The sequence below is a fragment of the Petromyzon marinus genome, chromosome 42 (genome assembly GCF_048934315.1).
Source record: "Petromyzon marinus isolate PM22_M1 ecotype Great Lakes invasive population chromosome 42, UKy_Petmar_22M1.pri1.0, whole genome shotgun sequence".
Taxonomy (NCBI): domain Eukaryota; kingdom Metazoa; phylum Chordata; class Hyperoartia; order Petromyzontiformes; family Petromyzontidae; genus Petromyzon; species Petromyzon marinus.
This window is the reverse complement of record NC_133708.1, coordinates 5,965,391-6,036,339: the sequence shown is the minus strand read 5'-3', so window position 1 is coordinate 6,036,339 and position 70,949 is coordinate 5,965,391. Positions and strand designations below refer to the sequence as shown.

The window sequence follows — 70,949 nt, the reverse complement described above, 5'->3', positions numbered from 1 at the left end:
CTAGGGCTGTGTGGAGGTGCTGTAGTCAAGTGACTAGGGCTGTGTGGAGATGTGTAGTCAAGGGGCTGTGTGGAGGTGCTGTAGTCAAGTGACTAGGGCTGTGTGGAGGTGCTGTAGTCAAGTGACTAGGGCTGTGTGGTGGTGCTGTAGTCAAGTGACTAGGGCTGTGTGGAGGTGCTGTAGTTGAGGGACTAGGGCTGTGTGGTGGTGCTGTAGTCGAGGGACTAGGGCTGTGTGGAGGTGCTGTAGTCAAGGGACTAGGGCTGTGTGGAGGTTCTGTAGTCAAGTGACAAGGGCTGTGTGGAGGTGCTGTAGTCAAGTGACTAGGGCTGTGTGGTGGTGCTGTGGTCAAGTGACTAGGGCTGTGTGGAGGTGCTGTAGTTGAGGGACTAGGGCTGTGTGGTGGTGCTGTAGTCGAGGGACTAGGGCTGTGTGGAGGTGCTGTAGTCAAGTGACTAGGGCTGTGTGGAGGTTCTGTAGTCAAGTGACAAGGGCTGTGTGGAGGTGCTGTAGTCAAGTGACTAGGGCTGTGTGAAGGTGCTGTAGTCAAGGGACTAGGGCTGTGTGGAGGTGCTGTAGTCAAGGGGGCAGTGTGGAGGTGCTGTAGTCAAGTGACTAGGGCTGTGTGGAGGTGCTGTAGTCAAGTGACTAGGGCTGTGTGGTGGTGCTGTAGTCAAGGGGCTGTGTGGAGGTGCTGTAGTCAAGTGACTAGGGCTGTGTGGTGGTGCTGTAGTCAACTGACTAGGGCTGTGTGGTGGTGCTGTAGTCAAGTGACTAGGGCTGTGTGGTGGTGCTGTAGTCAAGGGACTAGGGCTGTGTGGTGGTGCTGTAGTCAAGGGGCTGTGTGGAGGTGCTGTAGTCAAGGGGCTGTGTGGAGGTGCTGTAGTCAAGTGACTAGGGCTGTGTGGTGGTGCTGTAGTCAAGGGACTAGGGCTGTGTGGAGGTGCTGTAGTCAAGGGACTAGGGCTGTGTGGAGGTGCTGTAGTCAAGTGACTAGGGCTGTGTGGAGGTGCTGTAGTCAAGTGACTAGGGCTGTGTGGAGATGTGTAGTCAAGGGGCTGTGTGGAGGTGCTGTAGTCAAGTGACTAGGGCTGTGTGGAGGTGCTGTAGTCAAGTGACTAGGGCTGTGTGGTGGTGCTGTAGTCAAGTGACTAGGGCTGTGTGGAGGTGCTGTAGTTGAGGGACTAGGGCTGTCTGGTGGTGCTGTAGTCGAGGGACTAGGGCTGTGTGGAGGTGCTGTAGTCAAGGGACTAGGGCTGTGTGGAGGTGCTGTAGTCAAGTGACTAGGGCTGTGTGGAGGTTCTGTAGTCAAGTGACAAGGGCTGTGTGGAGGTGCTGTAGTCAAGTGACTAGGGCTGTGTGAAGGTGCTGTAGTCAAGGGACTAGGGCTGTGTGGAGGTGCTGTAGTCAAGGGGGCTGTGTGGAGGTGCTGTAGTCAAGTGACTAGGGCTGTGTGGAGGTGCTGTAGTTGAGGGACTAGGGCTGTCTGGTGGTGCTGTAGTCGAGGGACTAGGGCTGTGTGGAGGTGCTGTAGTCAAGGGACTAGGGCTGTGTGGAGGTGCTGTAGTCAAGTGACTAGGGCTGTGTGGAGGTTCTGTAGTCAAGTGACAAGGGCTGTGTGGAGGTGCTGTAGTCAAGTGACTAGGGCTGTGTGAAGGTGCTGTAGTCAAGGGACTAGGGCTGTGTGGAGGTGCTGTAGTCAAGGGGGCTGTGTGGAGGTGCTGTAGTCAAGTGACTAGGGCTGTGTGGAGGTGCTGTAGTCAAGTGACTAGGGCTGTGTGGTGGTGCTGTAGTCAAGTGACTAGGGCTGTGTGGTGGTGCTGTAGTCAAGTGACTAGGGCTGTGTGGTGGTGCTGTAGTCAAGGGACTAGGGCTGTGTGGTGGTGCTGTAGTCAAGGGGCTGTGTGGAGGTGCTGTAGTCAAGGGGCTGTGTGGAGGTGCTGTAGTCAAGTGACTAGGGCTGTGTGGAGGTGCTGTAGTCAAGTGACTAGGGCTGTGTGGAGGTGCTGTAGTCAAGTGACTAGGGCTGTGTGCAGGTGCTGTAGTCAAGGGGCTGTGTGGAGGTGCTGTAGTCAAGTGACTAGGGCTGTGTGGAGGTGCTGTAGTCAAGGGACTAGGGCTGTGTGGAGGTGCTGTAGTCAAGTGACTAGGGCTGTGTGGAGGTGCTGTAGTCAAGTGACTAGGGCTGTGTGGAGGTGCTGTAGTCAAGGGGCTGTGTGGAGGTGCTGTAGTTGAGGGACTAGGGCTGTGTGGAGGTGCTGTAGTCAAGTGACTAGGGCTGTGTGGTGGTGCTGTAGTCAAGTGACTAGGGCTGTGTGGAGGTGCTGTAGTCAAGAGACTAGGGCTGTGTGGAGGTGCTGTAGTTGCGTGACTAGGGCTGTGTGGAGGTGCTATAGTCAAGGGGCTGTGTGGTGGTGCTGTAGTCAAGTGACTAGGACTGTGTGGAGGTGCTGTAGTCAAGTGACTAGGGCTGTGTGGTGGTGCTGTAGTCGAGGGACTAGGGCTGTGTGGAGGTGCTGTAGTCAAGGGACTAGGGCTGTGTGGAGGTTCTGTAGTCAAGTGACAAGGGCTGTGTGGAGGTGCTGTAGTCAAGTGACTAGGGCTGTGTGGTGGTGCTGTAGTCAAGTGACTAGGGCTGTGTGGAGGTGCTGTAGTTGAGGGACTAGGGCTGTCTGGTGGTGCTGTAGTCGAGGGACTAGGGCTGTGTGGAGGTGCTGTAGTCAAGGGACTAGGGCTGTGTGGAGGTGCTGTAGTCAAGTGACTAGGGCTGTGTGGAGGTTCTGTAGTCAAGTGACAAGGGCTGTGTGGAGGTGCTGTAGTCAAGTGACTAGGGCTGTGTGAAGGTGCTGTAGTCAAGGGACTAGGGCTGTGTGGAGGTGCTGTAGTCAAGGGGGCTGTGTGGAGGTGCTGTAGTCAAGTGACTAGGGCTGTGTGGAGGTGCTGTAGTCAAGTGACTAGGGCTGTGTGGTGGTGCTGTAGTCAAGTGACTAGGGCTGTGTGGTGGTGCTGTAGTCAAGTTACTAGGGCTGTGTGGTGGTGCTGTAGTCAAGGGACTAGGGCTGTGTGGTGGTGCTGTAGTCAAGGGGCTGTGTGGAGGTGCTGTAGTCAAGGGGCTGTGTGGAGGTGCTGTAGTCAAGTGACTAGGGCTGTGTGGAGGTGCTGTAGTCAAGTGACTAGGGCTGTGTGGAGGTGCTGTAGTCAAGTGACTAGGGCTGTGTGCAGGTGCTGTAGTCAAGGGGCTGTGTGGAGGTGCTGTAGTCAAGAGACTAGGGCTGTAGTCAAGTGACTAGGGCTGTGTGGAGGTGCTGTAGTCAAGTGACTAGGGCTGTGTGGTGGTGCTGTAGTCGAGGGACTAGGGCTGTGTGGAGGTGCTGTAGTCAAGTGACTAGGGCTGTGTGGAGGTGCTGTAGTCAAGTGACTAGGGCTGTGTGGAGGTGCTGTAGTCGAGGGACTAGGGCTGTGTGGTGGTGCTGTAGTCAAGTGACTAGGGCTGTGTGGAGGTGCTGTAGTTGAGGGACTAGGGCTGTGTGGAGGTGCTGTAGTCCAGTGACAAGTGATGTGTGGAGGTGCTGTAGTCAAGTGACTAGGGCTGTGTGGTGGTGCTGTAGTCAAGTGACTAGGGCTGTGTGGAGGTGCTGTAGTCAAGTGACTAGGGCTGTGTGGTGGTGCTGTAGTCGAGGGGCTGTGTGGAGGTGCTGTAGTCAAGTGACTAGGGCTGTGTGGTGGTGCTGTAGTCGAGGGACTAGGGCTGTGTGGAGGTGCTGTAGTCAAGTGACTAGGGCTGTGTGGAGGTGCCGTAGTCAAGTGACTAGGGCTGCGTGGTGGTGCTGTAGTCAAGGGACTAGGGCTGTGTGGAGGTGCTGTAGTCAAGAGATTAGGGCTGTAGTCAAGTGACTAGGGCTGTGTGGAGGTGCTGTAGTCAAGTGACTAGGGCTGTGTGGTGGTGCTGTAGTCGAGGGACTAGGGCTGTGTGGAGGTGCTGTAGTCAAGTGACTAGGGCTGTGTGGAGGTGCTGTAGTCAAGTGACTAGGGCTGTGTGGAGGTGCTGTAGTCGAGGGACTAGGGCTGTGTGGTGGTGCTGTAGTCAAGTGACTAGGGCTGTGTGGAGGTGCTGTAGTTGACGGACTAGGGCTGTGTGGAGGTGCTGTAGTCCAGTGACAAGTGATGTGTGGAGGTGCTGTAGTCAAGTGACTACGGCTGTGTGGAGGTGCTGTAGTCGAGGGACTAGGGCTGTGTGGTGGTGCTGTAGTCAAGTGACTAGGGCTGTGTGGAGGTGCTGTAGTCAAGGGGCTGTGTGCAGGTGCTGTAGTCAAGGGGCTGTGTGGAGGTGCTGTAGTCAAGTGACTAAGGCTGTGTGGATGTGCTGTAGTCAAGGGGCTGTGTGGAGGTGCTGTAGTCAAGTGACTAGGACTGTGTGGAGATGTGTAGTCAAGGGGCTGTGTGGAGGTGCTGTAGTCAAGTGACTAGGGCTGTGTGGAGGTGCTGTAGTCAAGTGACTAGGGCTGTGTGGTGGTGCTGTAGTCAAGTGACTAGGGCTGTGTGGAGGTGCTGTAGTTGAGGGACTAGGGCTGTGTGGTGGTGCTGTAGTCGAGGGACTAGGGCTGTGTGGAGGTGCTGTAGTCAAGGGACTAGGGCTGTGTGGAGGTTCTGTAGTCAAGTGACAAGGGCTGTGTGGAGGTGCTGTAGTCAAGTGACTAGGGCTGTGTGGTGGTGCTGTAGTCAAGTGACTAGGGCTGTGTGGAGGTGCTGTAGTTGAGGGACTAGGGCTGTGTGGTGGTGCTGTAGTCGAGGGACTAGGGCTGTGTGGAGGTGCTGTAGTCAAGTGACTAGGGCTGTGTGGAGGTTCTGTAGTCAAGTGACAAGGGCTGTGTGGAGGTGCTGTAGTCAAGTGACTAGGGCTGTGTGAAGGTGCTGTAGTCAAGGGACTAGGGCTGTGTGGTGGTGCTGTAGTCGAGGGACTAGGGCTGTGTGGAGGTGCTGTAGTCAAGGGACTAGGGCTGTGTGGAGGTTCTGTAGTCAAGTGACAAGGGCTGTGTGGAGGTGCTGTAGTCAAGTGACTAGGGCTGTGTGGTGGTGCTGTAGTCAAGTGACTAGTGCTGTGTGGAGGTGCTGTAGTTGAGGGACTAGGGCTGTGTAGTGGTGCTGTAGTCGAGGGACTAGGGCTGTGTGGAGGTGCTGTAGTCAAGTGACTAGGGCTGTGTGGAGGTTCTGTAGTCAAGTGACAAGGGCTGTGTGGAGGTGCTGTAGTCAAGTGACTAAGGCTGTGTGGAGGTGCTGTAGTCAAGGGGCTGTGTGGAGGTGCTGTAGTCAAGTGACTAGGGCTGTGTAGGGGTGCTGTCGTCAAGGGACTAGGGCTGTGTGGAGGTGCTGTAGTCAAGTGACTAGGGCTGTGTGGAGATGTGTAGTCAAGGGGCTGTGTGGAGGTGCTGTAGTAAAGTGACTAGGGCTGTGTGGAGCTGCTGTAGTCAAGTGACTAGGGCTGTGTGGTGGTGCTGTAGTCAAGTGACTAGGGCTGTGTGGAGGTGCTGTAGTTGAGGGACTAGGGCTGTGTGGTGGTGCTGTAGTCGAGGGACTAGGGCTGTGTGGAGGTGCTGTAGTCAAGGGACTAGGGCTGTGTGGAGGTTCTGTAGTCAAGTGACAAGGGCTGTGTGGAGGTGCTGTAGTCAAGTGACTAGGGCTGTGTGGTGGTGCTGTAGTCAAGTGACTAGGGCTGTGTGGAGGTGCTGTAGTTGTGGGACTAGGGCTGTGTGGTGGTGCTGTAGTCGAGGGACTAGGGCTGTGTGGAGGTGCTGTAGTCAAGTGACTAGGGCTGTGTGGTGGTGCTGTAGTCGAGGGACTAGGGCTGTGTGGAGGTGCTGTAGTCAAGTGACTAGGGCTGTGTGGAGGTGCTGTAGTCAAGTGACTAGGGCTGTGTGGAGGTGCTGTAGTCGAGGGACTAGGGCTGTGTGGTGGTGCTGTAGTCAAGTGACTAAGGCTGTGTGGAGGTGCTGTAGTTGAGGGACTAGGGCTGTGTGGAGGTGCTGTAGTCCAGTGACTAGTGATGTGTGGAGGTGCTGTAGTCAAGTGACTACGGCTGTGTGGAGGTGCTGTAGTCGAGGGACTAGGGCTGTGTGGTGGTGCTGTAGTCAAGTGACTAGGGCTGTGTGGAGGTGCTGTAGTCAAGGGGCTGTGTGCAGGTGCTGTAGTCAAGGGGCTGTGTGGAGGTGCTGTAGTCAAGGGGCTGTGTGGAGGTGCTGTAGTCAAGTGACTAAGGCTGTGTGGAGGTGCTGTAGTCAAGGGGCTGTGTGGAGGTGCTGTAGTCAAGTGACTAGGGCTGTGTAGGGGTGCTGTCGTCAAGGGACTAGGGCTGTGTGGAGGTGCTGTAGTCAAGTGACTAGGACTGTGTGGAGATGTGTAGTCAAGGGGCTGTGTGGAGGTGCTGTAGTCAAGTGACTAGGGCTGTGTGGAGGTGCTGTAGTCAAGTGACTAGGGCTGTGTGGTGGTGCTGTAGTCAAGTGACTAGGGCTGTGTGGAGGTGCTGTAGTTGAGGGACTAGGGCTGTGTGGTGGTGCTGTAGTCGAGGGACTAGGGCTGTGTGGAGGTGCTGTAGTCAAGGGACTAGGGCTGTGTGGAGGTTCTGTAGTCAAGTGACAAGGGCTGTGTGGAGGTGCTGTAGTCAAGTGACTAGGGCTGTGTGGTGGTGCTGTAGTCAAGTGACTAGGGCTGTGTGGAGGTGCTGTAGTTGAGGGACTAGGGCTGTGTGGTGGTGCTGTAGTCGAGGGACTAGGGCTGTGTGGAGGTGCTGTAGTCAAGTGACTAGGGCTGTGTGGAGGTTCTGTAGTCAAGTGACAAGGGCTGTGTGGAGGTGCTGTAGTCAAGTGACTAGGGCTGTGTGAAGGTGCTGTAGTCAAGGGACTAGGGCTGTGTGGTGGTGCTGTAGTCGAGGGACTAGGGCTGTGTGGAGGTGCTGTAGTCAAGGGACTAGGGCTGTGTGGAGGTTCTGTAGTCAAGTGACAAGGGCTGTGTGGAGGTGCTGTAGTCAAGTGACTAGGGCTGTGTGGTGGTGCTGTAGTCAAGTGACTAGGGCTGTGTGGAGGTGCTGTAGTTGAGGGACTAGGGCTGTGTGGTGGTGCTGTAGTCGAGGGACTAGGGCTGTGTGGAGGTGCTGTAGTCAAGTGACTAGGGCTGTGTGGAGGTTCTGTAGTCAAGTGACAAGGGCTGTGTGGAGGTGCTGTAGTCAAGTGACTAAGGCTGTGTGGAGGTGCTGTAGTCAAGGGGCTGTGTGGAGGTGCTGTAGTCAAGTGACTAGGGCTGTGTAGGGGTGCTGTCGTCAAGGGACTAGGGCTGTGTGGAGGTGCTGTAGTCAAGTGACTAGGGCTGTGTGGAGATGTGTAGTCAAGGGGCTGTGTGGAGGTGCTGTAGTCAAGTGACTAGGGCTGTGTGGAGGTGCTGTAGTCAAGTGACTAGGGCTGTGTGGTGGTGCTGTAGTCAAGTGACTAGGGCTGTGTGGAGGTGCTGTAGTTGAGGGACTAGGGCTGTGTGGTGGTGCTGTAGTCGAGGGACTAGGGCTGTGTGGAGGTGCTGTAGTCAAGGGACTAGGGCTGTGTGGAGGTTCTGTAGTCAAGTGACAAGGGCTGTGTGGAGGTGCTGTAGTCAAGTGACTAGGGCTGTGTGGTGGTGCTGTAGTCAAGTGACTAGGGCTGTGTGGAGGTGCTGTAGTTGAGGGACTAGGGCTGTGTGGTGGTGCTGTAGTCGAGGGACTAGGGCTGTGTGGAGGTGCTGTAGTCAAGTGACTAGGGCTGTGTGGAGGTTCTGTAGTCAAGTGACAAGGGCTGTGTGGAGGTGCTGTAGTCAAGTGACTAGGGCTGTGTGAAGGTGCTGTAGTCAAGGGACTAGGGCTGTGTGGAGGTGCTGTAGTCAAGGGGGCAGTGTGGAGGTGCTGTAGTCAAGTGACTAGGGCTGTGTGGAGGTGCTGTAGTCAAGTGACTAGGGCTGTGTGGTGGTGCTGTAGTCAAGGGGCTGTGTGGAGGTGCTGTAGTCAAGTGACTAGGGCTGTGTGGTGGTGCTGTAGTCAACTGACTAGGGCTGTGTGGTGGTGCTGTAGTCAAGTGACTAGGGCTGTGTGGTGGTGCTGTAGTCAAGGGACTAGGGCTGTGTGGTGGTGCTGTAGTCAAGGGGCTGTGTGGAGGTGCTGTAGTCAAGGGGCTGTGTGGAGGTGCTGTAGTCAAGTGACTAGGGCTGTGTGGTGGTGCTGTAGTCAAGGGACTAGGGCTGTGTGGAGGTGCTGTAGTCAAGGGACTAGGGCTGTGTGGAGGTGCTGTAGTCAAGTGACTAGGGCTGTGTGGAGGTGCTGTAGTCAAGTGACTAGGGCTGTGTGGAGATGTGTAGTCAAGGGGCTGTGTGGAGGTGCTGTAGTCAAGTGACTAGGGCTGTGTGGAGGTGCTGTAGTCAAGTGACTAGGGCTGTGTGGTGGTGCTGTAGTCAAGTGACTAGGGCTGTGTGGAGGTGCTGTAGTTGAGGGACTAGGGCTGTCTGGTGGTGCTGTAGTCGAGGGACTAGGGCTGTGTGGAGGTGCTGTAGTCAAGGGACTAGGGCTGTGTGGAGGTGCTGTAGTCAAGTGACTAGGGCTGTGTGGAGGTTCTGTAGTCAAGTGACAAGGGCTGTGTGGAGGTGCTGTAGTCAAGTGACTAGGGCTGTGTGAAGGTGCTGTAGTCAAGGGACTAGGGCTGTGTGGAGGTGCTGTAGTCAAGGGGGCTGTGTGGAGGTGCTGTAGTCAAGTGACTAGGGCTGTGTGGAGGTGCTGTAGTTGAGGGACTAGGGCTGTCTGGTGGTGCTGTAGTCGAGGGACTAGGGCTGTGTGGAGGTGCTGTAGTCAAGGGACTAGGGCTGTGTGGAGGTGCTGTAGTCAAGTGACTAGGGCTGTGTGGAGGTTCTGTAGTCAAGTGACAAGGGCTGTGTGGAGGTGCTGTAGTCAAGTGACTAGGGCTGTGTGAAGGTGCTGTAGTCAAGGGACTAGGGCTGTGTGGAGGTGCTGTAGTCAAGGGGACTGTGTGGAGGTGCTGTAGTCAAGTGACTAGGGCTGTGTGGAGGTGCTGTAGTCAAGTGACTAGGGCTGTGTGGTGGTGCTGTAGTCAAGTGACTAGGGCTGTGTGGTGGTGCTGTAGTCAAGTGACTAGGGCTGTGTGGTGGTGCTGTAGTCAAGGGACTAGGGCTGTGTGGTGGTGCTGTAGTCAAGGGGCTGTGTGGAGGTGCTGTAGTCAAGGGGCTGTGTGGAGGTGCTGTAGTCAAGTGACTAGGGCTGTGTGGAGGTGCTGTAGTCAAGTGACTAGGGCTGTGTGGAGGTGCTGTAGTCAAGTGACTAGGGCTGTGTGCAGGTGCTGTAGTCAAGGGGCTGTGTGGAGGTGCTGTAGTCAAGTGACTAGGGCTGTGTGGAGGTGCTGTAGTCAAGGGACTAGGGCTGTGTGGAGGTGCTGTAGTCAAGTGACTAGGGCTGTGTGGAGGTGCTGTAGTCAAGTGACTAGGGCTGTGTGGAGGTGCTGTAGTCAAGTGACTAGGGCTGTGTGGAGGTGCTGTAGTCAAGGGGCTGTGTGGAGGTGCTGTAGTTGAGGGACTAGGGCTGTGTGGAGGTGCTGTAGTCAAGTGACTAGGGCTGTGTGGTGGTGCTGTAGTCAAGTGACTAGGGCTGTGTGGAGGTGCTGTAGTCAAGAGACTAGGGCTGTGTGGAGGTGCTGTAGTTGCGTGACTAGGGCTGTGTGGAGGTGCTATAGTCAAGGGGCTGTGTGGTGGTGCTGTAGTCAAGTGACTAGGACTGTGTGGAGGTGCTGTAGTCAAGTGACTAGGGCTGTGTGGAGGTGCTGTAGTCAAGTGACTAGGGCTGTGCGGAGGTGCTGTAGTCAAGGGGCTGTGTGGAGGTGCTGTAGTCAAGTGACTAGGGCTGTGTGGAGGTGCTGTAGTCAAGAGACTAGGGCTGTGTGGAGGTGCTGTAGTTGCGTGACTAGGGCTGTGTGAAGGTGCTGTAGTCAAAGGGCTGTGTGGGTGGTGCTGTAGTCAAGTGACTAGGGCTGTGTGGAGGTGCTGTAGTCAAGTGACTAGGGCTGTGTGGAGGTGCTGTAGTCAAGGGACTAGGGCTGTGTGGGTGGTGCTGTAGTCAAGTGACTAGGGCTGTGTGGAGGTGCTGTAGTCAAGTGACTAGGGCTGTGTGGAGGTGCTGTTGTCAAGTGACTAGGGCTGTGCGGAGGTGCTGTAGTCAAGGGGCTGTGTGGAGGTGCTGTATTTGAGGGACTAGGGCTGTGTGGAGGTGCTGTAGTCAAGTGACTAGGGCTGTGTGGTGGTGCTGTAGTCAAGTGACTAGGGCTGTGTGGAGGTGCTGTAGTCAAGAGACTAGGGCTGTGTGGAGGTGCTGTAGTTGCGTGACTAGGGCTGTGTGGAGGTGCTATAGTCAAGGGGCTGTGTGGTGGTGCTGTAGTCAAGTGACTAGGACTGTGTGGAGGTGCTGTAGTCAAGTGACTAGGGCTGTGTGGAGGTGCTGTAGTCAAGTGACTAGGGCTGTGCGGAGATACTGTAGTCAAGGGGCTGTGTGGAGGTGCTGTAGTCAAGTGACTAGGGCTGTGTGGAGGTGCTGTAGTCAAGAGACTAGGGCTGTGTGGAGGTGCTGTAGTTGCGTGACTAGGGCTGTGTGGAGGTGCTGTAGTCACGGGGCTGTGTGGGTGGTGCTGTAGTCAAGTGACTAGGGCTGTGTGGAGGTGCTGTAGTCAAGTGACTAGGGCTGTGTGGAGGTGCTGTAGTCAAGGGACTAGGGCTGTGTGGGTGGTGCTGTAGTCAAGTGACTAGGGCTGTGTGGAGGTGCTGTTGTCAAGTGACTAGGGCTGTGCGGAGGTGCTGTAGTCAAGGGGCTGTGTGGTTGTGCTGTAGTCAAGGAGCTGTGTGGAGGTGCTGTAGTCAAGGGATCGCTAATTCGGTGACTGTTGTGCTGAAGGTGGCAAGTATGAGGGGAGTCTCCCTCCTGACGACCGCCAGCCTCACCTGGACTGTGACGGCGCTGCTCAATCAGGAGATCCTGTGCTGCATGATGACTTCTGGCGGCATTAGCAATGAACATTGCATGGCGACTCCCGATCCCAAGATTATCGATTACTGCACATCCCTCTCCACGGTGAGTTCCCTCTCCCAGTTTCTGATCGATAAGCGTTTCATGATGGGTGATCCAGCACTGATGGACGCATTCGATCCATTAATTCGCTTGCACAACGTTGGTCAGCGGCCTCCCAATCACTCTCCCGTCGCTATTATCATGCTTACTGCTCCCGTGATCACGTAAATGTCAAATTGTTACGAGCGTGGTGACTTGTTGCGTCACCACCCTGTGGGGCCTGCACACACATACGCGTGACGTCACTACGCGGGGGAGCAACACTACCACGCGGTGTCCACACACACACATGACGTCATCACGTCGGGATGCGGGACAGACGTCACGGCCGGTTCGGGGGGGTGGGGGTCTGGAGGCCGTGGGTCAGTACCGAGGGGGTTGTGTGAGGCCGTGGCACTCTGGATGAACCCGGCTGGACACGTGACCGGATCAAGGGGGCACCTTGGGGGCCACGTGGACAGAGGAAGAGCCTTCTCGAGAGTTCTCGAAGGTGGGCGTGGCCGGGGTGTGGCCCGGACATGCCGAGGCGCGTAAAAGCGGCTTCGGCACCGGGTTTGGGGCTGCTCGGGTCCAGGGATGAAGATGCCTCGTGAAGACGCCTCGTGAAGTAGAAGAAGAAGAGTCAAGCCTCAAGTCAGCGTGGCCAACCAGTAGCCCTCCTGGCTTGGCCACGCTATCCATAGCGAGTGACAGTGTGTGTTAGCGAGGATAGGTCGGTGGTCACCACCCGCTGTGTTAACAATAAATAGTGTTGCCTGCCAAGTTCGCTGTGTGCGCCTCTATCGAACCATTACACTAGTACAGCACACCGGTGTGTTGAAGAGTAAATCCACAACGTTGACAATTTGAGCCCGACGTTTCGCCAGTAATTACAACTAGCATAATCAGGTCACAGCCAGGCCTGACCTACACAGCATCTTTACTCTATTCTAGATTTGAAGCTTTCGTGACTGCAAGGATCCATACTCTTTGGTTCTATTCGGTAAAGTCACGTAGGTAAAAAAAAAAAATCACGACGTTTCGGCCACAACACAAGTGGCCTTCATCAGGTGAAGGGACCGGACTGTCCAGAAGACAGCGCTGGAGTGAAATCAGCCAAGCCCAGGTCGCGTCCTTTAAGCTGTGTGGGAGGAAACAAAGGCGCCTTGACAAAGGAATTAGCATAAAAATGAGCATGATGTACGTAGGAGGTACATGATGGACCATGATGGACCAGGCGCGGGGGGGACCATGATGGACCAGGCGCGGGGGGAGGAGAGTTTACATAATGTTGGTGTGAAGGGAAATAAGCAGCTGTGAAAGTTTGGGATATCACTACTTGAAAAAATATACTGTACCATTGAAAATTAGTTTAATGTTTGGTTTGATTTAGATCATCTTTCCAATGATTGCTTAATTTGAAACCATCCTCTCGGTTGAAATTGTGTCTGTGTTTGTAAATCTGAATTGCCTCGTGACAAATCTCTGATAACCCGTGGGTTTGCAAAGAACCTTGGTATCGGAGAAAACTATATCGTGATCACCCACAGCATCGTAACAGTGATCAGCTACGGCAGAAAAATTCGTTCTGCCGTGATTCAAATCTGATTTGTGCTCGCGAATTCGGTCAGAGACATGTCGTTTCGTCTCCCCGATATAGCAATCACCACAGGTGCAGCTCAATTTGTAAACCCCGGGGTACTGTAAGTCAGGAATGACATCCTTCACGGATGGGATCAGGTCACGGATTTTGTGTACTGTATTGAACCGGACCAGGATCTTGTGTTTGTTTAGAATTTTGGAGATCTTTTTAGTAACGCCTGCTATATATGGCAGTGTGATGGTTTTGATCAGAGCATCAAGTGGTTGTTTTTGTATGGAGGGAGAAACAGCTTGGCGGATGGTACGGTCAGAGTGTCCGTTCCTCTTGAGGGCCAGATGTACATGTTTTTATTAACTGGTCAGGTGGTGAGCCCTGTGGTATAACGTTTTGATGAGAGAATTCTTTTGGGTCGGGTGGTGGTGGGAATCAGGTTTCAAGTAGGAATCTGTGTGGGTGGGTTTCCTGTAGACAGAATGTCCCAATGAGCCATCAGGTCTCCTCTCAAACAGAACATCCAAGAATGGCAGCTTGCCATCTTTCTCCACTTCCATTGTGAATTTGATGGCGGGGTGTCTGGAATTGATGTGGTCTAGGAAAAGGTTCAAAGCTGGGAGGCCATGTGGTCAAATGACGAAAGTGTCGTCTACATATCTCTTCCACAGGGAAGGTCTGAGGGTGGAAGTCTGGATGGCGTCTGATTCAAATTTCTCCATGAAAACATTGGCTATCACTGGTGACAAGGGGGAACCCATGGGGGTACCCTCATTTTGTTTGTAGAAGGTGCCATTCCAAGTAAAGTAGGTATTGGTGAGGCAGTGCCTAACCAGCGCAGGTGTATCAGGGTCTAGTTCATGTTGGACCAAATTTTCAATTATTTCAATGGTATCAGGTACTGGGACCTTGGTGAACAGAGAGACCACATCGAAGCTGACAAGGATATCGTCAGGGGACAGTACAACGTCTTTGACCATAGAGAACAATTGGGCTGAGTTAAGTACTGCCGAGGTGGTCTTGCCAGTGAAAGGCAGCAAGGTATCTGACAGAAAACGGGCTAGCCTGTAGGTGGGGGAGTTGATCGTGGATACGATGGGTCGTAGTGGTGTGCCTTCTTTACGAATCTTGGGAAGACCATTTAATCTAGGGGGTCTTGCAGCAAAAGGTTTTAGGGAGGGACGTTTAGTTGGTTCGATTTTCTTTTTTACCTACGTGACTTTACCGAATAGAACCAAAGAGTATCTTTACTCTATTGACCTGGTCAAGGCCTTTGATACCATCAATAGGCCAGGGCTCTGGGTTATTTTTCGTGCTTTTGAAGTCGCCGACTCTCTGCTCACAATCATTCAGGATCTTCATCATGGTGGGCAGGTCAGGGTAAAGCTGCATTGCCTGGAGTCGGTGTCATTTCCTGTTCACCTTATGGTGCCATATGGATGTCCTCTGGCCCCTAAACAATTGAAAATTTTGACCACTTAGAGAAGCTTTCCATTGGTGCGTAGTATGACTTTCCATCTGGTACAATATAATGGGAGGCTAATATTGAATGCTGATATCCTAAATGCTGCTCACTCTAAGGAGTTGGAGTCTCTGTTGCTGAACCTGTAGCGTTCCACTTAAGAGTTGCAGCCTTGCTATCAGCCCTACCACAACAAATTATCTGTCTGGGAATATTGTGCCATCAAACACTTCTTGCCTGTAAACCCCCATGAGTAAAGGGGCAGTTGTGGAGATAGTGGGGGGGGGGGGGGTTCCCATACCTGGGCTGTGTACGTGTAATGACAGTAAAGTCAGCCTGCAGTACGAATGGACTAGTGGTCACGGGAGGGAATGACAGGGGAGTAAGCCTACAGTGTGAATGGACTAGTGGCCACCAGAAGTAATGACAGGGAAGTCAGCTTGTAGTACGAATGGACTGGTGGCTACGGGAATGATCGAGCATGAGAGCGTGGTCAGGTGACGGAAGAGGACGGTAGAGTCTGCTGGTACAGTGAGCGTCTAGAAGGTTCGGAAATGAGGGTGTGGCCTCGGACCGTATATAAGGGAGATGCTCGGGAGACTCGGGGCTGTTGCAGTGGGGTCTCTGCCTGTTCGAGTGTGAGCACGTGGTGCCTTAATAAAATAACCATCTCAAGACAAGTACGTCCAAGTCGTCATTACATACGTATGACCATCTCTTGCTTGGTAGCAGAGGTTTCACTTCAAATCGGTCGAGCTGTATCATGCTGCGTGGAAGCTACCTGTTCTATCGTTTAATTTGAAGATTAGCCACAGTCATGCGATCCCCTCTCTATACTTGTGAACCATGGACCCCTTTAAACGAACATCATTGTTAGCTTTAAACAGTCAGGCTTGTCTGCCTATGATCCAACCTAGATTTAACCGGACTGAAGTGTGTCAGCAGCTCACAGATCCTTGCAACATCTGGACATAGTGAATTGCTTCACCAAGGTGAGGCTGCATTGGCTGGGTCATCGAGCCCAGCCATCGCATGGTCAAGCAGCTTCTGTTTGGTGGGATAGAGGGGAGTGAACGGGCACAGCGACATCGCTGGATGTCGCTGTGTGGGTGGCTAACCTGGCCACGACACGCCACACATTGCTCCGTCATCACGGACAACACCGAAGGCAGATGCAGTACTGGCCCTAGCGGAGCTCGAGGAGCACGGACTGCCAGCCACCAGTGGCACTATGCGCTGGGTGCAATGCCAGCCCTGGAGAATAGGGTGCAAGGGGGGTGCCGGCTTCGGGAACAGGGTTCCACGTGGCCACGGCACTTTGGTTGACCCCGGAGGACACGTGACTGGAAGCGTCTACCCGAGGACCCCCAAAAGGGGGGCTGGGGGGACCACGTGTCCAGTAGGGACTCTTCTCAATAGTTCGGGAAGGGGGTCGTGGCCAGGGGCAGAGCGAGCCCCGCCACGGGGGATAAAAGCGAGTCTGCCAGTGGGATCTGCTGCTGCTGTTGTTGTTGTCTTCATGAAGAAGCCTACATTCTACGCCGGAAGAGAAGTCTCCAACCCGTGGACCCGGACCCGAGTTGGGGTCCGGTCCGTTGTAGCTAGCGCAGAGTGTTCGAGTAGCTAGCCTGGTGGACTACCACCATAGGTTATCTGGTAAAGGTAGCGTGTTAGAAGTGTGGTGTAAAGTTAATAAATGGGTTGCCTCCAATAGAAAGCCTGAGTCTCCATCTGTACCCACTACACATGCTATAAAATAGATGGTGGAGTCGGCAGTACAGATACCGTCGGAGTTGGCAGTACAGATACCATCGACCCTCTTTCAAGGAGGGCAGTGACTCGCGGCTCTCCGACCAAACGGATCCCCCTGAAGCGCCACGTGTGGTGTTGGACTCGGGGGCAATTCGAGGGCGAGATGCCCCCCCCCCCCCATACAACAACTGGGATTAGTCAGCGGGACGGAGGGTCGTGAGACAGGGGCCGAGGTCAAGGGGCCATCGCCACTGCAGATGAGAGGGGGAGCCGCAATCGGAAGGGTGGAAAGGAGAAATGCTCATTTAGGTCGCCTCTTACGTGTTTTTTACTTTCTTCACGTCAGTTGTGTGTCGATTAAGTCGCTCTCTCCTCCTTCTCATCCCTTCCCCCCTTTACTTAACAGAGCTAACCCCTTCCCCCTTTCAGTTGGACCCCCCCGCCGTATGGGTTGGGGCAGTGCAGCCCGTTCCCCATCTCTCTGTCCCCCGCTTCTCATAACCACCTTGGCTTGTGTGGACGGCGTGCGTGTGTGTCTGTGTACGTGTGTGTGTGTACGTGTGTGGGGAGCGATAGTGTAGCGGTTAGCGCGCTGCGCTATGAACCTGGCGACCCGGGTTCGATTCCCGCTCACGCCCAACATCAGTGACGATTATCTGAACCGGTCCTGGGCCTCCCCTAGGTCGACTCAGCCTCAAATGAGTACCTAGTGCGGTGGATAAAAACATTGCCACGGGGGAGACAAAGGCGATCGGGCGTGGTGCTGGCCACCCACCTCCTCGTGTACCGTCCCGGCCTTCATAGGTGCTCGCTAACAGCACTTGCCCCTACAGTCTGTTAAGGCTATACGGGGGATCTTTGTCTTGTACGTGTGTGTACGCTATTTTGTAATTTTATTATTTCTTATTTCTACGTGACTTTACCGAAAAAACACAAAGAGTAATTCCTGCAGTCACGAAAGCGTCAAATCAAGTGTGGGCTTGCTGATGATTGGGACCAATTGTGCCAAGATTGGTGCAGTGTGGAAACATCGCGACTGGGGAGACAAAGGCGGCCAGTCGTAGTGCTGACCACCCACCCCCTCGTGTACCGTGCTGGCCTTCATAGATGTGTAGTGGAGTAGACAATACACATGGGTAAATTGGCCATATACAGTACATACAAACAGTGTGGGTCATGTAAGTTCGATCAGGTGATGAAGTCACGGGTGGCGTAAACAAGCCAAAGTAATTAAGGGAGTCAAGGGACGAGGGCTGTGATTGGTCGAGAGGCTGTTAGCGTTAAGTGGCGGCGTCACGGAGTCTGGGCCGTTGGACAGGTGCGGAGCTGGTGGGAAAATGCCAGCGAGGCACGTGGCAATTAATTAAGGCTGATTGTAAAGGGGATAAAAACGCTAGGTGATTTGGACGGCGGGACAGTTGGCGAGAGGTGGAGACAGCAGCGGGTAGAGAGAGATGCGAAGAGTGGAAGCCCGGCAAGTGTTAGTGGAAAATAGATTGAGAGCCGAACCCAGAGGACAATAAATAGCGATAGCGAGAGTTAGCATTAGCAGAGTGGAGATTATGGTATAGGTAGGTACAGGGAGAGTTAGCGATAGACAAGTCACTGTGTGTGAAGGGATAGACAAGTCACTGTGTGTGAAGGGATAGACAAGTCACTGTGTGTGAGGAGATAGACAGGTCACTGTGTGTGAAGAGATAGACAGAGTCACTGCGTGTGAAGAGATAGGTCACTGTGTGTGAAGAGATAGACAGAGCCACTGTGTGTGAAGAGATAGACGAGTCACTGTGTGTGAGGAGATAAAGATAGAACCACTGTGTGTGCGGTGAGAGAAGAAGAGACTGTGGTGGAGACAAGGAGTATGAGCGGACGGTGCTGAGGGGAATTCGAGTGTTCGAGTTGGCGGAGCGCAGAGAGGAGAAATTATATAGTGTGTGTGTGTGTGAAATTATATATAGTGTGTGTGTGTGAAATTATATATAGTGTGTGTGTGTGCGGAATGATGGAAATAAAAGTGACGGTGGAAGAAAGGCGATTGTCGTCCGAGTGAATCCAAGGCACTACATTTGGTGTCAGAAAAAGTACGGAACACGCCACGATGTCAAAAAAAGCGGCAAAGAAAACAAATGTGCCAGTGGACTCGGGTGGCGACAGCAACAACGACCATGTACATCCCGGCCAGATGGCCGGCAGTACTCCTGACCGGGACAGCGGTTCGGGTGGTGCTGAGGGCCCGGGATCGCCAGAGGATTGGCGAGTTCTCATGACCCAGTGGGAGGCCAGGATGGAGAAGTTGTCGGAGGAGTTCCGGAACTTTTTGACGGAGAACTGCATTCAACAACCAGTACTGGGTCTACCGCCGGAGGTTGCCGCTCAGCCGGAGCGGGTGGATGACTCTGACGACGAAGACGACCGGTCGGTGGGACCGCCACGACGGCTACACGTACAACGATTTGAGGCCAAAGTGGGAAATTGGACGGCGTTCATACGAAGATTCCGTGCGGCTTACGAGTCCCTGAAATGGACGGAGAGTGCCGCGTTACGAGCACTGCCGACGGGCATTGGATGATGACTCCTTAGTGACTTTTAACGGACTCCCTGCCACTGTCAGAAAAACATTGGACGGTGCAATTGCGGCAATGAGGAAAGTCTACGAGCCGCGGTCAGTCGCCAAACGTCGATTTCAACAGAGGAAACGGGAGGCCACGGAGTCCCCCCTGGCATTTCGCAGTGTCTTGCTGGCCCTCGCCCAGGTTGCGTACCCGGCGATGGACGAGGAGGGCTGGGACTCCCTGCTGCAGGATACGATGCTACAGCTGGCGAAGGAGCTGAAAGTCGTCTTGTCACTCCCGGACAAGGACGATGACGACGACGTGTCGTCGTTGCTGATCGCCAGGAACATACAAGTCAACCTTGACATACGAGACGAACCAGCGGCGGCGGTGGCGCAGCCGTCATTGACGACCCCTGCCAGGGCCGGGAGCACGGTGGCGGTGGTGGTGGACGAGACGCCACCGATGGCAGCGGTGGCCGGAGTGTCGACCGGAGAACGACGGCGTCGTCCCGGGGTGTATGGAGACGGCGTGCATTGGACATGCTACGAGCGCCCGCGACTGCTGGAGACGGAGAGGTGATCCTTCAAGGGCGCCGAACAACTACAGCGGGCGGTTCCCCCAAGACCAAGGATCCCGGGTAAGTCGAGATGCATTCAATACAGGGCCGCCCTATCCACATCACTCATCCGCGTCATCTCACCCGTATTCATCGAGTTCGGATAGTACGCATGGCCGGGATACGTGGGGCGCGTTGGTACATCGTGTGTTGGGGGCCGCGCCGGGATCGTCGGATGTGATGGCATGCATTCAAGGTGTTATGGTACGGGTTATTGTAGATACCGGGGCGTTGGCGACTCTCATTTTGTTGCAAACTTTTCGGTCGCTGCCGACATCGCCTGGATCGTTGAGGCCGGTGGAAGGGCCATGCGTAGCGGCAAACGGGGGTAGTTTGGGCATTATGGGCTGCGTGGTTGCGACAATTCAAATTGGGGAGGTGATTGTGACGGGAAGTGTTTTGGTTTCAACGGCCTTGGTGGTACCGTGTTTATTGGGCACGGATTTTTTGCGAAAGATGCCGATTAAGATTTCAGTGGAAAAAGGTTGTTTGGAATTACCGTCGGGGAGATGTATGAAATTTTTGGAGACGTCTTCAAAATTTGCGGTGGCGAACGCTGTGGTGCAGGCCGTGGTGAGCCACACCGTGCGCGTCCCACCTGCATCGCAAATATTGGTGCCGCTACGGTTAAAGATGGAATTGCCTTGGGATGAGCTGCAGGAGGGAGTGCTGTTAACACCCTCAAATGCTGTATCGAGAATGCCCACCGTGGTAGGGGCTTTGACCATAATACCAACATATTGCGATCCTTTCATTCAAATTGTAAACGTGGGGCACGAAGAGGTTGTTATTCAAGAGGCTACTACGTTGGCGCAAGCGACGGGTGCGCCGGGTCCAGAAACGAAAACATGTTTTGCTACGGGACAGGATGAAATATTGTCAAGAGAGGAAGACAATCCGGAATGGTTAAGGGATCTTTACAAACAAAACCCAGAGTTATCGCCTGTGCAACGGTCGAGTTTGCATGCGTTGCTAGTGGAATTTAAAGATGTGTTCAGTTCAGGGAAATACGACGTGGGTCGAACGATGTTGTTGCAGCATCGTATTGACACAGGAAACGCACCCCCGATCAGGTTAAATTAGCATCGTGTAGGTCCGCTTGAGAAAGAATGTATTCGGCGATCTGTTGATGAAATGCTAGAGCAAAATATTATTGCCCCATCGTCCAGCCAGTGGGGAGCCCCTATTGTCCTCGTTAAAAAACGTGATGGAACCATGCGATTTTGTGTTGACTATCGGAAATTGAATAAAGTTTCGGTGGCGGAAGCGTACCCGCTTCCACGAATTGATGATTCACTGGACGCCCTGTCCGGCGCCAGAATCTTTTCGACCCTCGATCTGTTGTCGGGCTTTTGGCAATTGCCCCTGGATGAGGAGTCAAGACCTAAAACGGAATTTCGGACAACACAAGGATTGTATCAATTTAACGTGCTCCCGATGGGACTCCACTCCGCGCCGGCAACCTTCCAGCGATTAATGGAACTCGTGTTGTCGGGCCTGCAGTGGGAGTCATGCTTGATATATCTAGATGATGTGATTGTTTTCAGTAGGATTTCGATTAACATTTGCAATGACTGCGCGCCGTTTTTGGCAGAGTGCGGCGCGCCGGATTGAAATTTAAACCACAGAAGGTGCCAATTGTTAAGAACATCGGTGAAGTATTTGGGGCACGTTGTTAGCGCATCAGGAGTGGCCACTGATCCGGAAAAGACGAGTTGTGTGCGAACATGGCCAGTGCCGAGAACAGCAGGGGAAGTGCGTAGCTTTGTGGGCTTTGCGTCGTATTATCGGCGGTTCGTTAAGGATTTTGCCACGATTGCTCGACCATTGCATACGCTAACCGGGAAAAGTGTGAAGTTTCAATGGAGGATTGCAGAACAAAAATCGTTCGAAGCGTTGCGGGCCGCACTGGCGGACGCACCGCCTTTGGGATACCCGAATTTTTACGAAGCGATTTATACTTAACACAGATGCCAGTGATACGGGCATAGGCGCGGTTTTGTCACAGATGGTTGAGGGCGTCGAGAGAGTGGTGGCATATGGCAGCCAGGTGTTATCGCCGGCGGAGCAAAAATACTGTGTGACGCGTAGAGAATTGTTGGCGATTGTCCATTTTGTTCGGCAGTACCGACCGTATCTGTACGGCAGTGAATTTTTGATCCGCACCGACCACGCGGCACTACAGTACTCGCTGCAAGTGGATCAGCCGTCGGGGCAGATGGCTCGCTGGCTTGAGACCCTCCAGGAGTACTCCTTCACGATCCAACATAGGAAAGGAACGCGCCATGTAAACGCGGATGCTTTGTCGAGGTTGCCGCGACCGGCTGAGACGTGTCGGTGCGCAGAGGGCTCGCTGCGTTGCGGCCCGCCGCTGCAGGAGGTTTCGCAAACGGTCGCTGCAGCGGGTTCGGGAGTGCCAGGGATAATCCCTGGAGCAGAAATTTGATTGTTGGGGTTGTCATTGAAACAGTGGAAGCAACTGCAGGTAGAGGATTCCTCGCTGACCAGGATGAGGCTGCGTGCCTCTCGTTCAAGGGGATCGGAGGATAGCCCATTTTTGATGTTGACGGAGGGGTTGCTTGTTCGCTGGGATGTGGAAGCACAAAAGTTTTGTATTGTTGTCCCGAGGGTGTTGCGGGGGAAACTCATTAACGACATACATGAGAAATTGATGCATTTGGGGGAGAAGAAGACCGCGTTGACAGTAGGGAATGAATTTTACTGGCCGGGAATGTTTAATGATGTTAAACAGCATGTAAAAGCATGCCAGGAATGTGCGCGGAGGAAAGCGCCGGCACGGCCATATTGTGTCCCATTGCAATCGATTCAAGTTTCGAGAGTGAACGAAATTGTGGCACTAGATATTTTGGGTCCATTCCCCGTCACCCCCCGAGGGAACAAATATTTGCTCGTCGGGGTGGAATACTTAACTCGTTGGCCGATGGCATGGCCGCTAGTAGACCAGTCGGCGACGTCAATCGCTGAGGCTTTCTTAAAAGGGTACGTCTTAGATAAAGGGCCCCGGAACAATTGCTTACTGACCAAGGCAGAAATTTTTCATCGAAATTGATTAAAGACGTGTGTGACTCGCTGGGGACCAAAAAGATCCGGACGTCCCCGTACCACCCGCAGACTGACGGGATGGTCGAGCGGCTGCATAGGACGCTGACGTCCATGCTTTGTCACCAAGTAAACACCGCTCAAGATGATTGGGACCTGCATGTTGCAGCGACGCTGGCCGCGTATATATTGGTCCCGCATGCCTCAACGGGGTACTCGCCATTTTTTCTAAGTATGGACGGGAACCAGAAGCGCCGGCTATTGTTAAATTGGAAATTCGGAAGCGAGAGAAATCTACGACGGTGCCTGCTCCAATGCAGGTGGCTTTAGACCGTCTGAAGGAAGCCCGGGAGGCTGCATTGAAAAATACGGCACGACGACAAGCCGCTAACGAAAGATTGTTCGGCAGGCAGCGGCCACGAGAGCCGTGGAGTGTTGGAGATAAAGCCTGGTTGCACTGCCCCATGGTGCCGGTGGGTACGTCCCCAAAGTTTCACCGCCCCTGGCAGGGGCCCATTGATATTGTGGAGGTTTTACGGGATCAGAGTGTGCAACTAAAATTCGGTCGTCGGACATGGTTTGTTCACCCGTCGCGCCTGAAGAAATTTGTGTTACCATACGACACGTCATCCCCCATCCGAGAGTGGCCTGTATTGGATGTATCCGACGAACCTGTGGGGAGGTCACAAGTGCGCGTGTCCCAGAGATCTGCCCCCCGTGTGCCTGCAGGATCGCCCCTTTTGGGCAGAGTTGCTGACCGGACGCCGACTGAACGGCCACAGATCCAGACCAATGTCCGTCCCGGCCGGGAACGACGGACAGCCCCACCAGCAGAGTGTCGCTGGGACAGGGATGGGCGCAGGGTGGAGCCCAGGAGCGCCCCTCGTTGGCGAGACGAGCGAGGCCCTCCCTTACCGCAGGGTCTCCCGTGCAGGGGAGATGGGCCGGCAGCGGGAACCCGTTCCAGGAGAAGTACACTACGTTGACTTTCGGGGGTTTGGGGATTCTGTATAAAGGGGTTGTGTGAGTGTCGTTGTGTGGTGCGTGTCGGGTGGTTGTACAAAATGGTTGAGAACCTAGCCGGGGACGGCTAGGTTCTTTCATCACGGGGGTGATGTAGTGGAGTAGACAATACACATGGGTAAGTTGGCCATATACAGTACATACAAACAGTGTGGGTCATGTAAGTTCGATCAGGTGATGAAGTCACGGGTGGCGTAAACTAGCCAAAGTAATTAAGGAAGTCAAGGGACGAGGGCTGTGATTGGTCGAGAGGCTGTTAGCGTTAAGTGGCGCCGTCATGGAGTCTGGGCCGTTGGACAGGTGCGCGGAGCTGGCGGGAAAATGCCAGCGAGGCACGTGGCATTTAATTAAGGCTGATTGGAAAGGGGATAAAAACGCTAGGTGATTTGGACAGCGGGACAGTTGGCGAGAGGTGGAGACAGCAGCGGGTAGAGAGAGATGCGAAGAGTGGAAGCCCGGCAAGTGTTAGTGGGAAATAGATTGAGAGCCAAACCCAGAGGACAATAAATAGCGATAGCGAGAGTTAGCGTTAGCAGAGTGGAGATTATGGTATAGGTAAGTACAGGGAGAGTTAGCGATAGACAAATCACTGTCCGTTTCAACACATTACATAAAATCCGTGATCTGGTTCCGTCTGTAAAAGATGTGATTCCGGACATACAATACCCTGGTGTCTACAAACTAAGTTGCCTCTGTGGTAGTAGTTACATTGGAGAAACCAAACGCCATGTCTCGGACCGCATTCGTGAACATAAAGCAGACCTTAAACACGGTAGGACCAACACCTCGGCCGTAGCAGATCATTGTTCTAATTCAGTAGGCTCACATGCCATTGACTTTTCCAAGACGGAGGTTCTTTGTAAGCCATCTGGCTTCCATGAGAGATTCGTTCATGAGGCTATCCACATATACAAGCACAGAGACAATTTCAACCGAGAAGATGGATTCTATCTTAGCAATCATTGGAAAGATTTGATAAACCATTTCAGTTCTTAATTGATTGTTCACGCTTACAGTGGCTTTCAGACAGCATACATTATAAAAAATTTCGTCTCCCCCCTCCTCTTTTAAAAATATAGATGGACTAGTCCTGGGCAAACTGCCAAATCGCTGCGCGTGACGCTAACGTTTTTTTATAAATAAATAAATGCGCCGTTTAAAAATAAATTTATGCAAACCAACACACCTGAAGATGACCGTTTGAGTTATGGTCGAAACGTCGTGAGAATTTTTTTATTGTTTTATATATTTTATTATTTTGTTGTTTTCCCTTCAACGTGACTTTACCGAAAAAACTAAGAATATGAATAGGTCACTGTGTGTGAGGAGATAGACAGGTCACTGTGTGTGAAGAGATAGACAGAGTCACTGCGTGTGAAGAGATAGGTCACTGTGTGTGAAGAGATAGACAGAGCCACTGTGTGTGAAGAGATAGACGAGTCACTGTGTGTGAGGAGATAGAGATAGAACCACTGTGTGTGCGGTGAGAGAAGAAGAGACTGTGGTGGAGACACGGAGTATGAGCAGACGGTGCTGAGGGGAATTCGAGTGTTCGAGTTGGCGGAGCGTTGGAAGAAAGGCGATTGTCGTCCGAGTGAATCCAAGGCACTACAGATGCACACCAACGGCACTTACCCCAACAGTTTGTTAAGGCTATACGGTGGATCGTTGTCTTTGAAGATATGGTGAGCAGTAGTGCAGCAGTTAGCGCTGCACTCTATGAACCCGATGACTAGTTCGAATATCAGAACCGGTCCTGGTCCTCCCCTAGGTCGACTCAACCTCAAATGAGTATCCTTCCCGGTGTGTATACACCATCACTTGAGAGACAAAGGCAGTCGGGTATGGTGCTGGCCACCCTCGTGCGCCGTGCTGACCTTCATCGGTGTTTAATAGCAAATGTTCCCCAGCAGCCTGTGTGGACTACACCAGGGATATTTGTGTGTGTGTGTGGCTACAGATCTCTGGAGCAGTAATCATGGTGATTTCCATAATTATCGTTTACATCCTCCTCCTGGCCTCCAACTGCTTCAAGGACAAGAACATCCAGAACCAGGATGGGACCTCTAACATGATGGCCTACAACATGACGTCAATGCTCGGGCCTACAGAAAGGCCCCACACACCCAATCTGCCTTCCAGCGAACACTTTTGAAAGCCCTGCACAACAGCAGAATGTCGGCCAAGCGCAGCCCACGAGATTGTTATTTCGTAGAATCACTCAGGAGTCAATTAACTAAGTCAGTTCTCCCAACGTTGTGATTATACTTAGCATTTTAATTGTGTTTCGTGATTTGTTGTACTTGCAATGCGAATACATATTTAAAATATTCTTGGTTCTTTCGGTAAAGTCACGTAGATAGAAAATTTCAAATAAAATAAAAATAATAAAATAAAATAAAATCGAATACAAATTTGGAAAATTTAAACATTTTAAATAAAAAATAAATTGGAAATTAATAACAGCAAAAAAACCCACGACGTTTCGATCGCAACACAAGCGGTCAGGCGGAGAGAAAAGAGGGGGAAAGCCTCCAAATGGAACTGCTTCTAAGGGTTTCCAAAGTGAGTGGGCGGGGGACAAAAGCTGGGAGAAGGAGGAGGGCTCACAGCGCAACCAGCATGGGCGGGGCAGCCAGTCAGCCAGTGGTAATGTAGACGTAGACAATGGCGGGAGGAAGGGGGTAGAGATAGGAGGAGAGAGAGGGGGGGGATTAGAGATAGGAGGAATGAGAGGGGGGGTAGAGATGGGGGGGGGGGGCATTGCACCTCGCTACACACATCCACACTGCTGATGGTAGAGGTTGACAAGAAAACACAAATCAAGTCATGACCCAAAGTGCTTGATGACATCTTTCCAAGTGGAAATTGTGTCTGTATATATGTGCAGCGTATGTCGACTGGGGCGAACACACACTGTTGTTGGAGGCAACGCGTTTATTAAACAATTCACTATACACCGGATTCTGTTGCTAAGTGTGGCTAACTTCCTAGGCTGCTCACTATGTGCGTGTGTGTTCGAGCTTGATCCCCGAAACCGAGCCCCGAATCCCCCTCGCACTTTCCCTTTATCCCTGGGCCCCGGCCCCGCCCCTTGCTGTATCAAGGACGGCGCCCCCGCTTCCGGCCATGTGTCCTTAACCCCTCCAATCAAGACGCCGCTTCAGCCCACGTGCCCTTGACTCCTCCAATGGAGGCCCACTACCGGTCACGTGACATTAGCTTGTCCAATCGAGGCACCGCTTTCGGCCACGTGCCCTTAGCTAGTCCAATCAAGGCCCGCTTCCGGTCACGTGCCCTTGGCTCATCAAATCGGGGCACCCGGCGCTCCTCCAGCACTGTGGCTGGCGCAACCCATAGAGACTCATAACTGTGTCTCTACACTACCCCCCCCCTTTATAAAATTTCAGCCGACCTGGCTGTGAAACCCCCCCCAAACAAAACTCGTCTCACAGTCAATTTTACAGCAATGTAACGTGAACGGTAAGTATAACAATAACCCCCAACGACGCGCCCCAACAACACAAGAGCTGTGAAATAAAGAAGGGACAGCAATCTCAAGGGCTGATCCACCCTCCCAGCAGCTAGCCCCCTCCCACCGCCGCACGCATGCCCCCCCCCCCAACGAGCACAGGATGGAGCCAGGTCCACCCCCCCCCCCCGGCTCGCAGCCGCCAACCGATGGTGTGCGTGAATGGCGGTGTGCCGGTGAGAGTTAATGGAAGCGGACAGTTTTCGAGCGCGCCCTCGTCGCCGGACCCCCCGCTGGGTTGGGGGAGGCCTCCGGGGTGGTTCCGGCGAGTGACAAGGCTGGCCCGAGGCCCGCGGCCCCTCTCCAGGTGGCGAAGGAGGAGGCCGCCCGACCGGAGAGGAAGGACCCGACGATGATTGTCCGCCCCTGACTTGCGCCGAAACCGGAGACGAAGTCGGCGGCTCCCCAGACCTCAGTAGCTGGGACCCTGAGGGAGAAGAGGCGGAGCATCTCTGAGGCATCGTTCCCATGGATGCGCACCCCAGCTCGTTGGGCGCACCGGACACACAGCCCCCAGGGATTTGAGATGAAGGAGTGTCATCCGGTGGACAAAACGGTTTGAGGCGCGACGCATGTACAAACCAGCGCCTTCGACTGAATTGTATGCGGACACTCTGCAACCTCTGCAGGTGCTCCTCAAACGTGTGTCCAAACACGATGACATCATCGAGATAACCAAACACGCATCCCATTGTAGGCCCGCTAGCACTCGCTCCATCAGCCATTGGAATGTGGCCGGGGCTGAGTGCAATCCCATCGAGAGCCGGTTGAAGTCAAAAAGGCTCTGGGGCGTGCGAAATGCAGTCTTTGGCCTAGAGCTGTCATCTAAGGGCAACTGACAAAATCCCGACAACAAATCGAGCGTGGAGAAAAACTGCGCCCCTGACAATGCGTCTAATGAGTTGTCCATCTGCGGGAGCGGGTACGCTTCCGCCACGGAGACTTTGTTGATTCTGCGGAAGTCCACACAGAACCTCAAACTACCGTCCTGTTTCTTTACAAGAACGATGGGCACACCCCATGGACTGTTAGAGGGAGCGATAATGTCTGCGGCCAGCATTTCATCCGCCGCGCGGCGCACATGGTCCTTCTCCGTGGGACTCAGGCGGTACGGGTTTTGACGAATAGGGCCCGAGTCTCCCGTGTCAATGTGATGGCGCAATAAAGGCGTGGAGCCAATATCGAATTTGGATTTACTAAATACATCGCCAAATTCCGATAAGAGCGCACGCAGTTCGAGGCTCTGTGCATCAGACAGGTCCTTGCTCTCGGAACAGAGCGTGTTTAACCATGCCTCGTCAACGTCCCCACCCTGCCCAGCAGCCGCAGCAACACCTATATTCCCGCCATTTTTATGAACGCCACCTGCGGCCGACGCGTGAGCTAAGACAGTGCCCTGCTGAATCACCGACGCGTCCGGACTGACATTCAGGACCTGAATAAAAGGTTGTCCATCGCTTGCAACCAAAGTCTGTGCATAAACCAAACTTTGTGCGTGAACCGCCCTGGTGGAGGGAACCATCAACAACCCGTGGGGAGCCATTTTGCGATCTAGGTGCTTTTTAAACCGCAAGGGGATCAGCATTTGGGCCCCGGGGGGAATTTTAACCATTTGGTTTGCCTTGGTAGGGACCGAAACGTTCGCTGTGCGAAACACAGTTGGTGATGACAAGAAAGCCATGCGGTGGCCCGACGGGAACTCAATGCAGCCCTGATCCACCAGGATTTTGAGCGGCATTCTACCTAGGAAATCGGTCCCTAACAGACAGCATAGAGGCCGACCAAAATTCGGTTTCGGTTTCAGCGCCGAAAGTTGGCAAATGGCCTCTTTCGGCATACTTTCGGTTTCAGCCGAAAGTCAATTTTTAACTTTTGGTTTACTTTCGGTTTCGGCCGAAAGTATTTTTTTTACTTTCGGTCTGGTTTCGGTTTCGGCCGAAACTGTTATTGGCTTGTGGTCGTCAACCAAAGATCTATTTTTAGAATATAACGCTAGTGCTACATCTATCACTCTGCCGATCGGCCGGTCAGTCGGCGCTAGGCAATCCTATGTGATAGGCTGCATACACACACACACGTACACACAAACACGTACACACACACGTACACACAAACACACACGTCAGCAGCAGCAGCTTGGGAGCGAGGTTACAGCCACAACCATGGTCTGCTAATGTACATACGACCGGCCAACAGACGGCAGCCTGCATTTTCATCCGTGGGTGGAGTCTCTTTGGCGGGATGACAACAAAGTGCCTCTTTTGTCTGTTCCCAGCCTCCTGCCCGCCTTGGCTTATGTGTTGCGTTCGCTTCAGTCTATACGCATGTTGATACCGAGATTCGAAGTCTGACAATATTGATATTCAGTTATTTAATAGTTCCGTAGCGAATTAGTGATAACGAAATTACGAATCTGAGTGAAGTAGAAAATTAAAGTTAATAAACGGAGCAGTTAATTACCCTGAAGAATGTCGAAACATGCGGTGTGGGATTACTTCACTAAAGTCGATTCTGATGCAAGCAAGGCACAGCAACCTGCTGGGCGAGAATGCGGAAAAACTGTTGTTTCTTAACTACAACATTCGTTTGTTTGGATATAATTACTAAGTAACACCTAAAGAATTGATATTTAGCGACTCTTACTGCAGGCTCTGAATGATTAGTTCTAGATTTATTTTTAATTAAAGTAGCATTGCATCATGACATTTTATAAATGTGTGCGGTAACTTCGGTTATATACCTTTCCGTTTCGGTCTCGGTCGAAAGTGAAATTAAACTTTCGGTTTCGGCTTCGGTTTTGGCCGAAAGTATTTTTTTTTTTTACTTTCGGTCTGGTTTTGGTTTCGGCCAAAACCAGAAATTCAGTTTCAGTCGGCCTCTAAGACAGGGTACAGCTAAATATTTGGAAATGAGTACCGGACCCGACAAGTGAAATCACGCCAATGCCAATTGTGGCCAAAATCTGACCGACAATTCCTAGGGACCGGCCGTTCGCGGCGAAACAGGGAATCGCGATGGGTAAAACGGCGTGCAACTTTGGCAGCAAGCTTTCGAAAACCATGTCCTAGATGATGGTCGCCGACACACCGGTGTCAATAAGGACGCGTACGTCGACGCCTTCGACCGTCCCTATGACCGCGGACGAACCCGCCGCCGCCACCACAATATGGCGGCCCAGGGTCATCAACTGTGCGGGGCGTTTAGGCCACCCCTTGCCCACCAACCCTTGTTCAGGACACGATCTACCCGGACGTAATCCCGCGACCCGCGACTCCGGATCCAAAAGCCGAGGTACATAACGCGACGCCCCCCGCCGCAAGTCTGCAACCCGCGACCCTGAACCCGATGAGTGAGGTGAGTGAGGGGGCTGTGAGTGTAGTGTACCGCAACTCGCCTTAGGGCCTGGTGAAGCGACGATCGGCGGCCGGTGTCGATGATGAGGATCCTCCTTGTCGCGCGCGGCACCCCACGGAGACATGCACGGGCAGACCGCACTTGAAACAGACAACGGGCCCGTCCCTCTGACGAGGGGAAAACCTCGCCGGACCATCTCGCCCGCCCCAACGGTCCTCCCCGGGATTCCTCCACGGGGCTGCAGGACTCGAAACCCCCGCCAGTAGATGCGGTCCGCTGGTGGTTGCTCCCTCCTGTGCCGGGGGTGCCGTACCCGCAACCAACCCGCCTCATCGCCGGATATGGAGGTGAGCTTCCAGACAGAGGGCAACCTTCAGCGAGGTGATGTTGTCGTCTTCCGTGGCCGGTATAATGACCTGGAGGTCCTCAGCCCACGACAGCAGCTTTTCCAGGACCAGGGAGTCTCTCCCCACCTGATCCATGGCAGACGCCAGAAGAGCGGCGTGATAAGCGAGGGGCGTTTCTCCTTCCCCCCTTTTTCACGTGGAGAACTTGTAGCACTTGGCAGAGGCTGGAGAAAAAATCGCCCACATTTACGCCAGGGTTTGCGGTAGCGTCGTCTTCCGTTCGTCGGGAATGGCGTCGAGGTCCACCAACGCATCGTCGTCGAGCGCCGGAGGTAGCGCTCGAAGCGCCTCCTCTTCCGTCTATTCCGCGAGGCTGCAGGCGGCGACGAAGCAGTGTTGGAATGCCACCCAGTCGCCGCCCGCTGCCGTGAATTCCCGGACAAAAGGAAAGCGCTTCTTTAGTCTGCGGGCAGGAGGCAGCGGCGTTGGCGGGAGTACGGTGGGCTCTGGCGCACCGCGCGCTCGAGCGGTTTCCCGCGCTCCTGCCAAAGTCCGTGGGCACGGCGCTGGCGTCCCGTAGTCGTCCCCCGCTTGCAGGGCAATGGTGAAAGCAGCACGGACGTCGGGAGCGTTGGCGGTCTCCCACACATCCCGCGCCACAACCGCTTCCCATGCGCGGGAAACGGCCACGGAGCCCCACGGCCGCAGCGTCGGGAGAATTGGCGGGCTCCCGCATGTCCTGCACGGAGGGTCGTGGACGCGGCGTCGGTGTCTTGTCGTCGTCATCCTCCAGCAGGGCGGCTGCGAGAGCAGCGACGGTGGAGACGAGGTCATTGAGATGCTTCTTCCTGTCACGGCGTTCCTTCCTTTCTTGGCAGCGGCTGCTGCCAAGAAAGGAAGGATATTGCGTGTCAGGAATCTTGTCCTTCACAGATGGGATCAGATCACGAATTTTATGCACTGTGTTAAATTGGGTCTGGATCTTGTGTTTGTTCAAGATTTTAATAATATTTTTGGTTATCCATGCTATGCAAGGCGAGGTGATGGTTTTGATTGGATGTTCAGATGGCTCCTTCCTCACGGTTGGGGTGATGGCTTTGCGGATTGTGTAGTCAGAATATCCATTCGCCTTGAAAGCCTGGTGTACGTCTTTGAGTTCACTGGTCAGGTGTTCATGGTCGGAGATACATTGAGTTCTATGGTGTAGCGTTTTGATGAGGGAGGCATGCCATACATAGCAGGGGTCACCAAAAAGATCTCCAAAATCGTGAGCAAACACAAGATCCAGGTTCGATTTAACACAGTACATAAAATTTGTGATCTGATCCCATCTGTGAAGGATGTAATCCCTGACATGCAGTACCCCGGCGTCTACAAACTAAGTTGTGTCTGCGGCAGTAGTTACATTGGAGAAACCAAGCAACATGTCTTGGACCGTGTTCGTGAACATAAGGCAGATCTGAAATACGGTAGGACCAATACCTCGGCCGTGGCTGATCATTGTTTTAATGCGGTGGGCTCACACGAAATTGATTTCTCCAAGATGAAGGTACTTTGCAAACCCACTGGCTATCAACAAAGAATCATTCATGAAGCCATCCATATACACAGACACAATTACAATCAAGAAGATGGGTATAAACTGAGCAATCATTGGAAGGACGTTATCAACCAGTTTAAGTCATAACTGGCTGTGATGTTCCCATCCTACCACCTTCCGATGTTAGTTGTTTTTTCCGGCTCTCTGATTTTACATTAACAGGTTAAATTTCTCACCCTAACACAGCCACCTCGCTCACTGAGCTCGAGATTTTTTGCTTTGCGATCTTCCATTAACATGCTAATCTCTCATGCTAACATAGCCACCTCAGCGTGCCCGCCATGGAGGCCGCTCAACGATCTTACATTATCATGCTAATTTTTACTGGGCAGCCCTTTGATTGGTGGGCAAACCCCCCACCATCGCGGTTGCTGCCCACCACTTAGATTAACATTGGCTGCTGACATTTGGGCTACGCCCATTTCCAAGCTTCATAAACAGTTTACCTTTAGAAGCTAACCCCCTCTTCCTGACGATGAACGCTTGTGTTGCGATCGAAACGTCATAGTTTTTTGTTATTTTTTGTTATTTTCTTTTAACCCATCTACGTGACTTTACCGAAAGACCCAAAGAATATGAATTCCTGCAGCTGCAAAAGCTTTAAGTCAAGATATTGACGCGATTGTTATCAATCAGAGTAACAGTCCAATTTTCGACAGCCTAAAATCGGTTCTAGCCAAAGGGTTAGATTTCGCAGTCACCCCTAAACACATCCCAGTTGATGATATTATTGCCCAGGTCGATGTAGCCCTTAAGGGTTTGGGACATATTACTGCAGACATGGCAAGATCAGAAACTACTGCAATCCTCAAAAACGTGAAGACACATATTAGCAACATCAGTAAGGATGAGCGTTTTGAGCTTTCTCAATTAAAAAAGAGAGAGTACATCGTCACCTTACAGCCGACAAGGGCAATGCCACAGTCATCATGGACAAAACCACATACAATAACAAAATTCAGGACCAACTTAATAATGTTAGCTATACCAAAATTAAAAGAGATCCCACCAACCGCCTTGTTACAAAAAGCAACAATATCATCACTGATTCGATATCTTTAATGGAACCAACCAAGCGGTTTTCTTTAAAACCCTCTGCTGCTAGACCACCCAGATTGTATGGCTTACCAAAAATCCATAGAGACGGTACACCACTTCGTCCTATCGTCTCTACCATTGACTCACCCACCTACAAACTGGCCCGATTTCTGTCTGAGACCATACAACCATTCACTGGTAAGACCACCTCAGCTGTACTTAACTCAGCTCACTTGGTATCGTTAATTAAGGACATATCACTATCTCCAGGTGATTTGCTCGTTATTTTCGATGTGGTCTCTTTGTTTACCAAAGTTCCTGTGCCTGACACCATTGCAATCATTGAAGATTTGGCCCAACAAGGACTGAATGCTGATGTACCGGCCCTGGTGAGACACTGCCTCACCAACATTTACTTCACCTGGAATGGAACATTCTACAAAGTTGAAGGGACCCCAATGGGTTCTCCCTTTTCTCCAGTTGTAGCCAATGTTTTCATGAAAAATTTTGAGACATGCCATCTACGTCCGGCCTTGTGGAAGAGGTACGGAGATGACACATTCGGCATCTGACAACATGGCCTACCAGCTCTGAACCAATTCCTCAACCACATCAATTCCATACACCCAGCCATCAAATTCACCATGGAGGTGGAAAAGATGGCAAGTTACCATTCTTGGATGTTTTAATCGAAAAGAGACCAGTAGGCTCAATGGGACACTGTCTACAGGAAAGCCACCCATATGGATGTCTACCTAAAACCTGACTCCAACCACCATCCATCCCAGAATAATTCCCTCATCAAAACTCTACACCATAGAGCTCGATGTATTTCCGACCATCGTCACCTAGCCAGTGAACTGGAACACATACATCAAGCTCTCAAGATGAATGGATATTCAGACTACACAATCCGTAAAGCTATCACCCCAACCGTTGGGAAAGAACCATCTGAGGACCAAATCAAACCCATCACCTTGCCATACATAGCAGGGGTCACCAAAAGATCTCCAAAATCATTAGCAAACACAACATCCAGGTTCTATTTAACACAGTACATAAAATTTGTGATCTGATCCCATCTGTGAAGAATGTGATCCCTGACATGCAATACCCCAGCATCTACAAACTAAGCTGTGTCTGCGGCAGTAGTTACATTGGGGAAACTAAGCGACATGTCTCGGACCGTGTTTGTGAGCATAAGGCAGATTTGAAACATGGTAGGACCATCCCGTTGGCCGTGGCTGATCATTGTTTTAATGCGGTGGGCTCACACGAAATTGATTTCTCCAAGACGAAGGTACTCTGCAAACCCACTGGCTATCAACAAAGATTCGTTCATGAAGCCATCCATATTTATAGACACAGACACAATTTCAACCGAGAAGATGGGGGCAAACTGAGCAATCATGGGAAGGACGTTATTAACCAGTTTCAATCGTAACTGGCTGTGATATTTCCGCGCCGTCGTCTGGGACGCCGCCCTCCGATCATACATTAACATGCTAATCTCTCACATTAACATAGCCACCTCCATGCCCTTGTCATGGAGGTCGCTCTGTGATCTTACATTAACATGCTAATCTCTCACATTAACATAGCCACCTCCACGCCCTCGTCATGGAGGTCGCTCTGTGATCTTACATTAACATGCTAATCTCTCACATTAACATAGCCACCTCCACGCCCTCGTCATGGAGGTCGCCCTCCGATCTTACATTAACATAATCTTTCACATAGCCACCTCCGCGTGCTCGTCGTGGAGGTCGCTGTGATCTCACATTAACATGCTAATTTATCACATTAACATAACTAGCCCCGCCCACTTCTCTTATGACCCCTGGGCTACACCCATTATAAACCTTTAAAACAGTTTGCCTCAGCAGCTTTCCTCTCTTCTCCTCCTGATGACAATTGTGTTGTGATCGAAACGTCGGAGTATGTTTGTTATTTTCTTTCAACCTATCTACGTGACTTTACCGAAAGACCCAAAGAATATGAATTCCAGCAGTTACGAAAGCTTTAAGTCAAGATATGAGCCAAGGATGTCTGTGTGCAACGCTCGTGACGTCGCTCCACGTCGACCAGCCCCCCTCATTAATAATCATTAATAATCATGAACAGGTTACGTCCTACAAATGGACACCCCACCCCCCCCCCCCCCCCCCCCCATTAATAATCATGAGCAGGTGACGGCCTCCAAATGGACACCCCCCCACCCCATTCATAATAATTAGCGGGTGACATCACTCCACATGGGGGGGGGGGGGGGGCGAGGCGCCTCCTCCCCCCTCCTCGGCGTCAACTTACAACCCTCACTACAAAGGCAGAACCCTCATGTCACATGATCTCCGTAACGCTGTTGAGACATCAAAGTAAAAAGGACGTCATGATGAACAAGGGATTATATTCTTAAAATGAAATAAGCCTGAGTCACCGCGCCCTTACAAATTGCACACGAATTGACGCAATGAATACCACGTCGCGGTCTGCTTTTTGCTTGCAAGTTTAAGATTTACTGCAATACACCCGTCCTTGGACGGGCAAAAGGCAAGTTTCTGATCAAATGAATAAGCAGACAACATGCTCATGTGGTGTGTAAAACGTGTTGTGTATATCAGGGATCAATAAGTGGGAGCCGTGCGTTATCTGCCGTGACTTTCTCTACAATACTATTATTTTTGTAATAAAAAAAAACATTTGGGTTGAGCTTGTACCCATTTATCGAGGGGCCATTGCCTATAAACATGTTAGTTCACCAGTAGGGTCACGGCAAGCATATCAGCTGGCAAGACACTGAATATCGAACCTCGTCCAGAGTTTTGCTTGTGCTGAACCAATGCAACTTTAGTTATATGCTTTCCAGAATGTCGTATGGTTGACGAGTGGAGGGACAGATGTGCGAGATTTGTCTGCAGCTTATTTCAATAAAATGTTCGTGGTAAATGATGCCCTGGACACCCATCCCGGAGAAATATTTTACTTTGAAAATACGCAATCCTGGACAACAGCCCGTTCAATCCACGGGTGCATACCTGTCAACCCCTGATCAGTGCCTACCTTATTCCAGACCAATTCAGACCTTATTGGTCACCCCGTGCCCTTATAAATCTCAACGTTCATCCGACAAAGTCCCATCACAAGGGATAAACAAAAATACACGCAAATTTAGCGATAACAAGGTAATACCGATCGCATTTACACACATCTGCTGCTGTCAAATTTAGCCCGGTTGTACACCGTATGAACCTGAAAATTCCTGTAGAAGATTACAGGTAAACCTTATAGGTATGCGGGTGAGAGTTTACGATCTCACTAGGACACCCATACTTACTTTGACTTGCAATGTGTTTTCATTTACGTTTGGAGTCGTACGCCAATCGTAGCCTGCCAGACATACAAATCGCCACGAGGGTTTCGCGCACTGGCCGACGGAGTCGTTTTCAGAAACTGCCGGAAACAGGATTCGAGGAAATGACGGGAGTCTGTCACTTGGCGCGTTAAATAGCGTTTTTATTCAATCTCATCGGACATACAGCACAAAGAATTTACCTTGAGAGAAAAAAGAAATCACATTTATCAAAGCTCCGTAATGAAAAAGCATGAATCTTATTACTTCATCATCTTTATTACTGTATCATATTGTTACCATTAAAACTACATTTTACTACTGCGACCATGCACGTGCTCCCGCGTGTCTCATTGACCAACCCAGACCAGGTCAGGACCACATCGGCCCAGTCCGACCAAGGCTACACAAATGACCCTCGCAACATCCTCAAGGACGTGGTGTGAACCTGCTGCAATAACCGTGGAGAAACACACTGCTGCCACCAAATCATGATTGGTTTGGGAACCCAAGGTGCGTGGGTAATGGGTCGATACTATTGATGTTACTCAGGCGAGGAGTATGGCTCTCGGGTGCCTTTTTGGGGTTGTACCGTGTTGTGTGGAACACTTGAATTATTTCTGAAGAAGCTTCCAGCACATGGAGGAAAACATCGGACATTGTGCCGAACAACAAATGGTACAACCAGAAAACATATCAGAGAAATATCTTTAATTTACTCAGGAAAGCCTCGCCGAGTCTCGTTTTTCATGAAGGTCCTGCATTTTGTGACGTTTGGCAAATTCATTTTAAAGAAGTTTTTCTTGTGGAAGGAAGCTTGAGAACACGGAAAAAACCCACCCCACGCACACGAGGCGGTAACACTCAAAAGGTCCGCACAGACGGATTCAAAAACCCACTTGCTGTCCTGCCACCTCTAGTATGATCACCTCCTTACGGCCCAGCAAATTTGGGAGTTTCACAATCTCTTTGCGATCCACCACCCCTCCCCGCTAAAGATCCGGATCACAGGCGTACACGTGCAATTGGGATATTAACGGGCACGCCGTGATGAGGTGGTTGGGTGCTTCAAATGTCAAGAGCACTGCGCCGGCCCTGCTGGGATACTTGGTTCCAATCCGTGTTTCAGCCACTGCCTGTGATCAAACCGGGTTCTCAAGTGTGAGCGAATTGATGGTCCCAGGCCAGTCACCAATGACTGAACAAATAAACCGTCAAGATAAATTTGTTTCTGCAACAAAATTTGGTTAGAATACCAGCTCTATGAATTGTAAAATATCAGTTTGCCTGCCATGCGATAAACCTCACTCCCACATTCACAACGAGTGGAGGGCTCGCTGCCCTCCCACTGTATGGGTCAAGTGGTCACTTGATGTGATCTCAGAGGTAGCTCCACGGGATCCACTTTTACGGATTTTTCATCTCACATGAAGCGTAGCTACTCCTCTGCAAAACATCCGAATGGCTTATTTACAATCGTGTTACAAGTTGGAGAAATTTATTTTTTAAATGGCTGCGACAAAGCTTTGGACCAATTACATAACCATACTTATAAGGAACCGCAGCACCAAACATCACGAGTTGCCGGCACTCACTTTTAGGAGGAACTCGCTTCATGGTTTTGGCATAAATCCCTCCCTACCCTTGCCTTTTCAAATTCCTTACTTCATTTAAGATCTCCTTTTTCTTGCACGTGTGGTAAGCAAACCCCTGTGAGAGTCTTTGCTATATTTCCGTGTTACCTGCTGCCATTGTTACTTAAATGGTGCACGACCTGAATGTGGTTTTCCTCGAATGTGTTTCCTACTTAAGTGTCTGTAATGTATTGATTTATATACTATAACTTTACGTCAACAAGATCCTGAACGGGTGATTGTCGTTAAATAGCTTAAGGCTGAATATTTCTTACCCGCATCAGCAAATAAAATCAATCAACGGTCTGCAGCAGTGTCCTTGACAACAAGTAGCAGTGTTTGGCATCGCCCATTATGCTCTGCGTCCTCCTACGCGAGGTCACCGACAGGGTCACGAGGTTAGCGACACGGGTGTTACGATGGCACCGCCCATTGTCCATAAACATCCTAATTCAAGGTTTGCGTTAGGCGAGCACCGATGGCGTCACGAGGTCATGGGCGCCATACTGATAGGATCACGAGGTCACGGGCGACACGGTGAGAGCACCGGCGCAGGTTCAAGCGTCTCATCGCGAGCTCCCCGCCACGCCGACTTACGGCCGCACGGCGTCTCCGCCCCACCCACCCGCCCCAGCTCTGATATGTCGTTATCGCCATCATCGTAGTCGTTGTTAATGCTGGGGCCATTGCTGCTGCAGATATGATTTGCGGAGATGGGGTTGGGGATCCGGGGGGCATGCGTGCATGCGTGTGCGAGTGCGCGTGTTATATATTCATTCTGTGTACACCCGTGTGTGCACTTAATAGCTTTTTTTTTTCCCTCACCCACATGAGACAAAAAAACGAAGACAAAAAATGAAGACGTTGAGATTTGTGTCTAACATCGAAATTATTTTCTACCTCATTTACTACACCCACCGCGACTGAAATGCTACGAGGAGTACAGTGATCAACACCGGCAGAAACTGGGCTGGGCAACCGCCACCCCCCCCCCCCCCCCAGCAGTGCTAAACACGTCAGCGGTTTTTATTTTAGTCTTAGGTCCGGTCAACGGCAATCTGTGGAGTTTTAGTCGAGCCACAGTCTGCGGATTTCACCGAGTCGTCCTCTGCGTGTGATCAAACAAAGCAGTCAAAAATTTAGTCCACTGGTTCATGGGCCTCTTGAGCGAGTCTATGGACTATTTGGACTCTTACTCACGCAGAGACCCAGAGACCCACATGGAGTTTCATAAAGTCTTAAGAGTCTGTGAGTTTCATTCAGTCGTCCTATTGGTTGAGTGGCTAGAGCAGTCACACATTTGGTCACACGCTCCGAGTTGTTCAATGTCCGAGTGAGGGGCGCGCGATTCCCACCCCCTCACTACTGTCAGCTCAGGCAATCAGTGAACTCGGTAAATCTTTGATTACAGCCAATTAGCATATCTTGGTCTTCCTCAGTGGACTGCCGTCTCTAATAGCGCCACTAAATTATCTCGGTCTGCGTCTTCGCTCAGGCTCGCTAATTCCGTCGCGTCGCGCGTTCCGGTCTCTGGCGGGCAACATTCACAGGCACCGTCGACTAAAATGAAAGACGCCGATTTCGTTTCCGAGATTACCACTGCCCGGCTGCCGGGCTACGTACGGTGGGCACGGGGAGGGGATGAGAGCTTGGTCAGGTGGTGCTCATCCTCCCAGCGCCCCGCCAGCTGGCCCCGGCCAGGGGCTAGTACCTAAACACACGCACGCGCACGCACGCACACACATACACACGCATGGACGCGCACACACGCACGCACACCGGCAACCTGCTGTTAGCAATCAACATCCATTAGCAGCAGCAGCAGCAATGATCTACTGGATGAAGGCCTCCCATATCTGTCATCCCCACCTCGCGGTCACGCAAGGCCACGGGGCCAGCCAACCAAAGGGGGCAAAAGCTGCAAGGAGCATTTTAATAATTCAAGAGTTTGCACAGTTTTCTAGACGGCAACCATTTGTGCATTTGGTATTCGTGCCATTCATACAGCACAAGGCTGTCACGGAAAGGCAGGGCACAGTGTGCTAGTAGTGGGCGATGATGCCGTGTGGTCTTAACTAATTAAGTAATTAGGTTGAGTAATATTTAGCCAATTTAGCAAATTTGATCCGTGACGCTGGAATGCAACGCTCCTCTCATTTTGAACGTCACCGGATCTCCAACGTCCACGGCAAGCAAACCGAACGGCGGTGCACATTAATTTCCGGCTAACATGCGAGCACGCCGCAGTATTGACCAGGCCAGCCTTTCGGATTGGAACCGTGAAACTCTGCAACAAGGGGCACTGCTGCTGGGCCGCGTCACCGCCCCAAAAAGGAATCGGCGCGACGGAGTGCGCCCATGGACAGTATCGCGCGCGCACACACGCGAGCGCACACACGCGAGCAACAGCAGCAGCGACGACGACGAGGTGTGACCAATGGCGGGGTCATTGGCAGGCAGCTCGTCGCTACTCGGCGGCGGTGGTGGTGGTGGCAGGAAGCCTGGCACTCTGATTAAACCGCCTTACACCGCCGCGACAAATCACTTACACTCGGCACACGGGCCTCCCGGCTTAGCCCCGTGCTCCCGGATCAGACTCAACTGACTGGAATGCGGCTGTGGGCGACTTGGCACGCCGACTTGGCACTGGGTTGGTTATGCGCGTCACACAGACGACATGTGACTGCGTGGTTGTCCAACTCTTAACGCTTCCTGTAACTGATGAGGGACCCAAAGTGAAACCCGGGTGTGTGTGTGTGTTTGGATATGGAGAGTTTTGCCGAAGTGCTTAGTGCACTGCTCTACGAACTTGGTAACCCGAATTCGACTAACATCTGTGACGAATACATTCACCGGTCTGGGCCCTCTCTAGGTCGACTCAGCTTAAAATGACTACCTGGTGCAGTGTATAAACATCAGGACTGGGGTGGCTAAAATGACCGGGCGTGATGCTCACCACACCACTCCCTCGAGCGCCATGTTGGCCTTCACTGGTGCTCGCTAACAGCACTTGACCAAGAGCCTGTTTGAGGCTACACGGGGGATCCATGTGTAATTAGAATGCGTTTATATAGCAGCTGCACGATCTGAAAAACACAGTTGTGTAAAGATGTTTTCAGCCGATTAACATGTGTTTTACACGTGACAAGAAACCTAGAGAAACCCCACACGTGCGAGGGAGCAGCATTAGATACCGTACAGCTGGAACAGATGGAGATTGGTCCCCACTTTGCTGTACAGCATTCTCCTGGCAAGCCAGGGCATAGCTCCTCGTTAACGCTCACGGGAACGGAGTTTGGCAACATCAATGAGATCCACAAACCCTCGCTGTATGTTGAACTTCTTTCGCACTGTACGTAGCCAACGGTGCTAACTGGAGGTGCCATTAGCACATGTGGAGGCTGCTGTCTCCGAAGCGCTGGATTGCAGGCGGCAACGTGCAGCAGCGTAGCCATCACCACTGCCGCCTCCTGGCTGACTGTGTGGGTGTGAGTGGCACTCGCCTGTAGTAGTTGGGCTTGAAGGGCCCGTTCTTGTTGATGCCCAGGTACTTGGCCTGCTCGTCCGTCAGTTCTGTCAGGTGCGCGTCGAACGTCGGCAGGTGCAGACTCGCCACGTACTCATCTGTGCACAAAGACAAAGATCCCCCATGTAGCCTCAACGGAACCATTGGGGCAACCGCTGTTTGTGAGTAGCGCCTATGAAGGCCGGCACGGCACACGAGGGTGTCGGTGGCCAGCACCATGCCCAGCTGCCTTTGTCTCCCCAGTAGCGATGCTTACGCATCGTACCAGGTACTCATTTGAAGCTGAGCCGACCTAGGCGAGGCCCAGGACTGTTTCTGATAATTGTCTGGTGTCGGCCATGAGCGGGAATCGAACTTGGGTCGCCGAACACCAGATTCATAGTGCAGCACACTAACTGTTGTGCCACCACTCGTCTGTGTACACACATACTCGCATGTGTACGCACATACGCTCATGTGTACACACATACGCGTATGTGTACACGCATACGCGCATGTGTACACACATACGCGTATGTGTACACGCATACGCGCATGTGTACACACATACGCGTATGTGTACACACATACGCGCATGTGCACACACATACGCGCATGTGCGCACACATACGCGCATGTGTACACACATACGCGCATGCAATAATTTGAAATGCATGGAGATGCACGCATCCATTTACACACACGGCTGTACAGTGACACGCATGCGACATGTGTACAGCTGAGCAAGTAGGACCGTGTGTAAATAAGTGGGTCATCAGGCGAATGGATGAGCAGGCGAGGGTGAGCAGTTTCGCATGTGGGCGAGCGAGAAACTGGGCGGGTAAGCAGGTGAGCGGGGAATCAGTTCGGCAAGTGACCAAGTGACCGGCGAGCGAGACGGTGAGCAGTTGAGTGGACGGCTGAGCAAGTAAGCGAGTGAAAGCAAGCGGACGTCGCTGGCGCACGTTACCCATTTTCTTGGGCAGCAGGTAGACGTCCTGCTTGTAGCGGCCCTCCGGGGCGTTGTACAGCTCAATCAGTGCCAGTGCCTGCCGGGGCGGTGACAGCAGTGAAGGGGCGGGAGAAACGGGGGGGGGGGTTGGTGTGGAGAAAGGGAAGGATTTAGCACGGGGTGGAGAGGTCACCGTTCAACAGCCGACTCGTGTCTATCGCCAGAGTTAATGTACAAGGCCGCGGCATTGACCTATGATCTGATGGTCAGGAGGAGAGGGTCATTGGGACAGAAAGGACACCGAAAGCGTACCTGCGTGGTGGCGGTGATGGACAACACGAAGGACGGGACGCTGGAGCAGCTGAGGTTGAGCAGGCGACCCTGAGTGCGACATGCATACGTTACCCAGCATTCCCCACACCACCCAGCATCCTCCACACAACAAATACAGTCGAGCAAGTGCCTGTGCATGTGGTACGGCGTGGCATGGTGCGATTGCTGTGTGTGGCTGTATGGTTTGATGTTGCGGTATGGCTGCTGGTGTTGGTCGGTTCTCGGTGTGTATGTGTGTGTGTGTGAGAGCGCGGTGTTTATGTGAGTGTTTATGTGAGTGTGTGTGTGAGAGAGTGGTGTGTATGTGAGTGTGTGTGTGAGAGCGGTGTTTATGTGTGTGAGAGCGGTGTGTGTGTGTGTGTGAGAGAGCGGTGTGTATGTGAGTGTGTGTGTGAGAGCGGTGTGTATGTGAGTATGTGTGTGTGTGAGAGCGGAGTTTATGTGAGTGTGTGTGTGTGAGAGCGGTGTGTATGTGAGTGTGTGTGTGTGAGAGCGGTGTTTATGTGAGTGTGTGTGTGTGAGAGCGGTGTGTATGTGAGTATGTGAGTGTGTGAGAGCGGTGTGTATGTGAGTGTGTGTGTGAGAGCGGTGTGTATGTGAGTGTGTGTGTGTGAGAGCGGTGTGTATGTGAGTGTGTGTGTGTTTGAGAGCGGTGTTTATGTGAGTGTGTGTGTTTGAGAGCGGTGTTTATGTGAGTGTGTGTGTGAGAGCGGTGTTTATGTGAGTGTGTGTGTGAGAGCGGTGTTTATGTGAGTGTGTGTGTTTGAGAGCGGTGTTTATGTGAATGTGTGTGTTTGAGAGCGGTGTTTATGTGAGTGTGTGTGTGTGAGAGCGGTGTGTATGTGAGTGTGTGTGTGTTTGAGAGCGGTGTTTATGTGAGTGTGTGTGTTTGAGAGCGGTGTTTATGTGAGTGTGTGTGTGAGAGCGGTGTTTATGTGAGTGTGTGTGTGAGAGCGGTGTTTATGTGAGTGTGTGTGTTTGAGAGCGGTGTTTATGTGAATGTGTGTGTTTGAGAGCGGTGTTTATGTGAGTGTGTGTGTGTGTGAGAGCGGTGTTTATGTGAGTGTGTTGCGAGCGGTGTTTATGTGAGTGTGTGTGTTTGAGAGCGGTGTTTATGTGAGTGTGTTGCGAGCGGTGTTTATGTGAGTGTGTGTGTGTGAGAGCGGTGTTTATGTGAGAGTGTGTGTGAGAGCGGTGTTTATGTGAGTGTGTGTGTGTGAGAGCGGTGTTTATGTGAGTGTGTTGCGAGCGGTGTTTATGTGTGTGTGTGAGAGCGGTGTGTATGTGAGTGTGTGTGAGAGCGGTGTTTATGTGAGTGTGTGTGTGAGAGCGGTGTTTATGTGAGTGTGTGTGTGAGAGCGAGCGGTGTGTATGTGAGTGTGTGTGTGAGAGCGGTGTGTATGTGAGTGTGTTTGAGAGCGGTGTTTGTGTGAGTGTGTGTGTGAGCGGTGTGCAGGTGAGTGTGTGTGTGTGAGAGCGGCGTGTATGTGTGTGTTTGTGTGTGTGAGAGCGGTGTTTATGTGTGTGTGTGAGACAGCGGTGTTTATGTGAGTGTGTGTGTGTGAGAGCGGTGTGTATGTGAGTGTGTGTGTGTGAGAGCGGTGTTTATGTGAGTGTGTTGCGAGCGGTGTTTATGTGTGTGTGTGAGAGCGGTGTGTATGTGAGTGTGTGTGAGAGCGGTGTTTATGTGAGTGTGTGTGTGAGAGCGGTGTTTATGTGAGTGTGTGTGTGAGAGCGAGCGGTGTGTATGTGAGTGTGTGTGTGAGAGCGGTGTGTATGTGAGTGTGTTTGAGAGCGGTGTTTGTGTGAGTGTGTGTGTGAGCGGTGTGCAGGTGAGTGTGTGTGTGTGAGAGCGGCGTGTATGTGTGTGTTTGTGTGTGTGAGAGCGGTGTTTATGTGTGTGTGTGAGACAGCGGTGTTTATGTGAGTGTGTGTGTGTGAGAGCGGTGTGTATGTGAGTGTGTGTGTGTGAGAGCGGTGTGTATGTGAGTGTGTGTGAGAGCGGTGTTTATGTGAGTGTGTGTGTGAGAGCGGTGTTTATGTGAGTGTGTGTGTGAGAGCGGTGTGTATGTGAGTGTGTGTGTGTGACAGCGGTGTTTATGTGAGTGTGTGTGTGAGAGCGGTGTTTATGTGAGTGTGTGTGTGAGAGCGGTGTGTATGTGAGTGTGTGTGTGTGAGAGCGGTGTTTATGGGAGTGTGTGTGTATGAAAGCGGTGTGTATGTGAGTGTGTGTGTGTGAGAGCGGTGTTTATGTGAGTGTGTGTGTGTGAGAGCGGTGTGTATGTGAGTGTGTGTGTGTGAGAGCGGTGTTTATGTGAGTGTGTGTGAGAGCGGTGTGTATGTGAGTGTGTGTGTGAGAGCGGTGTGTATGCGAGTGTGTGTGTGCGAGCGGTGTGTATGTGAGTGTGTGTGTGTGAGAGCGGTGTTTATGTGAGTGTGTGTGTGAGAGCGGTGTGTATGTGAGTGCGTGTGTGAGAGCGGTGTGTATGTGTATGTGAGTGTGTGTGAGAGCGGTGTGTATGTTAATGTGTGTGTTTGAGAGCGGTGTTTATGTGCGGTGCACGAGTGCAGCGTCTGACGATCACAACAACGAGCAGGCCGCCGGGCCGCTTAAGTGCAGCAAGTTGGCACAGCGGGGGGAGCACACAGTTGGTGCACCCCGCCATTCATCTCAGTGAGTCAATCCATGGCATCTGAGTGTCCCCCGTGACCTCCTGCCAGCAGCGGGCCTTCCGACACTTCACATGATGGCGTCAAAGTGCACCGAGCTTGGCACAAGCGCAGTAGCGAGGTCACCGCCACGGTACGGTGGTTGCTGCTGCGTTAGTGACGCACCTCGGCCAGCAGCAGGATGCGCTTCCCGTCGGGCCAGATGATGTGGTCGACCTGCGAGCGCACCCGCTCCCACGTGAGATCCGGCGTGCGCAGACTCGCCTGGGGGCGTGGGGCGGGAGGGGACGGGGGGGGGGACACACACACGATGATTCAACACACACCAGCGAGCACGAACGAGAGAGTGTGACCGAGTGAACGAGCGAGTGAGTGAGCAGCCGCGTGTGCTCACCACGTCGATCTCCGTGTTGGAGTGGCCCATGTTGCACACGATGCAGCCGTTCTTCAGCCGGTCCAGGTGTTCGCGTGTCACCACGTTCTTGTTACCTGCCGCACCGGCGATGTTAACAATCACTCACGTGGCCCCCGCCCCCCCTGTGCCCCGATGCCCCCCCCACCTGCCCCCGGCCCCCCACCCAAGTGCTGTGGTGACGTCACCCCCACTTCATGGAAAATCCGATTGTTAATGTTGTAGGTGACTGTGTGAGCAATTGTGGGCGAGTGTGAGCGAGTGTGAGCGAGTGTGAGCGAGTGTGCGAGCGTGTGTGGGCAAGTGTACGACAGTCTGAGCGAGCGATAGCGAGCGTAGGAGAGAGTGCGTTACCCGTGCAGGTGATGACGATGTCCACCTGTCGGATCACCTCACTCAGCTTCACCACCCGGAAGCCGTCCATGCTGCAAGAGAGGGACGCGGTGAGTGCGTGCGTGCGTGAGTGCGTGTGTGCGCCTGTGCGCCTGTGTGCCGGTGTGTGTACGCGCGAATATTTGAGCGAGTGAAAAAAATAGTTTCCGAGTGTGCAGGTGTGTGAGCGAGTGTGTGCGAGCGAGCGTGTGCGAGCGAGTGTGTGTCAGCGAGTGTGTGTCAGCGAGTGTGAGCCAGTGTGCGAGTGTGTAAATGCACCAGGCTTGGAGGGCGCAAATCGGGTCGACCTCGGTGACATAGACCACGGCGCCCATGCCCTTCAGGGCGGCGCAGCACCCTTTACCCACCTACACAAAGACAACAAAAACAAAGATCCCACCCCCTCGTGTAGCCTTAACAGACTGTTGGGGTAAGTGCTGTTAGCGAGTACCTACGAAGGCTGGCACGGCACATGAGGGGTTGGGTGGCCAACACCACGCCCGGCCGTCTTTGTCTCCCCAGCGTCGATGTTTACGCACCAAATCGGGTACTCATTTAACGTCGAGTCGACCTAGGAAAGGCCCAGGACCGGTCCGGATATTCGCCACTCGTGTTGACCGTGGGCACGAATCAAACTTGGGTCACATAGGTTCATAGCCCAGTGCCAAGCATTGCCACATCGCTCCCCCATACGCATGCACACACATATGTACACACGCAACAAAGTGACATGCAAATGTGAAAACAAACACGCACACACTGAGAAAACCTACACACACGCCACACACGCCGAGCGTCCAAATCAAACCCAAGTGATTCCTGCTCGAATGAGCATTGATGCAGTGCTTTTCTCCTGTTCACAGCCATGAGCCAATGGTGTAAATCCCTCATTCCTATGGCAGGGGCGAGTCTACCCAAAAGGCCAACCCATTGTTGACCTCTCCACAAAGTGCTCACATTATCAACCCCGGGAAGGATGATGAGTCAACCCCTAAAGCAGGAATCAGATTTCTAAACGATGAGAAAAACTCATCGTATACAGAGCCACTCGGCGGCCTACGTACATTATGCAAAACCGTTGAGCATGAAGAACTGCACCGTGCTCTTGCCTTACCCAGGATGTAACGTCGCAAACCTCTCGACCGTGAGCCACTCGCCCGCTCTTGCGCTGAGCCGCCGCCTCTCGGGACGGATAAAGCTCCCTAGTTTCGTTTTGTTTCTTAGAAGATTATTTCCCAGGATTTTTGGGAGGCGACCGAGTGAGGCTCAGAGGTCAGAGACGCCAAGTCGGCACCGCCGAGAACCAGAGTTCCATCCGCGTTTCAGCCACAGCCTGGATTTTAACCGGGTTCTAAAGTGTAGTGAGTTGACGGCCTCAAACAGGTCATCGCGACACCACATTCATTTCAGCTTTGAGAATTAAATTATCGGTTTAACGGTCATGATATGAACATGGCTATCTGTGGTAGGGCAGATGGAGAACTAGTGCCCTTTGCTATATGGACCAGAGGTCAATTGAAGGAATCTCAGAGGTAGCTCTGTGATATCCGCTTCCACGGGCCATTCTCGAATACAAAGGGCTGCGCTGATCTGCGCAATTTGGTTATTCGTCTCACAAGGTGACACCAGGACACGCGACTCCGCTCACCTCTCCGTAGCCACACACCACCACCTGCTTTCCTCCAAACATGATGTCCGTCGTTCTCTTGAGCCTGGGGGCAACAAGGGCACACGGAGCTCACAGCTCACATTGTGGGTATGGTGGGCGAGTCTGTGGGTCTCTCTGCGAGTCTGTGGGTCTCTGTGTGAGTCTGTGGGTCTCTGTGCGAGTCTGTGGGTCTCTCTGTGAGTCTGTGGGTCTCTCTGTAAGTCTGTGGGTCTCTCTGTGAGTCTGTGGGTCTCTGTGTGAGTCTGTGGGTCTCTGTGTGAGTCTGTGGATCTCTGTGCGAGTCTGTGGATCTCTGTGCGAGTCTGTGGGTCTCTGTGCGAGTCTGTGGGTCTCTCTGTGAGTCTCTCTGTGAGTCTCTTTGCGAGTCTGTGGGTCTCTCTGTGAGTCTGTAGGTCTCTCTGTGAGTCTATGGGTCTTTGTGCAAGTCTATGGGTCGTATTCTATTATTTATTTTCTTTCTACGTGACTTTACCAAAAGAACCAAAGAGTAGAGTCTATAGGTGTTCATGTGTAACCCTGTGCATCTCCGCAAGTCTTAGGTGTTCACCGGTGCATGTGGTGCTTGGCAGGTGCGCTTGGGCCTACCCGTCCAGGATGGACTCGCGGCAGCTGTAGAGGTTGTCAAACTTCTGCTTGGTCACCGAGTCGTTGACGTTCATGGCCGGAACGCATAGCTTCCCGCCCTTGGACAGCTGGTACAGCCTGCGCACGCACAGCCGCACACACACACACGCGCGTAGGTGTGCTTGGGTACGTGTGGATTTGCGGGGATGTGTGTGGGCGTGCGTGGGTGTGTGGGTGTGCGTGGGCGTGCGTGGGCGTGCGTGGGCGTGCGTGGGCGTGCGTGGGCGTGCGTGGGCGCGCGTGGGCGTGCGAGGCGTACCGGTGCACGCCCGTGACGCTCTCCTCCACGATGCCCTTCACCTTCTTGAACGTGTCCGGGTACTTCTTGTACATCCAATGCGTGAGATCTCCCCCATCATCCAGGATCTGGGGGAATGGGCGCACGAGGGGTCGGGGAAGGCATCAACCAGAGCAAGTAATTTCCAGTGTGAGTGAAAATATGCAAGAAGGTGTTTGTAACAGTGTGCATATGTGTAGGAGAGTGATCATGTGAGTGTGCTAATGAGTGGGTAATGACAGGGTGACACCTGCTGGCCGGAAAGGGAATCACGGGTACGGGCACGGTTAAGTACCAACCAATCAGAGAAGGAGGTGTATCTGGGGCAAAGGTAACAGGTGGGGCTAACCGAGATGCTCCGGAAACCCGCTCGAAGGTTCCACGAGAGGGCGTGGCCGGAGGCGGGGCCTAGCCACGCCTGGGGGGAAATAAGGGGGAGCGGACCCGGGGCTCGGGGCTCGTGTGTGGGGTCCTGGGTCCTGGCTGCGTCGCTGCTCGCCGTCATCTCTCTCCGTCGTCCGGCCACGTGGAAGATCTCCTGCGTGGTTCCCATCGCCGTCATCGTCACGCGGCCAGCCAGCGGCGTAGCCGAGTGAGGGCGATGGGACCACGCCGAGTGATCGGCTATGTGTGTAGCCAGTAGCGGTGTTAATACCTAGAGTTATACTCAGTGTGAGGAAGAACAAGTGTTGGGCTGTGTTGTGCCCAGTGTGAGTAATAAAGAAGAAGTACCCCTCTACACGACGTGTCGTGGAAGTCGCTTATTACAAGTGTGTAGTAGTGACATAGAGGATGTCACTGTGTAGTGCCGGCCCGGAAGGGTCGTGCCATTCGATGTTCCTACATCGTGGACAGCACCGTGTGGGTGGCTGTGTGTAACACCAGCCCTAGCGTGGACAGCACCGTGTGAGTGACTGTGTGTAACACCAGCCCTAGCGTGGACAGCACCGTGTGGGGGACTGTGTAGTACCAGCCCTAGCGGGGCTTGGCGAGCACTGGGATAGTGCGGGCACCATGCACAGTGTGTGGTGGGGGCTCCCCCGAGGGGGAGGGGGTAAGTGTCAGCCCAGGGGCAGGGTTGCCCCGGGCCGTGGCACTCTGGTTGACCCCGTAGACACGTGATCCGGAATGTCCACACAGGGGGCCCCAGGTGAGGGGGACTAGTGAGTGATCACGTGTCCGGAGAGGGCTCTTGAGAAGGATCGAGAGGGAACGAGAATGTTCAATAAGGCGGGCGGGGCCGAGGGCGGAACGGCCCCGACCAGAGAGGGATATAAGGCGGGTTCCCTGAGAGGGACCGGGGTCGCTGCATTCTACAAGCTCGAAGCTCAACATCTGGAAGCGGGAAGCTCTACGTCTGAAGCTGTAGCGCTTCGTCATACGAGGCAACGACGTGGTCGGAGACCAGAGTGAGGGATCGACCCTTCAGAGCAGTAACTCGCTGTAGTCTGGCAAAGGGGCAGTTACCCCTTTGTGTTACGGTGTTACAAATAAAAGTGTTGCCACTAAAAGGAACGACGTCTGTGACTCAGTTGGACCCACTACAAGTGTTTCAGAAGTGAGTGCATGTATGATCGAGTGAGTGATTTAGTGGGTGAGTGTGTGTATGAGCGAGCGAGCGAGCTAGTGCGTGAGCGAGTGAGTGTATGAGCGAGTGAGTGTGAGCAAGTGAGTGTGTGAATGATCGAGTGAGTGATTTAGTGAGTGAGTGTGTGTATGAGCGAGCGAGCTAGTGCATGAGCGAGTGAGTGTATGAGTGAGTGTGTCAGCAAGTGAGTGTGTGAATGAGCGAGTGAGTGATTAAGTGGGTGAGTGAGTGTATGCGCGAGTGAGTGTGTGAGCAAGTGAGTGTGTGAATAAGCGAGTGAGTGATTTAGTGGGTGAGTGTGTGAGCGAGTGAGCGTGCACGGCACCATGTTGGGCTGCCAGCCCTCGCGGGTGAGGCAGCGGTTGATGCACCACCAGAAGTCGTCCTCAGACTCACCCTTCCATGCAAACACCGGGAACCCTGCACTCACACAGCACACACAAACAAAAAGATCCCCCCGTATAACCTTAACAGACTGTTGGGCCAAGTGCTGTTAGCGAGCACCTATGAAGGTAGGCACGGCACACAAGGGGGTGGGTGGCCAGCACCAAGCCGGGCCCCCTTTGTCTTCCTATTGGTAATGTTTACACACCACACCAGGTACTCATTTGAGGCTGAGTTGACCTAGGGAAAGCCTAGGACCGGTTCAAAGAATCGTCACTGGTGTTGGCCGTGAGTGGGAATTGAACACAGATTGCTGGGTTCATAGCGCAGCGTGCTAACCACTACACTATCACTCCCCACATACACACAGCACACACAAGCGCCGTTGTGTCAGCGCACACGCCATTTATTTATTAACGTTATTATGATTCCGATTGTTTACCCAGGAAGGCCACACTCAGTCTAAGACATCCTGCAAATCTTTCGCAATAGAGGGGGGCGGCATTGATGCTGCCGTGTGCGATCCCGATGGAGTGATTTGCTGGGTAATTTCTTTAGCGATGGTATGTTTAGCCAATACTAGTAACAGTTAGAAGGAGAGTTCACGTTTCGATCGTGCAGCGGGAGAGAGTTGCAGATGACCGGAGCAGCCGCGCAGCCACAGTGTGTGCGGCGTGAGACGTGCGAGCGACGTGCGAGTGTGCACAGTGACCGCTCAGTGAGCGTGTGTACCGAATAAGTGTGGGCGTGCGTGCGATCGTGTGACTGTGTAAACAAGCCCACCGCCCCCAACTGTAACTACACCCCCCCCCTCACCACCCTCATGCTGCTCCCCACCCCCACGCTCACCGGCCTCTGCAAGAGCTGCGGCCACCTCGTTCTGCGTGGAGTAGATGTTGCACGCGGCCCAGCGGCACTGAGCCCCCAGCGCCGTCAGAGTCTCGATCAGCACCTACACGCGGGGACGCAGGGACAAGGCGACGACACGGGGTCACGGGACACACACACACACACACAGAGTAACGGGGACATGGAGAGCCGCGTACCGTGGAGACATGGGGTTACAGGGGACGCGGGGCCGTGAGGGACACGGGGTCATGGGACCGTGAGGACACAAGTGACGTGGGGACACAGGGTCGTGGGAAAGTGGAGACAAGGGGACGTGGAGACACGGGGACGTGGAGAGACGGGGGCACTGTCCCACACGCTCTTCAACACACACTCAAATACCCACACACAACCACCGACATCCCCCCCCCGCCCCTAAAAAAACAAAGCTCCACAAATATAGCCTACATAGACTGATGGAGCAAGTGCTGTTAGTGAGCCCCTATGAACGCCAGCATAGCACACAAGGGGGTGGGTGGCTATACCACACCTGGCTGCCTTTGCTTCCTGCACCAGGTTATCATTTGAGGCCGAGTAGACCTACAGGAGGCTTAGGACAGGTTCATATATTCACCACCGATGTGAGCCATGGTCGGGAATCAAACTCGTGCCCACGTGTACATGTGTGTGTGTACCTGTTTGTGTACGTGCGTGCCCGTGCGTGTGTGCCCATGGCCTTAACGTGCACATAGCCTGCCACAAGCGCCATGGTGCAGTCTCCGCTACTTAGTGGCGAACAGCGGTTGTTGTTGTTGTGCCCGTGTAACCACTTGTATGTGCCCGTGTACCCACTTGTATGTGCCCGAGCGTGCGTGTACCCGTGCATGTGTGCACATGTGCGTGTGTGTGCCCATACTGCGGACTGGGCAGTGATGTGAGTGCAGCCAACGACGCGGGCGCCTGCAAGCGGCTTGTCTCCCTGCGCACGCTTCCGCAGGGCCATCAGCGCCGGCATCTCTACACACGGATACACACGCACACACACATATACACACGCATGCATACACAAAACAAATACCCCCACTAAAGCCATAATCGAGTGTTGGGCCAAGTTCTTTTTGCGAGCACCTATGAAGGACAGCACGGTACATAAAAGTGTGAGATGACCAGCACCACACCTTGCCGCCTTTGTCTCCCCAGTGCTGATGTTTACTACACACCGCACCAGTTACTCATTTAAGGCCATTTCAGGCCAAATGCTAGGTGAGGCACAGGACCGGTTCCGATGTCCGCCACTGATATTGGGTGCGAGCAGGAACCTCGGGTCACCGGGTTCGTAGAGCAGTGCACTTGTCACTGTGCCACCGGTCCCCCCACGAACACGAGGGTGCCGGTTGCGAGTTGAGACTAATCAGGTCTGGGGTTGTGCAATCACGATTCTGGGTTCATTGGTCATGGGACTCATGATCTTGGGTTCACGAGTCATGTGTTTATGATCACGGGTTCAATAGTCATGTGTGTCGTGGTTCCCCACGTCCCCACGTCATCGTCCCCACGTCGTGCAAACATTGTCGTCAACTGGTTTGCAGTCTTATCATCAGCAGCAGCCAGGAGGTGATGCTGTGTGGGGGTGGTGGCGATAGTTGTGGTTGTGTGATGGTGGTGCTAATGAGTGGATGGTGCTGGGTGGCGGTGATGTTGGCACGGTCGCGTCTTCGCACCCTGCTCCGCGATCTCGATCTCGCGCCGCCCGAACTCCGCCTGCTTCACGTTCTTGACGCAGAAGTCACCTCCTCCCCGCGAGTTGAGTTGATTCTTCTCCCGCGGAGACACCTCATCGTCAGAGCTCTCCGAGTACGACGCTGCTGCAATACACAGGCGCACTCGTGTCACCTCATCAGCCTCTACACACACACACCAATACCAACGCCCACCATTCGTCACTAAGGGACGGTGACGTCACCAAGGTGCCTGTGCCAGGCGTAATTTGAGGCCACGTGAAGTGTCGAAGGCTCACTGACAAGAGATCAACGGGACAGACCCAGGTGACATGGGTTAGCTGACTGAGATGACTGTTAGATGCACCAGCTGTATCTCCTACTATGCCAACTTGCTGTGTTCTAGCCACCCGGCGGACCGCTCGTTGTTGTGAGTGTCGCTACTCTGCCCTGATTTGTTGTTGGAGGACGACTGCTTCCATCTGCCCAGTAGCAGCGTCCTTCATGAGCGTCCTCGACAGAGGCCGATCTTGACACCACTGGTACCAGTCTTCAGCAAGTCCACTCAGCTCCACATCCTCCCATACCGCATCAGTCCATTTCTCCCTAAGCCCATGTCGTGCCCATTTAGCTCCGTATATGCGGCCAAACAGAAGCTGCTTGGGCATGCGGTGGATGGGCATGCGAGCTACATGACCCAGCCTGCCGGAGGAGCTCACTGATGGGAATGTGTCAAGATCTTTCAAGGATTTGTGAGCTCCTCGCACAATCCAGCCTGGTTAAACGCAGGATGGATCGTAGACAGGCCCAGCATGAACGTTTGTAATCGGTGCAGATGTTCCACCAGAGGGATCCACGTTTCACAAGCAAAGAGAAGAGAGGGCATGAATGTGGCTAAGAAGACCCGAAGCTTCGTGTGGAGCGACAGACCAGGTAGCTTCCGCACAGCTTTACGCAGCCGATGAAAAGACAATGCCGCCCGACTGATTCGGAGTGAGACCTCTGCTGTCAAACAGAAGCTGGTCATAAGCACACTGCCCAGGTATGGGAAACTCCACTCTTTCCACAACTACTCCATCACCAATTGGGAACTGAGGGGGCGGAGTGTTTGATGGCACAAAATACCCAGGCAGGTGCTTAGTTTTGGTTGGGCTGATGGTAAGACCCCTACACACACACACTTGTACATACACAAAGACCCCCCGTATAGCCTTCACAGGCTGTTTGGGGCAAGTCTTGTTAGCGAGTAGCACCTATTCAGGCCAGCACAGCACATAATGGGGTGGAGTGGGCAGCACCACGCTCGGCCGCCCTTTGTCTTCCTCCCAGTACTGATGTTTAAGTATCTCAAGAGATACTCATTGAAGGATGAGGTAACCTAGGAAAGGCCCAGTACCGGTTTGGATATCGAACTTGGATCGCCGGGCTCGCAGTACAGAGCGCTAACCGCTACACTACCGCTCCCCACACACACACTCATACACGCACACGCTCCACCTCACCAGCCTGACCCCCCAAATCCTGACCTCTATCCCCCAGTGACCCCCCACCGCTCCCCACCCTTTGCACGTCGTACCCGAGCTGTAGCTGTCGGTGGAGGACTGCGAGATGGAGCGAGAGAGTGAGCGTCGTCCAGTCTTGACGGGACGACGCTGGAACTCCAGCTGCTGGTCAGCAAACTGGATTTGCTGTGTGAGCCATGAGAGATTGGAGGGGGGGTGGGGGGCGAGGGTGGTTTCATAAGTCATTCAGGGTCAGCCCCCCTCTTGCCCCCGCTGAAGGCAACCCAGGCCAAACAACTGGTCTCACGGCCATTGTCACTGGCCTGGTGGTGGTAGCGATGTTGTCAATAGAGGGTGGATGTGGGTGCCGGATAGTGGCAGGTGGTGGAGTTAGGTGGTGGGTGGTTGGTGGTGGCAGAGGGAGTGAGTGGTGGTGGCAGTGCTGGGTGGTGCCGAGTAGTGCTGGATGGTGTATGTATGTTGAACTTCTTTTGCACCATACGTAGCCAACCACGCTAATCGGAGGTGCGGAGGAAGGACAACAAACTAAAAACAAAAAAAAGAGTTCTAACAAAATTCGTTTTCAATCTAGATCTAAAAGTCCATGGCTCCAGTTGCTTCCTAATATCGGAAGGAAGACCGTTCCAGACGGCCACAGAAGTGCATTTGAAAGTGTGGTTGGTGGTGCTGGTCCAGTGATGATGGTTAGTGATGGTTGTGGGTGGCGATGACAATGGCGGTGCTGAGTGGTGGTTGTATTGGTGGTGGCAGTGATGGTGGGTGGTGGTGGTGATGGCGCTGGGTGGTGGTGGCGGTGCTGGGTGATGACCGTGGCGATGTCTCGGATTATTTATTCCTGTAAGTGGGGGAAGCAGCACATTCTGTTCTGAGGAGAGAGGGTGGTCGGCATGGGAACGGGGCATGGGGGCCGTGAAGATTAAACAGCACATACGTACGCATCCACACACACACACACTCCCCCCCACATCGCACACACCCACACCTACAAAGACAAAGAGCTCCCTGTAGACCGTCTGTCAAGGTGGTCAAACACAGTTAGCGGGAACCTTTGAAGGCCAGCGCAGCACACAAGAGATTGGGGTGGCCAGCACTAAAATCGACCTAGGGTAGAGTCCCAGGACCGGTTTAGATATCCATCACCCATGTTGGTGGCCGTGGGCGGGAATCGAATTTGGGTCGCCGGGATCGTAACGCAGTCGCCCCAACCGCTGCACCACCACTCCACCGTATGGAGCGTACGCGCACGCACGAACAGACTTCGGAAACCTTGCCAAGGTGCGCACTGCGAGTCGGGCACTCCCACCACGTACTGTACTGATACCTTCCTTTATGCCCAGTGCAAAGTCGCAAGCGGGTCCCTTTAACACTTAGAAGGGCCCAAAATGTCAGCTGGGTTTGCGGTGTACCCCACAGGAATCCTGCCACTGATGTCGGCGTGCGCCAGGGGTTACGCAACGTCCATGGGGCTTTAGTGAGCGGCGGAGGACAAACGAGCGGAACCGCACAGCTCCCCCACGCCATCTCCAGCCCCTCTCCCTGACATTTACCCGAGCCACGGTCACCGTCAGGGGTGACGGTTGTCCCACCTTTCAACATACAAACAATCCGAGTCAAACGGCTGATCACGTGTGGTTAGGTAAAGTGCGGGTCTTCTGCCACCTCTTCCCAGACATCTGCTCAGTGTGGAAGGGCAGGCAAAATGCCATGCAGAGGGGCTTTCTCGAACTCCCTCGAAGTGAAAATCTTGGGTGGGTGAATGGGTGTATCTGCAATTCAGCAACTCAGACAAATCAACAGAAAGGCTAAATCACTGACAGGTGAATCTCCAATAGTTGCTCTTCGTAGGCCATATGCAATAGGAACTGGAGAGTGACATTGTATCGGGTCTTCCTAGGGCCTCACGGAACGGGAGCGGACGAAAAAATAACGAAAGTGACACTCGGAGGATCGGTTGGGAACGGATAAGCTTGTAAAAGAGCCACAGGATAGGGAGAGCTCGCTGACGCGCCTGAGGCTAGAGCATTGTTGGTAGCAAACTTAAAGGCTGGAGTCGGGCTCCGGGATTCTGGACTCTGATCGCCGCGGCGAGATGCGCCTCTTCACAAAGCGCAGCGCTCGGTGAACACGAAGTGGCCCAGCGGTGGCGCACTCACTGCTCATGGCAGAGGTTTGCAGTTCCAATTCCGTAGGGCTGCCCTGGTTGTAACCGCGGTGCGTAACAGCATCAATCGTACAAATGCTGCGTCCCGTCTGCGTCAAAGTGGACGTTACAGATCCCCGTGAATTTGAAACTAGTAGGAGGCCATTGTGTGCCGGCGTTACAGTCCCAAGTTGGCCAAATTAGAAAAATGAGACCGCAAAATTACTAAATATGGATTCCACGTAGAAACAGCACTCCCTCCTGGCAAACTCCAGATGCAGGAATATGGGCTGACTGGCATCACGCACAGCCCTTTTGTCAATCCACTGCTGCTGGAGGGCATCTCCATGAAGTGCGCGGTGTGGTGGTGGTTGATTTGGCCATACTTCACCACACTGATTTGTGTGGCTTGGTGAATTTGGGGAGCATAGACATGGGAGCAAAGCAAGTACCAGACAGCAATTGATTTTTTTCTGCACTGCCCTCTGCTGCCCACTAAATATCACAGGCCCCTGGTGGCCTATGGCAACCTGTGCGTGCATTGCGGTCGCCCATCCAGGGGCTAGCCGGCCTTCTCCCTGCATAACTTCTGAGAAGTGACAAGACCGGGCACATTCCAGGTAATTTGGTTTATGGGTGGAACATTCAAATAAAGTTGGCAAATGTAAAACTTTCCATGCTTGGCACTGCTTATCAAAACAACCCAACAAAGTCAAAAGGGCGGCAGGGTGGCAGGGCGGTGGTGACGCTCGCGCCTCACAGCAAGAATTTCCTGGCTTCAATTCCCAATTCAGGTGCCTCTCTCTGTGTGGAGTTTGTACGATCTCCCCTTGGTCTGCAGTGTGGGTGAGCAAGTGAGTGGAAGTCAGCATGTGTGAATGAGTGCAGTATGTACGTTCTCCCCACTGGTCTGCATGGATTTCCTGGGGTTCTCCAGTTTTCATCCAGAGCATTAAAATCCCAGTGAAACTGATATTGGTCAAACATCCCAAAGTAAAACAATTACGCAGCAAATCACGCAATTGGAATCACGCACGGCAGAGTCATCGATAATTATTCAAGCAATTCATCCTCCGTGTATCATTTTACCCATCGCTATTCGTTTTTCTCAATAATTATGTAGTTTACGTATGATTGAGTTTACGTAAAAGTGAGTTCATGTTGGAATGAGTTTACATGCGATTGTTTTATTTATCCCCCGATGCAACTTCCTCCGTCATTTTCTGCCATTGCTGACTCCAGCTAGGGGCTGGACACCTATGTATATTAAAAAAACAGCTTCACAGCTCATCTGGATTCTTCCAGATCTAATATCTACTAAGTAATCAGACAGCCAGCCCAGCCCTAGCCAGCCCATCCCCTACCCAGTCTCTTTGTGCCCCTCAACAAGGCACCATTGCCTGCAACGTAAGCCTCGCGATTAACACTGTCTGCTAACTAAACTTCAACGAAACTGTTATGAGGCAGTGTTAACACGAAGGCATTCGTGTTAACATGAAGATGTATTACCGAAGCTATCAACAGAAGGTGTGTAGTGGATCTATTGCTCCTTTGGCACATGTTATGTTGGTAAGGCACCAAAAATATATTAAATACTCCTAAACACAACTGTCGGCAGTTCCAGAACACGCGTGCCAACAAGGACACTCAAATGATTTGATAATGTTGAGGTTTTGTGCAAAACTTGTTACTACTGGCCAAGACTAATTAGAGAATCTATTAAAATCGACAGAAATACTTTTTTTACCGTTCTGATAGCTACAGACTTAGTGCTGCTTGGAAGCGTATTATCAAGTAATACACTGTTCAACTGCATGCCTATACAGGTCACCATGCATCTATGGTGATTAACTGTGAGCAGGTAGAGATTTTTGGGCCCAAAAAAGGCAGAATGTACATACATAATGGACCTACATAATGTACATAAATGATGTTAATCAACATACATAATGTACATAAATGATGTACATTATGTATGTTGATTAACTGTGAATAACCCAACCAATAATATATATCTATTGTCATATTCTTGGTTCTTTCGGTAAAGTCACGTAGAAGGGAAACAATAAAAATAAAAATATAAAACAATAAAATTCTCACGTTTCGCCTGCAACACAAGCAATCATCATCAGGTGTGAAAACCACAACAAGAAAATTTGAAAAAAGTGGCGGTTATTTTTAACGTTAGCACCACGGAGAGAGATTTGACAGTTTGTTCAGATGGACGAGTCCATCTATGTTCGGAAAAGAGGAGGGGGGAGACGAAAAATAATGGATGCGGTCTGAAAGCCACCTTAAGCGTGATCAATCCATTAAGACCCGAAATTGTTTATCAAATCCTTCCAATGATTGCTAAGCCAGAATCCATTTTCACGGTTGAAATTGTCTGTGTTTGTATATGTGGATAGCCTCATGAACGAATCTCTCATGGTAGCCAGATGGCTTGCAAAGAACCTCTGTCTTGGAGAAGTCAATGTAATGTGAACCTACTGAATTATAACAGTGATCTGCCACGGCCGAGGTGTTGGTCCTACCGTGTTTCAGGTCTGCTTTGTGTTCACGAATGCGGTCCGAGACATGTTGTTTGGTTTCTTAAATGTAACTACTACCACAGAGGCAACTTAGTCTGTAGACGCCAGGGCACTGTATGTCCGGAATCACATCTTTTACAGACGGAACCAGATCACAGATTTTATGTAATGTGTTGAATCAGACCTGGATCTTGTGTTTATTCAAGATTTTGGAGATCTTTTTTGTGATCCCCGCAATGTAGGGTAAAGTGATGGTTTTGAAAGGCTCCTCAGGAAGGTCCTTCTTCATGGTTGGAGTGATAGCTTTGCGGATTGTGTAGTCGGAATAACCATTAGCCTTAAGAGCTTGGTGTACGTGCTTGAGTTCACTGGCTATATGTTCCTGGTCGGATATGCATTGGGCTCTATAGTGCAGAGTCTTGATGAGGGAATTCTTCTGGGATGAATGGTGGTGGGAATCCGGTTTCAGGTAAGCATCCGTATGGGTAGCTTTCCTGTAGACAGTGGCTCATTGACCCATCAGGTCTCTTTTTTATTAGGACATCCAAAAAAGGTAGCTTGCCATCTTTTTCGACTTCCATAGTAAATCTGATGACTGGGTATATGGAATTTATGTGGTTGAAGAATTGGTCTAGAGCAGGCCGGCCATGTGGCCGGCCTGCTCTAGAATCTCTCATGGTAGCCATCTGGCTACCATGAGAGATTCGTTCATGAGGCTATCCACATATACAAACACAGAGACAATTTCAACCGAGAAGATGGATTCTGGCTTAGCAATCATTGGAAGGATTTAATAAACCATTTCGGGTCTTAATTGATTGATCACGCTTAAGGTGGCTTTCAGACCGCATCCATTATTTTTCATCTCCCCCTCCTCTTTTCCGAACATAGATGGACTCTACTTTCTGAACAAACTGTCAAATCTCTCTCCGTGGTGCTAACGTTAAAAATAACCTCCACTTTTTTCAAATTTTCTTGTTGTGGTTTTCACACCTGATGATGATTGCTTGTGTTGCAGTCGAAACGTCGTGAAAATTGTATTGTTTTATCTTTTTATTATTTTATTGTTTCCCTTCTAAGTGACTTTACCGAAAGAACCAAGAATATGAATCCCTGCAGTTACGAAAGCTTTAAATCAAAATCTATTGTCATGTATATGAATATATTAACCCTCCAAACCCCTGCTCTTCCCACCAGATTACATCACAATTATCCCTCTATTTAAGACCGAAACATTAGGATTCTCCACAATTATGGCTGTCGCCTGATGAGGCTAGTTGTAATTACCGGTGAAACGTCATACTTTAATTGTAAATGTTGTGGGTTTACTCGCCACCACTCCGGTGTGCTCAACTAGTAACAAATCGGCATGTTTTGTTTACGTGACAAACACTACTAATTTGCTGCGTCGGGTGATGACGGGGTTAACGACACATTTATATTTACGCGATCAAACCCAAACAAAACCTCTATTACTAAGGCAGTGTGAATGGCGAGCGTTGCGAGGTCTGAATAAGCATGCTGTTTTACAAAACTGCCGACCCCGTCCCTCTGTTTGTTGGATTGTTATCACAGGGAGCACGCGTGCGTGATTCACGCATCGCCAATCTGAGCTAGCACTGGGGCCCCCATCTCACTATCTCCCCCAGAGGCGTCAAGTTTCATTCCTGTGCCATTCTAAAAAATAAAGACCCCCCCGCCCCCCCGTGTAGCCTTGAACAGCCTGTTGGGGCAAGTGCTGTTAGCAGGCACCTTATGAATGCCAGCACTGCGCACGGGAGGGTGGGTGGCCATAACCAAGCCCGGCCGCCTTTGTCTCCCTTATGCTGATTTTGACAAACCACATCAGGTACTCATTTGAGGCTGAGTCGACCGAGGGGAGGCCCAGGATCGGTTAAAATAATCGTCACTGATATTTGTCTGTTAGCGGGAATCGAATTCAGGTCACTGAGTTCGTAGTGCAGCGCGCTAACCGCTACAACAGCCGCCATTCACCACAAAGTGGCAGAGACGTCACCACGGCACTTGTGCCAGGCTATGTGCACGTTAAGGTCACGTGAAGTGTCGAACGCCCGTTGGAAGGTCATGTGACAGACCCAGGTGCCATGGGTCAACTGACTGAGACGACTGGCCGATGCACCACCTGTGCCCCCTTCTGTGCCAACTTGCTGTGTTCTAGCCACCCGGCGGACCGCTCCACAGTCGGACACGCACGCACACACACACGTGCCCACTGAGTAAAAAACACAACATGAAACATACACACACAACCTCTTACAATAACACAGGGACACTCCGGGGCATCGCAATGGCATTTTTTTTGCTCCCACGCCTGGTATGCGCAGGTTGTGGTTTCGGTCCCGACCTTGACGCGTGTATATTTGGAATTTGGTGGATTTTTCACCGGGTCCTTCGGTTTTTCCCTCCACATTAGAAGCATGTGTTTAAAGTATTTGGCTGTTTTAAATTTCCACATGATCAGCCACTTCGTTGAGTTATCATTTGTGACCAGGTCGCTTCTGAAAAACAGCTGCAGAGCTCAGTGGGCCTTACCTAGTAAAATAAAATAAAAATGTTCAGTTTAGTTTCACTGACACATTCCCCATGTGCCTGCCAATGCCAAGAATGACATTGGCAATGACCTGGAATCAATATTTGGTAGTGCACGAATCATTGTGCCACCGCTCCTCACGTGGTAGAAACACACTTCGACAAATACACCCGTGCACACAAACACACACACCCCTGCACAAACACACGCACCTCATACACGCACACAACACCCTCACGTGCACATGGCATACACACACACAACTCCATCTCTCAAAGACGCACGAACTTGCACACACACATTAACTATTACACACACACACGCAAAGACAAAGATTCCCCGTACAGCCTCACACACACGCCCCCACTCACCCACCACACTTATAACCTCTGCAACACGCGCACACACTCGCACGTACGCACGAACCTAGACGTTCTAGCACAGACCTCGCACACACACACACACAACGCCCATTCGTCACTCAGTGATGGTGACGTCACTACGGCGCTTTGTGCCAGGCTAGGTGTACCTTGAGGTGCAAGGTGCACCAGACTCACATACGCACCTACACTACTAATACAGCACTCGCACACACACGCAACAAAGACAAAGAACCCCCTCCTATAGCCTCAGCAGACTAGGTTAGCAATTAGCTCCTGTGAAGGCCGGCACGGCACACGAGGGACTGGGTGTCCAACACCACGTCCGGCCGCCTTTGTCTCCCCAATGCTGAAGCTGACACACCGCACCAGGATTGGTTCAGACAATCGTGAGCCTCCGGCGCGCGCACATTCACACTCTGACACGCCGCTACACACCCCGGACACACACAACACGCACACACCGACACACACACCGACACACACACACAACACGCACACACACAACACGCACACACCGACACACACGAGACGCACACACGCCCCAACACACACAACCCGACACACACCTACACACACAAGACGCACACACCGACACACACACCACGCACACACACCCCGACACACACAACACGCACACACCTACACACCCCGACACACACAACACGCACACACACCCCGACACAACAACCGCCATTCGCCACTAAGTGGCGGTGACGTCACCACGACGCTTGTGCCAGGCCATGTGCACCTTGAGGCCACGTAAAGTGTCGAACGCCCGCGGGCAGGAGGTCACGGGCAGACCCAGGTGCCACGGGTCGACTGACTGAGATGACCGAGATGACTGGCTGATGCACCACCTGTGCCCCCTACTGTGCCAACCTGCTGTGCTTTAGCCACCCGGCGCTCCGCTCGTTGTTGTGAGCGTCGCTCCTCCGCCCTCCGTTGTTGTTGGAGGGCGATTGTCTCTAACTGCCCAGTAGCATCCTTCACGAGCCTCCTCCACAGAGGCCGATCTTGACACTGCTGGTACCAGTCATCGGCAAGTCCACTCAGCTCCACGTCCTCCTGTACAACATCACTCCATCTCTTCTCTAGCCCATACCGCGCCCGTTTAGCCCCCTCGATCCGGCCGAACAAAAGCTGTTTCGGCATGCGGTGGCTGGGCATGCGGGCTACATGACCCAGCCATCGCAGCCTTCCCCGCCGTAGGAGCTCACCGATGGGACTTTGCCCAGATCTTTCAAGGATTTGTGAGCTCCTCACACAATCCAGCCTGCAGGTTAAACCCAGGATGGATCGTAGGCAGGCCAGCCTAAATGTTTCTAACCGGCGAAGATGTTCCATTAGGGGGGTCCACGTTTCGCTAGCGCACACACTGACACACACTGACACACACACTGATACACACTGACACGCACAGACAGACACATTAATACACACTGACACACACAACAAAGACAAAGATCACCCATAGAGCCTTAACAGACTGTTGCAGCAAGTGCTGTTAGCGAGCACCTATGAAGGCCGGAACGGTACACGAGGGGGTGGGTGGCCAGCACCACGCCCGACCGCCTTTGTCTCCCTAGTGGCAATGTTTACACACCACACCAGGTACTCATTTGAGGCTGAGTCGACCTAGGGGAGGCCCGGGACCGGTTCAGATAATCGCGCACACACCGACACACACAACACACACACACTGACACACACAATGCGCACACACCGACACAGAACACGCACACACCGACACACAACACGCACACACTTACACACACTGACACACACACTGATACACACTGACACGCACAGACAGACACATTGATACACACTGACACACACAACGCGCGCACACCGACACACACCGACACACACACACACACCGACACACACAACACACACACTGACACACACACTGACATACACACTGACACGCACAGACAGACACATTGATACACACACAACACACACACTTGACTCCTGCAGTCAGGACGAAAGCGCGACACCGGTAGGGATACGAATACCACCATCACCACCACCGCCACCATCGCCACCATCACCAACCACCAGCACCACCACCACCAGCACCACCCACGGCTCCCTCGTGCGAGCGAGCGAGTCTCCCTCCCCCCCCCCCCTCCAGCGTCGCTGCCCCTTGCCGCTCACCTTGCGAACCTTCACCTCGCTCTTGGCCTGCGCGCTGGCGGGAGCCTCCTTCTCCACGCTGTTGTCCGCCATCGCTGCGCCTGGGTGGTGGAGACGGGTGGGGGGGGGAACTGTGGAGGAAGGAGGGGGCGGGGGCTGGGAGAGGCGGGGCCTGTGGGGAGGGGCCTCGGGGGGCTGAGAGGGAGGGGCGGGGCCAGCGGAGCTTGCGCAGAAGGGCGGAGCCTGACGATGTAACGTGCCGGGCAAAGTTCCAAGTTCGTGAAATAATAGACGCAAGGGCCGTTGCCCGAAACGTCGCCTGTTATATTTACATATGTTTTGTTCCCTATTAAGGGCCCACAGTATTAGGGGCCGTCCATAAATGACGTCACGCGATTTTGGACGATTTTTGACCCAACCCCCCGAATCGTCACACGGCGTCACAAAAAGTCAGACCCCCCTCAAATATGACGTCACAAAGCTCTGCCCCCCCCCCCCCAAATAAAACATGCTTCAAATCGCGTTAAACTATTATCATTGTAGTGCGTATTTAATGTGCCGCTGCACTCTGATGTTGTAGGAGAAAACATTTATTAAAAAGTATATTTAATTAAGTAGAACGTGTTGTCTATATTTATTTAAAGTTGCGCATTTTGATGTGACGTCACATTTCTCAAACCCCTCTCGTCACACATCGTCACACATCGTCACAAATGTCTGACCCCCTCCCCCCCCCAGGTGCGTGACGTCATTTATGGACGGCCCCTTAGTGAAGAATGTGTCATTACTTTTGTTTGCTATGAATTGTGCTTTGTGCACCAAATCCAACCCAGCAGCATCGTGACTAAATCATGTACAAAGACAAAGATCCCCCGTATAGGCTTAACAGACTGTTGGGGCAAGTGCTGTTAGCGAACACCTATGAAGGCCGGCACGGCGCACGGAGGGGGTGGCCACACCACGTCCAACCGCCTTTGTCTCTCAAGTGGCGACTTTACACGGCGCACCAGGTACTCATTTGAGGCTGAGTCGACTTAGGGGAGGCCCGGACCGGTTTTAGATAATCGTCACCGGTGTTGACCGTGAGCAGGAATCGAACTCGGGTTGGTAGTGCAGTGCGCTAACCGCTACACCACCGCTCCCCTGTACAGTAAACGTGTACAGTCATACCCCGGTTCTACGTCATAGATGCGTTCATGAAAGGTGCGACGACGAATATCGAAACGACGCAAATCAAAGCGATTTACAGCGGTAGATGGAGGCAAACGCTACGGCGAGGGATAGGAGAATGGACGGACGATGCTGTCATCGATGTAAGTGTGGGTTTAATGCGACGCGAATCTGGTCCTGGTATTCATTAAGTGACGACGTATTTGCGAAACGACGCAAAATGGGGAGACGTAAATCGGGGTATGACAGTATACGGTTTACTATTGCACTCACATATAGTAAACAGACACGGATATACGATGTCAAAAGCAACTGCGGGTGAAGCTATCGCAAACAATCGATCGCCCTGCATCAAATTGTCACCTAGATTGGAGCGTTAACCACAGGGACACGCGTGCACCCATGGGATTCCATTCAGGTGATTGGGCATTCACGAATAATGCATGAGAGCCACGCCAGTTGAATTAAGCGAGGTGCAGCTATCGCCTGTTTTTTTTATTTGGACATGTTTGTTTTGTTGTAGTACGGAGTTAGACTGATGGCCTTAATCTAAGTTGTCTTGTGGTTGTTGTTGTTGTTGTTTGATTTGCATCCCACTGGGATTCTTTGCACACAGCGTTGGTGTACGGTGCTTTTTTCAGGAATATTTTGCTGGGTTTTTTTTCTTTGATTTTCTGTTTGCACAGTCACACATAGTCACTTTAAGATGTTTTCATTGCTCGTGTTTTTGTTTTTTTCGTTTGTTGCGGTTGCACCCGATTCAAGGGCCGAATGGCTCACAGGGCTATACCAAAAAAACTAAACTAAAACTAAACTGTCACAGACAAGGGCGAAAACGTGCTTGAGGAGGGCCGTAAAATAATAAAAACAAATCTTATCGACGACGTCGGGCAATCACCCTTATGAATAGCCCCATAATTCGAACCCCTACATTGGACTGCATTTGCTCACGTTATCTGGCAGTTAATTATCTATTTTAGGCCATCTTGACAGCTGACGAGATACTGCACATCGGAACGGGTTCCGAGTTTTTTGCTTTTGCTGAACCAATGCTGATTAACAGGTCCCTGCAGGGTGGGCTGGTAGGAACATTGGAATTTTGCGCAATTTTATTTTTACACCCCAACAGCACGAGATTTCACTTCGTTAAAGTATTGACAGGGGACGGACGGACGGACACATTAATCTATTGCAGGCTGGTACACTCAGTTTACAACGTCGTTCCTACCAGTAAATGTCGCACTTGCAGAAAGAAGGCCGTTTGGTTGACTGCATGTGTAGGAAAAACATGTCTGTGTTAATGTGGAGCAACAGACGTGTGCAGGAAAATAATTGTCTGCTGCTAATTTTGCGTTATTTAATCATCATTGACCAATCGTGACGTCGCATCCGCGGACTGCCATGGTCAATCTGCTGCTGGATAAAGGCCTCCCTGAGCCTTCGCCATCTCTCACAGCCCTACCACGTAACGATCCACCTAGCACATCCTTGCACACGAGCTCAGTTTCATCGCTCCTTCTCCTCGCGTTCATTTCATCGACCTCGCGTGCAGACCCGACGTGCGGACATGATGGACAACACGTGTTTGTTGACGTCACAGGACCATTGAGCGTGACGAATCACCGCTCGGCCGGTCCCTGCTAAGGTCGTGGCCACGCTGCCATCGATCATCAGCAGCATTGGTCGATCCACAGCTGGATGCTTAGAGGGATATCAGCGTAAATAACATTTGCCCTCGCATTCACATGGGTGACGTAATCAAAGGAAGGGAGTGGCGTTGCGGCAGTTCGGCGAGGCGAGTTCGGCTAAGGGTCCGTCCATAAATGACGTCACGCACCTAGGGGGTGGGGGGTCAGACATTTGTGAGGATACGTGACGGGGGGGGGGGGTTGAGAAATGTGACGTCACATCAAAATGCGCAACTTTAAATCAATATAGAATTGTTATAACAACACTAATTGTTATAACACTCCTACAATATCAGAGTGCAGCGCCACATTAAATACGCACTACAATGACAATAGCTTAAAGCGATTTGAAGCATCTTTTATTTTCAAAATAAAAATATGGTTTTGGAGGGGGGGGGGGCAGAGCTTTGTGACGTCATATTTGAGGGGAGTCTGACTTTTTGTGACGCCGTGTGACGAGGGGGGGGGGGGAGGTAAAAAGTCGTCCAAAATCGCGTGACGTCATTTATGGACGGCCACGCGAGTGATATCTGAACTGATATGCTGTGTTCCCTCCCCACCGAGTGACCCACGTGATGAAGTGTGGTCATACAAACCCACGTGACCAGCATGGTGTTGGGAGGGAGGCCTTCATCCAGCCGTGGATTGATCATGGCCGATGATGATTTTACGGTATTACAACCTTCCTCGAGTAACATGTGCTCTTACCTGTTTCATTTGTGTAATTTAGCTTTCGTGTTTGTGCTCCCTGTAGGTTGACTCAGCCTGAAATAAACAACGCAGTCCACGACACTCCCCAACCAGAGCTGTACAAGCGAGCCCTGAACACGCGCTCACGTGATGGGTGGGCGGGAAGTCCCTATAGGGACCATCCATAAATGACGTCACGCGATTTTGGACGATTCCCCCCCCCCCCCCCCCAATCGCCACACGGCGTCACAAAAAGTCAGACCTCTCCTCAAATATGACGTCACAAAGCTCTGCCCCCCCCCCCCCCAAATAAAATATATAAAACATGCTTCAAATCGCTTTAAACCATTGTCATTGTAGTGCGTATTTCAATGTGGCACTGCACTCTGATGTTGTAGGAGAAGACATTTATTAAAAAGTCTATTTAATTAAGTAGAACGTGTTGTCTATATTTATTTAAAGTTGCGCATTTTGATGTGACATCACATTTCTCACCCCCCCCCCCCCCTCGTCACACATCATCACAAATGTCTGACCCCCCCCCTAGGTGCGTGACGTCATTTATGGACGGCCCCATACCCGTTTTCACTGAATTAGTCCATAACAGCCTTTACGATAAGTTAGTATACTCCTAAAGAGACTTCTCGCTCACTCTTTAAAGCTTGTATCCTAGTGGGTTGCTGGATGTAACGTTGCTTATATTCTCTGACGCTGTTTGGTATTGTGTCTAAGGGGCCGTCCATAAATGACGTCACGTTCTACTTAATTAAATAGACTTTTTAATAAATGTTTTCTCCTACAACAGAGTGCAGCGCCACATTAAATACGCACTACAATGACAATAGTTTAAAGCTATTTGAAGCACGTTTTATATATTTGGGGGGGGGCAGAGCTTTCCGACGTCATATTTGAGGGGGGGTCTGACTTTTTGTGACGCCGTGTAACGAAGAGGGGGGGGGGGTCAAAAATCGTCCAAAATCGCGTGACGTCATCTATGGACGGCCCCTAAACCCGTAGCGGTTTACTGATATGTAACGTTGCTTATATTTGATTTAAAGCTTTCGTGACTGCAGGGATTCTTCTAAACAATATTGTTTCCCTTCTACGTGACTTTACCGAAAGAACCAAGAATATGTTGCTTATATTCTCTGACGCTGATTAGTATTGTATAAACCCGCAATGGGTTTCTGGATGTACACACGCTTTAAACATTCTCGTGCACACAAATATTACACATGGTGGCCAAAATGTCCCTACACCCCCATTTTCCCGTATTAGTCCGCAGTAGCCGATGTGACAGGGACTTCTCGCCCACACTGTAAAATACGTGGATGTACATGTCTGCTCGAAAACACGTGTACAACACCTCCTGTACATGTACATACACGAGCACTACACTCTTGGTATTCTACAGTGAGTGGGCGAGAAGGCCCTATACCCCCCATGAGTTTTATAAGGGCACCACGGAGTGACCAGCCCCTCCCCACCCAGCCCCTCTCCACCCTCCCCTCCCCACCCAGCCCCTCCCTCCCCACCCAGCCCCTCCCCACCCTCCCCTCTCCACCCAGCCCCACCCCTCCCATTTTTGGATGCACGACGGACGGACACAATAATCCTCTGTGGGCTGGTGTAACCAGGAGGTTCCTACCAGTAAGAAGCTGACAATTCACCCCACTTGAAACAATGTATTTTTTTTAACACAGCCAGTCAGCCATACGACCTTCTAGGAGTGCAATAATTCCAGCAGCATTGCTTAAATAGAAGTTAACTCTGGGACTGGTTTCGACACAACGTGTCTCATCAGCAGAGGTCAGGTTTGCTTGGTTGAACCAATGCTGCTGAAATGATGAAAATTACAAGTTTTTTTTTACACATTCCATCAGGCACACGCCTCCACATGTCTGTATCACGGCATAAAATAAACTTGTATCTTATATTGGGTTTTTTTCACGTGGGAGAGACATATATGTACAAAAGGCGACTCGTGAACTAATTTAATTATGCTTATATTATCCGACGCTGATGATTATTGTGTGGTACTTAACCCTTAGTGGATGTGGTACATCCCTGTGTCTATCCACTGCTGGATGAACAAGGCATCCTCGCCACGCCGGTGTCGGTCTTCCGGGGCGGGAGGGGTAGGGAGGGGGGATGTTCACCGATAACTTCAACCACGCCAGATGCTCCAATAGATTACACTGCACGGAAAATAATCAAAGAATAGATTCGCTGACTGACCGCTGCGCGTGTCGCGTGACACTTAATGGGAATCACAAGGGGGGGTGGAGCGAATCACGGTCCACGTGTAGGGGGCGGGGTCTACTCGCGGTGTGGGCGGGGTTTAAATAAAGGGGGCGCGGTTTGGGTATTTAGGCACGCCTCCCTCCATTTTTTCCCCGCACTGGGGTATCACCTGATGACGGACGCTTGTGTTGCGCCCGAAACGTCGTGATTTATTTTTATTTTATACCTACGTGACTTTACCGAAATAACCACAGAGTATCAGAGCTTCGGGAGACACCACCAGGGGGTTGTCCATTGCACTGTGATCCGTGATGTGTTTGTGCTGGTGCCAACCCCCTTTCATGTCCTCTGCGGTGTGTACCTGAACCGGTTTTTTGTTAATAAAATACTTTTGGGGTGGGAAACAACACGGGGGGGGCCTGTCGAATTGTTATTTTAATTGAATGGCGTGGCCTGTGGCTACGTGGGCGTGGCTTGTGGCTACGTGGGCGTGGTCTGTGGTTACGTGAGGCTATGGTTACATGGGCGTGGC

The 70,949-nt window shown here is 52.1% G+C and overlaps 1 protein-coding gene across 2 annotated transcripts; it reads right to left on the bottom strand.

Annotated features, from left to right (window-relative positions):
* Nucleotides 1-36,532: 36,532 nt before the first annotated feature.
* Nucleotides 36,533-64,783, bottom strand: LOC116951304 (S-adenosylhomocysteine hydrolase-like protein 1). Of its 2 annotated transcripts, none has more exons than XM_032969836.2 (17): nucleotides 64,647-64,783; nucleotides 54,932-55,043; nucleotides 53,359-53,502; nucleotides 52,554-52,654; nucleotides 51,659-51,761; nucleotides 50,751-50,845; nucleotides 48,820-48,926; nucleotides 48,522-48,638; nucleotides 47,916-47,979; nucleotides 46,547-46,635; nucleotides 46,250-46,320; nucleotides 45,878-45,972; nucleotides 45,649-45,747; nucleotides 42,793-42,861; nucleotides 42,499-42,577; nucleotides 41,527-41,647; nucleotides 36,533-39,734 (listed from the first exon to the last, which is right to left on the bottom strand). In XM_032969836.2, exons 1-17 carry the CDS (start codon nucleotides 64,716-64,718, stop codon nucleotides 39,728-39,730), a joined length of 1,545 nt encoding a protein of 514 aa, XP_032825727.1. In that variant the 5' UTR covers nucleotides 64,719-64,783; the 3' UTR covers nucleotides 36,533-39,727. The 2 variants fall into 2 exon arrangements, with proteins under 2 accessions (XP_032825727.1, XP_032825728.1); XM_032969837.2 differs by having other exon boundaries at nucleotides 53,359-53,499.
* Nucleotides 64,784-70,949: the final 6,166 nt, after the last annotated feature.

What these genes read in the sequence shown, in the direction of transcription:
- LOC116951304 (XM_032969836.2), bottom strand. Translation starts at nt 64,718, where the DNA reads ATGGCGGACAACAGCGTGGAGAAGGAGGCTCCCGCCAGCGCGCAGGCC. An exon ending in GCGAGGTGAAGGTTCGCAAG is followed by an intron (nt 55,044 to 64,646) that starts GTGAGCGGCAAG and finishes TGGCTCACACAG; the next exon opens with CAAATCCAGTTTGCTGACCA. An exon ending in CGCGAGTCCATCCTGGACGG is followed by an intron (nt 47,980 to 48,521) that starts GTAGGCCCAAGC and finishes TGTTGCCCCCAG; the next exon opens with GCTCAAGAGAACGACGGACA.